Here is a 60,948-nt window from a genome sequence, read left to right as displayed (position 1 = left end):
GAATTTGTATTGAAATCTATGAAAAAACATCTTCTTTCATCCCTATTCTAATGAGGACAAACGTGATCTTTCTCTTAGTATTTACCTTGGCTGTATGTTTGGGGTTTTTATCCTGCTACAGAAGGCATTTGGGGCCAATAAACAATCATTTATATGTCTGAAAGCATTCTTTGTTTACAGCATTTTTTCACACCTGCTAAAAACTTTGGCACAGCACTTTATATGCACCTCAAAACAAACAAACAAACAAAAAATAATGCAGAGACATGCTTGCTTGAAGCTTTATTGTTGCAAAAAATAAACAAGAGGAAATAAGAAGTTTTCTCTGCAGAGAAAAAAAAAATCATAATCAGTCCTTTGGTAACAAGTCTGCTCTTATTAAAGACAAGACTGCTTTAAAGATCGCCTCAGAGACAGCCCAGTTTGTGTTGGCTGGTCATTTTGTTATAACAGAGAGAGGAAAACTATAATGCTCCAAAATGAAATGAAGTAAGAGCGAGCAAAACACAAACACCATCATACGTCAGTGTGTGTTTTATGGGATTTTCATGCTCCAGTGTCAGCCCAAGAATGATGAGATGTTCTTGGCGCAGACAGATGGCAGATGAGCATCACACCACATATCATCCCAGCACTTGAAAACTGAAAGGTTCAAAAGTAGAAATCACACAAATCAAAGCCCAAACACTTGTTAACAAGCTGTTATTAGTTGTATCTTTGATCACAGAAACTATTCACACACATTAATAATTCATATTAATAATTGTGTTCTAATTTACCTCCACGATTTATCTGAAGGCAGTCCTGATTGCGATCATTATTGGGCTCTCTAAAGCACCACTTTTTATAGGTAAAACAGGTCCCATCACTCCACAACCACTCACCCTCCTAGAAGGAAGAAATTGGACTTATTGGTTCAGACAGGCCAAAATGTTGAGCCTACTCAGAGTCCTAGCAGATCATCTGACTTTAAGCACACAGCTTGAAGTCTTGAAGCTGCTGTACCTGCATTAGTTGCCCTACAAACCCATACGGAAAAGAAATAGTAAAAACATATATGATTTATATATGATTTACTCATGAAAGTGGCCACTTTCTCATTACTTTCATATATTTTTTTAGTAAGTATCCAAAACATACAAGTTTCATTATATAATTTTTCAAGAGATCTTATATCTGTTTTCACTCTTGTATGCTTTTCATACAAGTTTCATACAAGACAGATACAAACTTTATAAGATTTATATATATCCTTTCCATATGGGAATGCATATGAAAGAGCAGTGATGTTCAGAGTGATACCATTAGATATAAATCAACACACATTGTTTTTTTTTAATTAATCACTGATCCCAACAAAGAGAGGAAATACCTTCAACAGGCGTAAACATTTGACCACACAGCATTCAATTCATTTTCAAAAATGTACTGTCACTGATATGCTGCTAAGCTATGGTGGTGAGTTTCAAAGCAGAGCCAGGGAGAACCCAATAAGAATCAATAAGAGAATGGATGATCAAATCAGAGTTAAATTCTTATCAATTCTCATGCCTACACCTGACAAATGATAAACAAAATACCTCTGATGCATCAGTTCCTCCAATCCAACTTTCTTTTTTGCCAGTCAGCCTCTGAATCTCACGGTACTCATTGATGTTGCGAACTGATGCAAGATGTGCCCTCATGGACTTGCAGGATTTCTTCAATGGAGAAAGAAAGCGAGCAGAGGTTTTCAAAAATAATGAGTACGTAACAGTTAAAAGGATGTGGTTTAATCGGGTATTGAAGACAATACAAATAAGTTACCTCAGCATCAGCCCAACTCGCGACTGTTGGATTAAAGAAAAAGCAGCGATGACCGTATTTAGTCCAACCACCAGGACAACGAGGGGAACGAGGGGACCTCTTGACCACGTGACTCTTGGCTGGGAGTAAATGAATAGCTGTTCATGTGTCTCTGGCTGATATCTTATTTTGTATTATGTTTAATAATTATACAAATAATAACTGAAAAGTTGCACAAGTAAGATTTGACACTGAAACATAAGTTAAGTGATTGACAGAGTACAGGTGTGATGAAGGCTCTATACTACAATGGCGGCTACACTTGATGATAATCACAGAGTGTGTGTCGGTCAGAATGTGCTTCCTATGCTTATGCAACCAAATGGTTGAGCACATAAGGCTTTTTCCATTGCTTTTTTTCTTGGTGTGGTACTTAAAGGGTTAAGTATGGCCTTTATAACAGCCAGACACTTGAAAACATCCTTTGTGTTACAAACATTGAGGTGCTTTTTTGTCTGCTAACCGTGACAATAATTATTGAAAATCTGGAAAATATTGTTCACCTGGGGGCATCAATCCCTCTACTTCATCTCTGGCCTCTGCACAGTGAAGACACGGACAAATTACCACCAAAAGTATTGATTTTGACCATCAATTTTCTGCATATGATAATTATAAGAAAGGTGTATATTGTATTATTCATTTATATGTTTCATTAAAATTATATACATGATAAAAAATTATACAATGATACTCACCAGCAGCCGTGGTTAGAGCCACCATTGCACAGAGAAGTGCAGACACAGTTAGCAGCTTCATGGTGATTTTTAGTATCTTTGAACAAAACAGATACAAAATGAATAACAATTCATTAAAAACAGGACAGAAGAAAACCAATTGAATACCTTTTGTAGAATATTTTCTATTTCTTTTCATTATTAGCCAGAAACTACAACCACCAATTGTGAATGCTGAGCTGCTCTAGCACCAGCATTTATATAATGTTACATATATGTTTAACTGGAATGTAACACTGAAAATACTAACACATATATTTGTCAGTCATGCCTGTCAAACCTTCATCACATTTCTTTCTTTTCCAACCAAAACCAGAATAATTGCCTCACACCTAATTTGATTTCCTACTTACTTAATTTCACATACTGACTGAACCTCAACAGAGGTTTTATGAACACAACTACAGAACAATTAGTCTTATTAACCATGTTTTGAGTTCTAATATTGCATAATAAAATATCCCTCCTGTTTAAAACAGCCAATGATGTGTTGCCGGCTCTTGAGCAGCCCATTGTGACTTTTTGGACCCATAATTGTCGTAAAAAAAATGAAGCCACAACATTTACTGTAATATGGGAGTGTTTTCAGAACCATCTTCTACAATAACCTGAGTGAAACGTCTCTTTGTCATTGACAGACTTTCCTCATCATGTTGACACTTAGCAAAACACTATCTCACAATTATAATGATATCTGTGTCAATTTACTCAAATCTACTGCCACGATCATTTGATCCAATATTTTGAGTCTTTTACGTTTTTTCTGATTGAACTTTATTTGTAATGTTTAAGTTTTTGTCTTTTAGTTTAGTCACTGGTTTTCCTGTTAAGTTGGTTATACTCCCGGTCAATGTTTTCTTATCGCTGTGTCACTCCCCGTTTTCTGTCTGAATCTGTCATGTCTTCTGTATCTCGTCGTTCTTGTGTTGTTCTTTCATGTATGTTCTCTCGTGTCCCCTCTCACTCGTGTGCCCTTGACTCCTGTGTCATGCTCGTGTTGTCATAGTCTGTCTCACTGTTTCCTGTTTTATTTTGAGAGTCTAGTTTAGTTTTTCCCAGTATAGGTTTTAGTTTAATCTTTGTTGTTAATCTTTGCCCTTCTTTGCATTTAAGTCCTCAGTCTCTCCGTGTTCCTGTTCTGAAGTTTTTCCCCACATTCCTTGTGCTTTGATCTTAGTTTAGTTTTTCCCAGTATAGGTTTTAGTTTAGTTTAATCTTTGTTCTCTTCTGCCCTTGTTTTTCATGTTTTTCTCAACCTCAATAAGCGGCTTGTTTTTTGTTAAACCCTTTTACCTGCCTCGGTCCACTCATGACCGATCCATTTTGGTTCACCTAATAAATACAGGTCTGCTGCTGTTACACCCCTGAAAACAGGGGGAAAAGAATCACGAGAGTGATTATGACTTGCGTCTCTCATGCAGTTGTTTATTGCAGTGAAAATGAGCAGAAACTTTTCACATTCTGTACTGCTAAATGTCACATGGTGTAAGAAAAACACGAAATAATAAACTGAAATACTAAAGTGCTTACTATACATATACTTGAGCAGGTTTCCTAATAAAATGGTTGACAATAGCGGCGTTTTTAGCTCCTGCCTTTATCTTAATGGCCATTATACAGTACAAAACTGAGGCTCAAAACCGCCACGTACATGTGCACAAATCTCTAATATAATGCTTCTAAAGCTTACAAAACAATGAAGGGTTACCTCTTAGATATCTTAACAGTGTACACATTGAAAATATATCAACCTTTAAACACTTTTACCTGAAAAAAGGGGGAAAAGAATCATGAGAGTTATTATGACTTGCGTCTCTCATGCAGTCGTTTATTGCAGTGAGGAGAATGCTACAAAAGCCCCTAGTGGAGAATAGAGACACTACTAATCGATCCCAGAAAAGGCTTACTAGCCGATCAGTGATGTATAGATTGCAGTTCTCTTAAGTAACATGAAAGCCATTAATATAACATGAAAAATAATAAACGCTTAACCATTTTCTTACCATATTTACATTATTTTTGTCTTTACATTAACTAATATGAATTTGTATTAACTGAACAGTTTTATATGCAGTAGTCCTTCAACCTGTCACACTGCCACAGCCCTTTTACACCTGCAGAGAGTAGTGGTGTGGTAGTTCCTGTTCCTAAATTCAGTTATGGTCAGATGGTCAGACATAAAGGAACGTCTGTATGCTCTTGAGCCTTACAGGCCACACAGAGAAGAAGATTCCATAGTAACTTTGCTCAGCTTGGTTTTTTATCTTTTAAAACAATTCAAATTCATATTTTTAGCAAGAGACTCTGAGAAGAGTTGACCTCTCACGTCACTCCTCATGTAGTGTTGCAACAAAAGTAGAGAAACAAAGATGTGATGTGACAAAAAAGGTCCTTCAGCTGGTATATGAGATTACTTGTTACTGACAGTGTTGGGAAGGTTACTTTTAAAATGTATTCCACTACAGATTACAGAATACATGCCCCAAAATGTATTTTATAACGTATTCTGTTATGTTACTCAATGAGAGTAACTATTCTGAATACTTTGGAATACTTAATACATTATAATGCTGTTTACAACTACATGAATGTACTATTGCTGTGTGATTTATTACTATTACTGAAGGTCTGCGGCTCCGAACCGTAGTAAAGGGACCTCTGACTAATACGGCGGGGTCCCTGTCGGGCTTCTAGCCGAAAAATAGATTTACTTTGTTGTGTGGGTCAACTTTGCTAGTGAGAGACAGAGAGAGGAGTTGAAAGACTGCTCCAACTGAACTTATTCTTTCGGAGGAAAACACGAACACGGTGTACAGTCGAGTCTTAATAGCTTACTTACAACTGGGCTCGTCAGGCACTCTTCTTGGCTGCAGTGGTTATTATTATATTTACGTGCTTCCAGCTCCCGTTTTTGCTCGATGACTGCTCGTACCTTTCCACTCCCCTTTTTCTCCCTCCTCGCGCTCACAGACACATAACGGGTATGGCAGTCCATTCTCCCTGCAGCACGGACTACACTGCCTATGAGGCTACATTCTTTAGAGGTATGCCTGTAGCATTCTGCCTGTTAGCTTAGCACAACAACAACAACAAAAAGGCGCAGAGAGAGAGCGTCACCCTGTAACCATGGCAACCGTAACGCAGCTGCCTGGAACAACAGAACATAGCTGTCAAACAAAACCCAAACAGTCCTGGCCCGCCACAATATGAAACAGGAAACTACCGCCGTACATCCATTTATTTCAACAAAGTAACTGTATTCTAAATACCACCTTTTTAAACGGTAACTGTAGCGGAATACAGTTACTCATATTTTGTATTTTAAATACGTAATATACGTAACGTACGTAACCTACGTACGTAACCTTTACTTGTGAACAAGACCCCAAGATACTTAAACATCTCCACTTGGAGAAACAACACATCGGTGACCCAGAGCCAACACTCTGGGATTTTCTGGTTGAGGACACTGGCCTCAGATTTGGAGGTCCTGATTTTCATTTCTCATACTTCATACTTGGCTGCAAATCACTTCACTGTGAGCTTTAGGCCAACAGCTGACAAACCAAACACAACCACATCATCTGCAAAAAGCAGAGATAAGATTCTGAGGCTACCAAAGTGGAAGCCTCCGGCCACTAGGCTGCACCTAGAAATTCTGTTCATAAAAACTAAGAAGAGAGTTGGAGACAAATGGCAACCCTGGCAGAATCCAACACCCACAGGGATTTAGTCTGACTTATTGCTGACAATTCAGACCAAGCTCTCACAATAGTTGTACAAGGAGAGAGTCAATCATAGCACCAGGTGAGAGATCCCATACTCCCAAAGCACCCCCCATAGGATACGTGGTCAAAGGACGTGGTTAAATGCCTTATGTCTTGCTCTCTGTCCATTCATCTCCCCCTTCTTTCATATTTTTTCTTGTCTTCTTATGGGCCAGATTTTTCTTTTTGAATGTTGTCTTTTTTCTCATAGATCTCCTTGTCTTGGTTTTTAGATCATTGCTTAACTTTTACTCACTGACATTATGGATTATATGTTTGTTTTTCTAAAAACAATTAATCACAAAAAAAAAGAGAGAGAAAAGTTTCAGACAGTTCACTCATGGTGCATCACACTCACAAAATCACTCATCCACCATGTCAACAGAGAGAGAGAGAGATCAGGCATCACTGAAACAGTTATGAAACAGCACTAACTCAAAGACAAGTTCTTTTTTTTTTTTTTTTACAAAACACATGATAAGATTTTAATAAAAATATTCTTACATTTTTCCAGATTATTCACCATACAGTAATATTGATAATCAATGTTTATGAGAGTTCTGATCATCCTGATCAACATTATTTTAACATCACAATGCAATTAATGCTCTATTTTCTATTTTCTGTTGATATAATTTTGATAAAATTTTTTAATTTCAATAGTTAAAATTTGACTCTGGTTTGAGACTGACCTGTGACATGAGACCCAGAATGACCGTCTGTAGATAAAAACACTGTCCAAATAAATGGAGCAGCCTCTGCAATGATCCACACACAGACTAGAATGAGCTTCAGTCCAGGAAACAGTGGAACAGAGCTTCTCTCTGAGAGGACAGAACATGCGGTTCTCATCACCACTTGGATCAAAACAGAAATAAAAGCATCTACAGCCACTGCACCACCTAAAATCCTCCACTGTAGCTCTCCAACCTTTTTTGTGAATGGGGTTTTATAAAATGCTCTCCATGCAGGTTTTACATGTGATCCCAGACCTATAGACAGTTAAAGTAGCCAGTCTCTTTGTGTCTAAGATTTGAGCAGCCGCATTTATACAACTGAAAGTTTTTCAAATCCAGCCCTGATTTTGAAATGTGATCTGGAATTATTTAATGGGTGTCAACAGAAAGAAGAGAGAAAGCACTGGAAAATAAAATACAGATTCCAGCGATGACGCTAGGAAAATTTCTCCAGGAAACTCCCTCTTCCAGTCAGCAGCATTATCCTGTGTGTCTTTTCTACATAATTTAGTTTCTCAAGATCCACCAGGCTAAAACGAAAGGCTCATTTTGAGGCAGCATTGGCCTGATTCATATTACGGGTTCACAGCATAAATTTGCTCATATTTTTTTGTCTACCTCTGATTGACCATGTCTCTGTGATTGAGACTTTTTTCCCTTTACATTTTTGTTGTTTAGTCTCAGTGTTCTTCCACTTTACAGATGACTATAGCTTCAAGAAAAGTAACACCAACCACTAAACATCAAAACAACAGAAAAAATGGCAGTACACACTAGTGATGGTAAATTAGATTCATTTTACTGAATCGAGTTTTAATGAGTCACTCACCAAAGTGAATTGGGTTTCTTGAGTCATTTGAGTCACTGAGTCAGTTGACCAGAGAGTGCAAAAACGTATATTTTCACTCAAACTTAATTTGTTTCTCTTTTCATGTAAATCCTACTGCTAAGATGAATGATTGTAAAAGAAAACAACTATTTTATAGAGCAAAAAAGAGCAAAAAAAAATCTAAAGGGAACATTTATATATTTTTATTTTATTTTATTAGTATTTTTCTTAAATGTGTCAAATATATATTTTCTCATCTAAATGTCCACTGAGCTGTGAGCCAGGGGGCGGTAATGCGCCTTAACATTGGTTGTCAACCAAGAAGAAGAAGAAGCTGTGAGTCAGGAGGGAGGGGCAAGAGCACCTGGCTGCAGCCACTGTGGAGCTCCACAGTAACCGGATACACGTGACCTCCACACTAAACGGAAACACGTGACCTCCACAGTAACCGGAAACACGTAACTTCAGTTAAATCGACTTTGACAGCGAAAACTAAATTGCGTTTTTGTTAGTATTGATGCTGCTGAGAAATAAAAATGGTTTTAAGTGGGGGTTTTTAACACTCTGGGTTTGTTCAAAAAAATTCACCATCCCCTAAATTGTTCGTGGCCAAAAGTGTACAGTGGTCCCTCGCTATAACGCGGCGCACCTTCCGCGACACTTGCTGTTTCGCTGATTTATTTATTTATTTTTTTACAGTACATCGTGTTGTGCGTTCTGATTGCTGTAGACCATTGTCAATCAATCTAGTCCAGTGTCTCCTGTACAGGAGCGGTCCCTAATAGGCCCACGGACTGGTCCCGGTCCGTGAGTCCTTTGGTACCGTTCCGCGACAGTTGATCCTCCGGTGTGAAATGTATGGTTGTAGTTGTGTGTCTTATTTTGAAAGAACTATTTACGCGTTACCATAGCGACCAGAGAGCATTAAGAAGCAGAGAGGAGGATGTCACTGTCATTGTTGTTGGCGCACAGCTCAAGTCACGTTTATTATTATATTTACAAAATACCACAGTTTCTTTTTTTTATTCTTTTGTTGTATTTATCCGCGACACCTTAAAGGTCGTTCCCTGAAAATATTGTCTGACATTAAAGTGGTCTGTGGTGCAAAAAAGGTTGGGGACTCCTGCTGTACAGTACAGAATGCGTTTAGCTTGTCGAATTTACATAAATCTTCGATCGCTAGCAGTGTAACTCTGAAGTGCTGTACTGTATGTTTGTAAGTTTTCTCCCAAACAAACACAACAATGCCGACGAAATGTTTTGCACCCTCAAATGCACCTTTTGGTTTCATTCCATAATACTGGACTTGTGTTTCTACGAAGATTTGAACTCTAAGAGCGTTTAAACAAAAGAGAAAAGTGTGAAAATGTTCATGCCTGTCTGAGATAAGTGTATAAAGCATGTAGTGAGGGGTTTTACAGTCTTAACATCTATAATAATTGTAAAAAATAAAGTTGGCTACTTCACGGATTTCACCTACCGCGGGTTATTTTTAGAACGTAACACCAGCGATAAACGAGGGACTGCTGTATTATTAATAGCAGTGTCTGGGACATCTAATTGATTAACATCAACATTGATTATTATGCACTATTATTTTTGTTCAAGGAGAGCAAAAAATATAAAACTCTCTCTCAGCTTGTTTGTTGCCAAAAATGGCCACTTTTTGTGTATGTTCACAAAATGCTATAAAATGTAGATTTCTTAAAACATTTATCTACTTTTACCGACCTGACTCTTTAAAATAGCACCAGTCCTTTTCATCAAAATCAAAATTGTATCTAAATTTTTTACTCTTTATAGCCAGTTAGGTTATATATTACCATTAACTTTTCAGATAAAACGGTGATAAAGTCCTAATGTTTTCATGAAACTTCCTTTTTTTCCCCATCTGAGCATCGGGGAAAAGGCTGTCTTGCAATTGTTGAGGTCACTAGTGTTTGCCCCATTTCTTCCAGGATCACTCTCTTTATAGGTTTTAGTGGACTCCTAGTACTGCGAAGTGGTTTCATGGTACAAAGGGATTGTATTCCAAGATCTGGGAGACTGTAGAAATGAGCAGTGATGCCCTTCCTACCATCTTTCCAGAAAAATAAGTGATCTGGAAGCTGTTAGGCTGACTTACAGCAGCAGCACTTTCTGCACCTGCATAAACTCCAGGACACATTTACTAACGGTGTTTGTTGCTGTATGTGCTGCAGCTTTGAATTTTTTAATAATATATATTTTGTTAATATTTTGGCTATGGTGTCTTGTTATGAAATGTACAAAAGTAAAAGTGTTTTTAGCAGGTGCTTCAAAGCTAAGTTTGACTGGGAAACTCAAAGCTCAATAGTCTGTATCAACAGAAATTCACTGCAGCCTATGTAATATTTCATGCGTCATAATTTATTCTACTCTATCTTGCAAATACATATATGTGTGGTAATGTCATGCACAACACACACAACTATTAGATCCTTAAGATCAAACCCGTGTCATTCTTTTGGTCCACTGCAGTGCAGTAGTCAAAAAAAAAAGAATAAGTGAAGTGTCCACAAATGGCCAGGATAGAGCCCAGAGTGTTAATGTTTAAAATGTATAAAAATATTATTGATTACAATTCTTTACTGTTAATATCAACAATAAGCTTTTTATTTTGAAATTACAAGTTTAAAAAAAATGCTGTTACATTTACATTTAATGCTGTTACACTGTAATCCTTTATTATAAGTATGGACATAGAATCAAGTGAACAACATTTTGAAATAAGTTTAATTGGAATTTTGTACTATGCAAAAACAAAACAAAAAACAACAACAACGACATATTAAACAAACAAACACAGCCAGTGCCTTCATTTGTCCATTACATGTCAAACATAGCACTGACCCTTAGTCCCTGCTCATCGGCACATGCTTTCAAAAAGAGCTCCATGTCCTCTGCAAACTGAAAAACAAAGAGGAACAAGTCCCTTGCTCCAGTGTCTTCTTCCTCTGACATGTCTCTTAAGACCCTCTGCTGGTCCCCTTGATTTAAGGACAGATATTTTGGCATTGTTACGTGTCCACGGAAAAGTGCCTTATTTTGGACAACCCACTGCACAGCAGGACGCAGATCTTCAACAACTGCTGGCTCCTGTGTCAGGCAAATGGGGACAAAAACATAGTTATTTCTCTGTTGCAGAACAGTTTTTTAACAGTTATTCAAATGTCACTAAACATGTAATTACACTACTGTTTAAAGTGAATACTGACCTGACTTCCTGGAACTTGCGCTTTTTCAGTCTGAAAATGGGCACGTGTTGTCCTTCAAGCACAGCTTTGGCTTCCTCTCTCCAGTGTGCAAATAGCTTGCCAGAGCTTAACAGAAAATGTTGATATTGTTAAGGTGTGTAAACTTTGACACAACATAGAACAGAAGTCAAAATATAAATACCTCCTGAGATCAAAGTTCTCCATCAACAGCAAGCACCACCATTTACGCAAGTAGGGCATGTCTGACTGTAAAATATTAATATGAAACATATTTAACAACTTTCAAAAGATCCAAGACTCCATTGCTGTGAAAGTAAATAGAATACTTACTATAGTATAGTCAAATGAAGCATCCAGTGCCACGTACAGAGCAGACTATTTGGAAGAAAAAATAAAAATGTCATTTTTTTAGAAGCTTAAATTAGCTTCTGTATGAATCTCAAGAAGAGAAGAGAAAAATTACCATCAGCATGAAGATCCCACAGTCAACTCCATAGTCTTGGCTTGGAAAACCCTGTATTACATTGAAAATAAAGGCTCGTTAATAAAATCCCTTAAAAGAAGACTAATTCATATCATTCACCATACACTTAAACTAGCACATACCTTCAAGTCAAAGCTCTTTTTTTCTGACCACTGCCCGGGAATGATCTTCACTGCAAGATACCTTTTTTTAAAAAAGACAGTTACATTCACAAGTTAACAGATGTCATGATGATCGGTGTGAAATGTTTATTGCTAATAGCACCAACTGTAACTACAGGCCTTGGGAACACGACCTCAACAAAACAGCATAACAAAATGAAAAAGTACAGTCACATGCTCACAGTTGGTCAAAATAAAGCATTTACAGCTTTAAGTTAAGGTTGGCATATTTTATAAACTAATTTTTAATGGTGTTTTATGTTAAACTAGAACATTGGAAGACCCTATTTATGTCTGAAAGTCATCTAAAGACAGCATCACTGACTTGATCATAATGTGAAGATGAGAAATAGAATAAAATGCTGAAGCATCATGCTGATATATCCATCCATCCATCCATCCATTCGCTTCCGCTTATCCTTTTCAGGGTCGCGGAGGGCACTGGAGCCTATCCCAGCTGTCATAGGGCGACAGACTGGACAGGTCGCCAGTCTGTCGCAGGGCCAACACACAGAGACAGACAACCATTCACACTCACATTCATTCACACAGTTACACCTAGTGGCAATTTGGATTATCCAATTAACGTATCCCCACAAGCTGCATGTCTTTGGACGGTGGGAGGAAGCCGGAGTACCCGGAGGGAACCCACGCAAACACGGGGAGAACAGGCAAACTCCACACAGAAACTTGTTGATATAGTTTATAAAAAAAGCATGTGAGTGTACTGTATGTGTGAACACTCAAGATCAGCAGAACATGATCTGGGATGCACTTAACAGGTTCCTGAAAACTCCGGGACAAACCAAAAATGCTTATAAAAATGTGACCTCAAAAGTGAAACATATTGTTGGCCACCAAATCCTGCCTTGGTGTATAATGGGTCAAGAAAGAGGATTTCTCTTTTAGGTGGCTTCAGTACCTAAAAGACAGTTAGCCATGACTTCAAACCTGAAAACAATGTCATTGCAAGCGATCACAATCAAAGACTTTTGAAACTGCGTCATAAAAGCTTGAATACATCTCAGACACATAGCAAAATTCTAACAGTTTGTATGTGTCAAAAAACAAGACTTACACACAACTGGAAATGACCAGGTGTCCAGAGAGGGAGAACTATGATGTGCATCCTCTGAGCATCAGTCTGAAACAGAATTGTATTTTTAAGTATCCTGTATATAAACGTGCACCAAAGTTATAAAAAAAAATCATTTTGATTACTTGCTTGTTTCTTTAAAGGACGGTACACTTACAGGAAAGGACTGCAATGGATCACAGCCATAGGGTGCAAGCCAAGTCCGGGTGACATACAGATTTTCTATGTAAATGCTTATCCCCTAGAATGTAAAAAAACAAACAAAAAACATTTAAAACAACAACTCTTTAAATTAAAGTTTGACAATCATCATATACAACATACAGTACCTTTGACTGAAAAATTTTAGTGATAAGCTCAAAACAGCCATTTCCAATCTGAAACAGAAAAAATCATGAAAAAAATGAATGTACACTTTATTATTTCATATTCATAGAAAAAATAATACTTACAGTCGATTCCATTTGTTTGTTTAAACCCAGTGTCCAAAAATCTGCCCGCGTGAGGCATCCAGAAGACGTTTCAACAATCAGCTCATCTTTGGGTCTGCTGATGTCCAGAACATAGTTGAGCTAAAAAAAACAGAGAGGTGTCATAGACTGTGGATGACAAAATCAGATAAGCACTAAAAGTTGCACTTTGCGACATCTGAAAACTTTAACATACAAGCTGTTGTTGGCCAGGGTGCGGTACAAAACACCACAATGAACGGCTGGCCAAAATGTTCTCAGGCTTTGTCAGAGCTTCGCACGGTGGTCCACACAGGTCAGGAAAAGTTGCATCTGTTGAGACCTTCTATTGGCTTTCTTGTTGTCAACTCTTTCCTGAGGTTCTATAGGGATTTTAACAGGTTTCAGACAAAACACTACATAGAATGCATACTAAATGCATACAAATGCAAGAAAAATAAGCACTATCTATAGAAGGAAATTCATTTGAAACAGCATGTAACAAATTCGTTTATGAGCCATCAACTACAACAAGATAATGAATGCAAGATTATTATTTCACCTATATATGACAATCACTATTCAAAATAAGAACTTTTACCAGTGTCACCAGACATTGAAGGTGCCAGGTTCAACACCGTTTCAGTGATTTCTCTGGGTTTATTGCACACCTGTGGGGCTAGGTACACAAAGAAAAGAATATACACACAGAGATAGGAACAAATCTAACATGTAAACAATGGTAGCGTTCTGGTCATGAGACAATACATGTACTTACCTACGACAGCTTGACAATGCCGACAATGAGATATTGATCTGTGTGTTTCTCTGCCATGGAGCACGATGAAAAAACATTAAAATAAGAAGGAATGTTGTTGTAACGCAAAAAAAGTGGCAACATGATCATTGTAAGAAAACTAGACGATTCCTAGAATTATGAACTCACTAACGGCAAATTTATTTAAGAAAGACTCTGTCCCAACCTTTGCGATCAACTTGCAAGACTTCCACGGTATCCATGCGTGTTTACGGCTACTGTGGAGGTCACGTGTTTCCGGTTACTGTGGAGGTCACGTGTTTCCGGTTAGTGTGGAGGTCACGTGTATCCGGTTACTGTGGAGCTCCACAGTGGCTGCAGCCAGACCCTTCTCGGGAGGGGGTGAGTGTGTGATTCGTCTATGCTACGATTTAGCACAGGAAGGGAGGGGGTGAGTGAGTCAGTGATTCATTCAACTCGTTTGAGCTGTGAGCCAGGAGGGAGGGGGTGAGTGAGTCCTGAGTGATTCGCTTACGCTACGATTCAGCACAGCAAGGGAGGGAGTGAGTAACTCAAATGTGCTGTTAGCATGTTAGCAGAGCGATGCTACTGTGAACCGAGGAGCTATTGTCTTGATGTGGGCTTCTACTCAGGGTTTTTTCTTCCAGTTCAGAGCAGAAATGTTTTTGTTAAGAAACTGGCTGTTGTTTTTTCCCCACAATTTTAATTATAAGCTAGATATATTTCTACTAATGGAATTAGTTTGATAACAGCAACAGGGATGAGTCAGTGAGTCAGTGAGTCAGTTGCGCTTGTGAACCATGATTCACGAGTCAGTAAAGTGATTCTCGAGTATTGAATGATTCGTTCACAAATCGAACATCACTAGTACACACACAAAAAAGAGAAAAGTTTCAGGAAATTTGCCCATGGAGCAACATGCTCCAAGACTCACTTATCCACCACATCTACTCAGAGAGAGAGAGAGAGAGAGAGAGAGAGCTCAGGCCTTGACTGAAGCAGTTATGGTTAAAAATGCTGAGTTAGAGATGAAACCTTAACTCTTATAAAACTATGTCTAAACTTAAGTTTTTTTGTTTTGTTTTGCTTTGCTTTGTTTTGGGGTTTTTTTAAAAATATTTTTATTAGAATTTTTTTCCATAGTAACAGACAATGACAAAAGAAAAAGTACACAAGAACCAGAACAGAACTTAGCTCAGGCAATACAAGGTTCTGAGGCACATACAAGGCAGTTGAGGTAAACCACAACCCCACCAGGAATCAAAACAAATCAAGAAGACCAATATTCAGGCAAATTAATTCAGTTTGGAAAGCCCCGCAACAAGGAGGATGAAAGTACAGGTCCAACGTATTTCAGATATGGGTCCCAGGTTCTGTGGAAAGAGTCCAAGGTGGAGTTGAGCATACAAGTTATATATTCATTGGGAATACAGTCCATAACAATGATATGCCAGGATTTCTTCGTTGGGATTGCTGGCCTGCCTCAGAGGCGCACGATATTCTTCCTGGCCGCAAAAGATAACAGCTGGAACAGTCTCTTGTGTTTGCCTTTGATAACCAGATTTTCCATTACTCCCAGTATAAGACAGAGAGGGTCCAGAGGAACAACAGAGTTGAAAATAACTGAAAGCACCTTTTCAACATCAGACCAGACATATGGAATTTTCACACATGACCAAAAACAATGCATAAAATCACCCTCCTCCACATTACACTTCCAGCATAAAGGGGAGGAGTTTACATCTATTTTACTTTTTAAAGAGGGTGTGATGTATTCCCGATGAACAATTTTTAACTGAATTGATTTAGCCCGATTACAGACAGATATCTTAGAAGCACAGGCCCAAATCTCCTGCCAGTCTGGAACATTTATTGAGCAGCCTATAGGTTTCTTTCCCAGGCCTGTTTAGCAGCCAGGAAGCGAGGGGCTGAGCTAGAGTTAAGAACCTTATAAAAGGAACTGATGGATTTTCCAGACTGCAGGGAGGACAAAGCATCCTCCACTGCGGACCTAGTAGGGTCCAACAATAGGGTGGTGTCATTAATTATAAAGTGCCTCAGTTGCAGGTATCTAAAAAATTCCAAATTTGAAGGCCAAAACATTGTTGAAGCTGCTGAAAGGAAAGAAGGGTCCGGCCTCTAAACAGATCACCCAAGTTAACCAGCCCCAAATTAGACCAGACCACAAAACCCCGGTCCAGACATCCAGGCAAGAAATAAGGGCCATTCATAACAGGAGCCAGGGAGGATGTCAAATGGGCCCGACCCTCCAAAGCACGGACAGACCTCCTGGCCTTGACAGAGCATAGGATAATAAGATTGTTGGAGAGTTTTTTGACTTGACTGATCTCTTTAACAAATTAAACAGGGGACATTTGGACTGAGAGGATTCAATATCAAGCCAGATCGGGGTAGAGTCGCATCTGAGCCAGTCTGCGATCACTGTAAGATGAATAGCAAGTTGGTAAAGTCGCAGATTGGGTAAATCAACACCTCCAACTCGACTGGACATCTGGAGTGTGGCCATTTTAAGTCTGGGCCTTGGTAATCTCCTCTTTAACACGAATACCAGAAATTAAAACATCCTGTCTTACAGCCTGGGCTAGTGGTTCTTAAGTTTTGAAACATGTTTTGAAAACTATTACTTCTTCCCAAGGCTGCTCGCTAATTTATGATAAATGAGCCATGGTAAATGATTCTCACTTGGTGGCGCTTTGTATGGCTCATGTGTGTAGCCTGTTCTAAATAAAAACCTTTACATAACAACTTCTTTTATAGTGTGATCTTCACATAGTTTAAAGCAAAATTCACAGTATTAACTAATTCTGTCTTTGAGGATTCTAGCTTAGCCTAGCTATTAGCTTAGCTCTTAGTCACTTACAGCATGGCTTCTTCACCTGGCACCCCCACAATTTACATATATATAGTGATTAATTTTGGGGTAGCATGTTTTTAGGGTTTGAAAGGCACAGATATTGTTTTAAGAAAATATGTCTGATCTGTTGTGAAACTCTGGACACATATGGGATCACTTAAGGTTTTCCCTTAGGCAGCAGTTGTCCTTTATCTCTCTGAAACATTCTTTGGGTACTTTCCCAGCTGGGAATTTACTCAGGGCCTTCGTGATATGATGTTCTGCTTCCCTGGCCTCTGGCTGCTAAAAGGTTAGAGATGAAAACATAACTTTTCTGAAACAATATCAGAACTTCAGTTTTTAAAACATGTTTTGAAAGCTGATACTTCTTCAGACTAATCAAGACTGTCTTGTAACTGGCCTTGTGCTGGCCCATGTGTGAACCACCACTGGCACACCTGATCTGGGCCGCCAAAGAGCCGTCATTTTTAGTGGTATGTGGGCCATGTGTAAGCACATTGTGTGGGCCAGGTCGGGGCCATACCAATTTTGCTATGTGGGAATGTATGTAATGTATATGCCAGATATACATTATATCTGGATTTCACCATTATGGCTACGTTTAGGACCCTTTTGGCTAACTGTAGACACTCTTCTCAGTGCGAGAGAAACAGTCCTGCAGTTGATGTTGACGTTGGGCCTTGTTGTGTATATGCATAAGAGAGGAGCAGAGGAAGTGGTCAGACTGGCCTAAATGTGGGGGTTACCTGAATCTTTATGTTTGTATAAACATGATCCAAAGTTTTTTTCCTTTCTGGTCGCACGTGTTACATATTGTACATATTGGTAGTGTTAGTTTAATTAGTGTTAGCCTCCATAATTAGCAAGACTGTTAGCTCCCTCCATAGAAAAAAAGGTTGTGGTGTAACAGGAAAGTACTCTAGGTCCAGTCAGCAGTGTGTGTGTGTCATCATTCTTTTTCCAGACCAGCATATAAATGCACAACCCCCCCTATCGTCTCCTTGCTCCACAGGTGTGTTGGATCTTATTGAAATGCAGCTCTCTCAGACATAGAAATTTGCATGAATGAGTAGTTCAAACTTGTTCTTTTTTTTGATCAGGGATTGTGTATTGCTGAGAAACACTCCTAGACTGTGTCTGGCTGGTACTTTTGAGCAGCATCCCTGCTTCTGCTTCCTCTATCCTCCATCTTTCCCATCTGTGAGTAACAATAACAATCCACGTATCACCCACTGGTCGCGTTAGTTCCTTTGGTATGTTAAAGGAGCAGCAAGACTCTTCAAATCTTGTCAGTTTCATGTTGTAGCCGATGTGCAGTAACTCCTGGCCCCTTTATGTGAGATTAGCAACAATTTTAAGCAAACTTTTATTCACTTAGTTATTAGGGGGTAATGTGCTTAGAATTTTGAAGTGAAAAAATAAATTTTGGAGGAAGCTATAACATATTATGATGTGGAAAAAGTGAAACGAGAACAAGTGAATACTTTTCAGATGCATCTAAAAAAAAACGGAGTCACGGGATTGAAAATGAACAACAGCCTTCACAAGAAAGCCTTCAACAGTCCCACGTTTAAAATTTTGCACACTTCTTTCTTTACATCATTATTATTTCAGAAAAGTTCAGGAATATCATTCAGTGAATGGGGAATCATTTTAGCATACATCTTGGTGTATACAGTCACGTGACCCTCTCTGAAGCTATGTGTATCTGTTTGTCCTTGGCTCCTGGAAACAGAAAAAACAAAAGACTTGGCACATATCCTCGCCCCTCATTTTTATGTGTCACTCTCAAGGTTGTACTTTCACTTTCATTTTGACTGCACAGAGGCCCGGTACAACCTCTCTGATTGCTTTGAGATGTCATTTCACTGACAGTTTCTTTTGTTTGCTTGGTAATTAAACTTGATTTTATTTATTTTACTCTAAAGAAATTTTAAAGAAAAATGGTCATATATTTAAGGAAACCTATTAAAGATTATAAATGTCAGCTAAACCATCTGTAAGGTCAAGTAAAATAATAATAATAATAATAATAATAATATTACTTCCATCAATTCAGTTTACAACATGGTGTATTATACATGTTAATAAAAAACACAGAGATCCTGAAAATTGTTTTCTGAAGTGGTCATTTGTTGACACAGCTGACACTGCTCTCTTCATTTCCCAGACATCGAAGATCATCGTGTACATCTAAACCTTTGATATGTTCATCATTACAGATGAGGTGCACTTTGGTGCCAGTGTCCTGTCTTAATGATCACTGCATTGCTGACTTCTGTCCAATAACAGCCCTGTTTTGATGACTTGTAGTAGCAAAATTTTCATAGTTGTCACAGGAACCTATGATTCAAACTTGCACTTGTTTTGCTGTTCCCTCCCAGGACTCAATGTCCCCACTCAGTTTTTCCTTTTACTGTCAATCATTGCTTGTTTTTAAGCACTATAACAACCTGTTTTTGTTTAAGCACTAAAATTTGGCAGATTGGGGGAATTTCCACTGCTGCTGTCACTTTCAGAACACTAGGATTTTCTACACTTTGAGTTTCAGTTCCAAAAGAAAAACAAAAAGAAAATCTGTATCCGTTTAGCTAGTTTGTAGATGTGTGTCATAGCAGCATCTGCCTGTATTTAGCAAATGATTAAAAAACTTTCAAATGTTTCCCTCAAACAATCAGCTGCTGCTGGTATGGATAAAGACAAATTACTTCACCACATTTTATTAATTAATTATTTTTCCCTTGGAAAGCTAATTCAGTGCAGGTGTGTGTTATTGTATTAGATTGTTGTTGACAAATCAAAAGCAAACCAGGAGTTAGGGAGTGTTCTTGCATAGGAGACTGGAGGAGCTTAAAGCATTTATGTTTTCCAAAGGTAAGTTTAACTCTATGGTTCCAATGTCTGACTGAACTAAAAGCTGCTGTGGTGCATTATGGGTAATGTGGCACCAACAACTGAAACAGGAGGATGACTGTTTTGATTTATGGTTTTACTCAATAAGTGTACTCACAAGTCATCAGACAAAAGCTTAATCAAACCTAACATCATCATCATTATCACCTCTCACTCCCAGCCAGCTCTGAAATGATTCTCCTTTTTGTGGGGTTGTCGCACGTCAGCATTAATTCTCCTTGGACACATGGATAAGGCACTGTCGTCCCTCAGGCCTTTTAGAATCCAGTACTCAAATCTGATGTAGACTCTTTTACATATTTTTCTTTAATTAAGATACAACAGAAACAACACTGTGATGTTGATGGTGTTGCTGCACTCCCCGCTGTCAGATTCACAGCAGTACACTCCACTGTCGGATGGGTAATATAATATATAATAATGGATTGGATTTATATAGCGCTTTTCAAGGCACCCAAGCACTTTACAATGCCACTATTCATTCACACACACTGGTGGAGGCAAGCTACGGTTGTAGCCACAGCTGCCCTGGGGCAGACTGACAGAAGCAAGGCTGCCATATCGTGCCATCGGCCCCTCTGGCCAATACCAGTAGGTGGTAGGGTAAAGTGTCTTGCCTAAGGACACAACGACCAGGACAGAGAGCCCGGGGATCGAACCGGCGACCTTCCGGTTACAGATGGGCTTCCCAACCTCCTGATGATGCAGGATGACTCATGTAATTGGCCCCAGGTCTCACATTAAGCAGAAGAGCATGTGGAGGTGTTTCTCTTCACTGTCCAGCTGCTGAAGCTGCCTGGCACCGCACAGCTCAGATTTATGGTTTCATAATAAAAGAAGACTGACCTGCCAGAGCGTTCTCACTCCCGAGGTGTAACATGCCGACGTTTTGTCACGTCCCGCGGCGTTCCTGAGGAACGCGAAAGGAGACCTTCGGCGTTCTTATGGTACGCGGCGGGTTATGGCTGGAATCCAGTGCAATGACGCTCCCGCGGTAGTAGACGTTCCAGCCCTGTATTCCAGCCCTAAACCTAACCTTATCCCTAGCCCTGACCATAACCTTATTCCTGACCTTAACCAGGACTTTAATGATGTTAAATAGCGTGTTTCTAAGCGATTTGAAGAAAAAGAGCGAACATGTGTAGGTTCAGTCCAGACGGTTCTCATATTTCCTCTTTTTCCGAGGTCGTCATTTAGGAACGTGGTGGGTAGCCGAAAACGTAATATGGTGACGATTTGTCACCTAGCGTAAAATGTTACGCTTTGGGAGTGAGAACGGGTTGGACCTGCTGGGATGATGCTCAGAGTAGCAGCGTCAGGTTCAAAAACATCAGGCTGACACATCATTTAACATGCAGTATAGGCAACACTTGGAGATTAATAACATGAATAAACATTAATAACACTTCTACTGCGATTGTACTGATTAAAACCAGCTGAGCTAGAAGAGAGGAGAGACTCACAAAACATTAAAATGACAGTCAGAATACATTTTCAATTAGATCAGCGGATGTGAAGAGATTTGAGCTACAACAACTGATAACTGATAACTGAAATAACTGATGCTGGATTAAGATATACTTCATTCTGCTATATGTAGTCTGTCATAGTTCGTTTAGCTGTATTCTTGAACGGTCAAACAGACCTCCACCATCAACATTACAGTGAAGTACTAGGATGAAACCCAGAGACCCACTGTAAAACCTGATGGTACAGTGGTCCCTCTCAGGCCACATGTGGCTAGAGTGTGTAGACAGTTCCTGGATAAAGGCATTGATGTCATCGGCGAGCCATGTTTCTCAGATCTGAATCCAACCAAGAACCTCTGGGCCGCTATGTACAGGTAAGCTGACATTTCCAAATAGTTCCAGAGAGGGTCAGGAGGCTCAGAAGTGCCCTGATCCAGATCTTGGAGGAAACCATCTACCTATATCAGGAGCATGCCCAGATGTTGTCAAGACTACATGCAGGCACGTGGGGAACACACGCACTACTGAACCGCATTATGACATGTGTTTGATCCTCGCAACTTTGATTTTTCGTGTGATTTTCAATCCAGCCCTCAAAAGGTTCATGATTTTAGTTTCCACTGATTATCATTATATCATTTTGTTATTAATACTAGTCCAGGATCGATAATTTTAATTAAATTGTTTGAAGTTAAGGCAAGGGTATCGAACTCCAGGCCTCGAGGGCCGGTCTCCTGCAGGTTTTAGATCTCACCCTGGGTCAACACACCTGAATCAAATGATTAGTTCATTACCAGGTTTCTGGAGAACTTCAAGACATGTTGAGGAGATCATTTAGCCATTTAAATCAGCTGTGTTGGATCAAGATCACATCTAAAACCTGCAGGACACTGGCCCTCGAGGCCTGGAGTTTGACACCTGTGAGTTAAAAGTTGCAAGAGAAGATTGCTTACTTGTTTGTAGCAATTCCCAGGGAGCGTTATCCAGGTGAGCTATCAACAAATGGAGGGCTTTCAGATAGTGATGTGACGTTCTGTATCGAGGCTTCGAAGCTTGTGTCGAGTAATGGAGGGGGCGTTTCCGCGATGCGCGTATCGAGGCTTGCTTCATTTATGGGAGGAGCTGAAAATGATGACGTCCGAAGCCTCGCTGCCCGGCTGTACCACGTGACTGGTTCATGAAGTGGTTCGAACTTTGCCGCGAGCTATGACAGCGATATAAACCCCTCAGACTTCATTCAAAATGTGGGTGTTTGATAGAGAGTTGCGGTTAGTGAGAGTTTGGAGACAGTTTGAAGGTTTAGGAGAGTGAGGAGAGAAAGTCAGGAGAGAATGGAGCCAGCTAAGAAGAGGAGGATGTCCTCCCCTGTGTGGGAACATTTTGATCTTATTCCTCCCAACAAGGTATGTAAATTTCTACAGAAGATGTATTTTCATAATACTGATGGTGCAATACAATTTATGTTAAGCGGCTTTACTTTTGTACAAGGTGAAGTGTTTGCTCTGTGCCAGGGAGCTGGGATATAACAACAACACCTCATCCATGCTTAGGCACTACAGAGCTTTGCATGAGAATAAGGGGAACACCGATTGTGGAGCAAGACCAGGTGAGCCATCAAATGCAATGATAATATAGCATGCAGTAATGTTACTAAATGATATAACAATATTATACAACTGTTATATGTTACGTGTGTGATATTTATATTTGTGCTTTGTCTTTATTGTCTTTCCTCAGGAGAACAATCTCCAATAGATGAAAACCTGGTTAGCATGGTGATTGAGGACTCCCAGCCATTTAGCATTGTGGAGGACAAAGGATTCAAAAGATTTGTTAAATCATTAAATCCTAGCTATGTTCTCCCCACTAAAGGTCATAAAAGCAGTGAAAATTTAGTTTTTACAGAATAAAATATGGGCAGGACTGAGGCCTCAGTGTGTAGCTGTCCATACCTCAACGTTACAAAAGCACAACTACTGTCCATACTCCAACCACACCTCACCTCACAGTAAATGATCATTTCCATTTTAAGCATTTCGAAATAATCATTTTCCATACTGCCACTATAAATATACACAGTATACTGCCATCACTACAATATACATGTTTTACACACTCCTTTTGTTGTTGACATTTACAGGCTGTGTGCAAAAGGCCACACTCTTCAAATTCATGCCAACTAATATTTTTACATCCAGTAGCTGTCCTACTAGAGCAAATGAAGCTTCAAGAAGCTTTGCGCTGGGATGAACCAATTGGATGAAAAGCTTCAGTGCTTCATGAAGCTTCATCTGCCCATCACTACTTTCAGACCACGTGTTTCTAGCAGGTTCCTTTACCGAGTCCAGAGGGAAATGGAGTCCAGGAGGGGCAGCTTCTCTAACATTTGATTGGTTGCCATGCAAAGTAAGTCAAGACAGGTCGATCCTAGATAATCGATTGCTTGTGTGGACTTGGGGCAGCCAGGTATCCCAGAATGCATTTCAAACCACAGGCAGCAATGGTTTTAAAATACCCCGTTTTTCTGTCACCAGCTACACTTTTAATACTGTTTTAGCCGCAAATGTAGTGTCGTATTCTTCACATGTCTGGTCAGATTGTCAACATGTTTACAAATTGCTCAGATGCATTCAGAGATGTCACTAGCTCCGCTAACAGTCAGCTGACAGAGTGTACCAAGTGTACCGAGCTCACAGCCCCGGTGTTCCAGCTTAACTGTGAGCTCGGTACAGGAAATAAAAACCCAATAAATATAACCTCAGTAAATGAAGACAGTGTACTGCGGGGGTTATTTCAGCTGTGTACCGGGGCCTGCGCTTTGTCGGCGGTAATAACAGCTCGACTGTTTGCGAGGCGAGCGAGTCTATCCCACGTTTGATCCGAAATCATCGAAGCACTTTTGCAAAGAGGCGATATCTTGACAAACCAACCAGATATCTGAAGATTAAACCACTACATTCTCGGCTAAAAAATATTAAAATGGTATTTGGTGACACACAAACAGGGTTTTTCAAAGTTCAGTTCTGTTAGTTTCAACATGCTGGTTGTTGTGTGCTAGAAACAATGGCCACCAGGCCAAAGCAATGGATTTGACTCGATCAGCGTTAACCCCGCCCCCTGAGTTTGATGGGTGAGGTTGACAGATAAAATTATTTCATGGTGGGACCTGAAGGAGTCAATAGTGCCAAAATGAATTAATTAAATACAGCATTAAATAATTGTTTAAATTTGTCAATAATTAATTACTTAAATGTGTCAATAATATTTATTTAATTAATTAATTCCCATTTTAAATAATTATTTACAATTTTAATTAATTATTGCCACATTTAATTAATTATTTAATGCTGTATTTAATTAATTCATTATGTCAGTCCTGGCGTTCCATATAACAACAGCTCCAATTTGATTTATTTTTAAACTCTTGTGATCAGTATGAGCAAATTGTGTGAGTTTCCATACCAAAAAAATGGTATCAGAGACACTGATTTTTAGCATGGTATACTGCAGACGTCCCTTGGGTTGTTTATGATTTTATGCATAATTTTGCGAACTGCATTCCCTGTGTGGTAACAAAAACAACATTGTTTATAGGTGTAAGCAAAATATTCAGATATGCTACCAAAAAATCACTAACAAAAGAAATGGAGCAGATTGTTAGGATCTTGTGGCTGTAATAGCATCCATAACTGAAGGTTTTTCATTCATTTATTTTCACAGGTCTAGATGATCACATCTGTATTTTTTCATTTAAATGAGTTGGACTTGCAAACTTTGTAGTTGTTTGTGGAAATTGCAAGGGAATAATTGAACATTACATTAACAGTCACACACATTACAAAAGAAGCTGTCCACTGCCTTGCATATACACAGACTGTGCACAGTATTTCAGATCTGAAAAACCCTTGCAGGTCCATTTAAGAGATCAGGGGGTCACGAAAAGGAGTATGCAATTGACTTGCTGGCTTTAATGTAAAAAGCCTGTTGTGTAACTTTAATGAGGCAGCTAGACTAAAGCAATATATTGCTTATCAAGGTAAACATCTGACTGATAAGGAAATTGGTACTTGTCCTTTTTTTTTTTTTATTGATATTTTAGATGGACAGAAACATTAACAAATATACAACTAGAATAATCATACTGTCAGTTCTCTGTCTGTTTTTTAACAACAACCAACAAATAAGGACTAACAATAACTAAGACAAACAGACAAAAAAACAAACAAACAAACGAAACAAACGAAACAAAAAAAAACAAAAAACATAACCTTGACCACTGATGACATTAGACAATTTCTTCCCTCTACTGACTTTAAAAAAAAGGAAAAAAAAGAAAAAGAAAAAGACAACAGCAAAAATACCAACGACACATGAACCCCCCCCCCCAAAAGAACATTTATCACAATATCTAGGAGACATTGTCGATGTACAACAAAAAAGGACCCCAGACCTGCTCAAAAATATCTTCTCTCCCCTTCATTCTGTACATAACCCATTCATATGATGCCATCTTAGACATTTGTTCAGTCCATTCCCTGAGAGAACGGGGGCTGGATGACTTCCAGTGCCTCAGTATTATCCTGCATCCTGTTATGAAAGCCAGACGCATCCACAGTCTCTGTTTTTTTGAAAGGATATTATTGTCAGGTAACAGGCCCAGGACACATACAGCTGGAGATTTAGAAAGATTAAGTTTAAAAATATCATTCACCAAGTTAATGATCCCATCCCACAAATAATCATTTTTCCCACATGTGTACAACATATGAACTAGAGTCCCGGCTTCCTCCTGGCATTTCCAATGCATCATTATCCACAAGCTTCAGCCTGACTAGTTTACTGGGAGTCCAGTAATTTCTGTGAAGCAATTTGTACTGGATAAGTTGAGACTGTGTTTCAGGTGAGCAAACATACCATGATGAAACCAGTGTCTTCCAACTGTCCTCTAAAATCTGGATACCCAGATCCTTCTCCCAACACTGCCTCAGTCCCCCCAAACTGGGAGAGTGCGCCTCTCTGAAGATCCCATAAAATTTGGATGATCCTATTAATGACAGGGGCTGCAAACATCTTCTGAATACTAGATGGAGGGTCTGGATTATTATTCAAAATGGTTTTAATACAGTGTCTTATTTGAAAAAACCTCCAAATTTCCCTTGGATCCAGGTTAAATTCTCGTCTGATTTCTGCAAACGGTTTCATACCAGTCTGCCCAAATAAATCCCCCACCTGATTGATACCTGTCCTAGCCCAAGCCTCCCACCAGACCGGTTTCTTACCAATTAATATTTTCTTATTATACCAGATAGAGGCTCTAGCGGTAAGATAAGGGCTAATGTTGGTATATTGGTGAGCTCTAAACCAGGTCTCTTGCATGAAAGCCAATACTGGATCTTTAAACGGTACTGGTCTTCCCTTCTGAGTAAGGAAGGCCTCTAAAGATGAAGGAGCCACAAGATTTTCCTCAATCGCAACCCATGATGGCTTCTCCGTAAAGGAATTATGTATCTTAACTAACTGAGAGAGGGAGAAAGCATAATGATACCAGACCATCTTGGACAATGCCAACCCGCCACTCTCTTTAGCAGCATATAATTTGGACCGATTAAAAGATGGCTTTTTGCCTGCCCACACAAAACCCTCCACACTTGTATTATAAAGCTTTAGCAAATTATGTGGGACTGCTATCGGTAACATGTGAAGAAAGTACTGAAGTTTAGGGGCAATAATCATCTTCACCAAATTAATTCTGCCCAAAAGGGACAGATTTATTTTAACCCAATTCTGCAACAGCGGACGAATGTTTTGAATCACTGGGGAGATGTTTACTTGCATTATGTTGTCTAAACCAGGGGTCAGTTTAATCCCTAAGTAAGTCAAACCCTCGGGCATCCACTTGAAATGCCATGAGCTCCTCACAACTGGCGGACACAATTTAGAAATGGGCATAACTTCCGACTTAGACCAATTTATGGTGTAGCCAGAGATTGCAGAAAAGGAATCAATAATTGAGGAAATTGCAGGAAGTTACTTGTCCTTTTAATCGTCCTTTTTCATATAAACACCCGTGTTTCTGTTTTAATCCTCAAATTAAGGAAGTGTGCTCAGATTGCCAGTTTTTCTTTTAAAGGTTACTGGGTGAATGTCCAAAAGATTTCTCCGTGACAACCACAGTAAGAGCTGGCTGACTTAAGCTGGTGAAAAGTGATTCAGTTATTTATAATCGTATTTACCAAAGGAGATACTGGGTCATCTTTTATGAAAGGAAAAAGATCACTCTGTCCCATAATTCATGGCAACACACCAACCCCACTGTTCAAGAATATGATGGAGCTCATGCAGATGTGTGTTTTTGATTTGATTCCATAACAACAGGCTCTTAAACAAACAGCACAACATTACACTGCTGTAACAATATCTGCTCCATATCCAGGTGTTAACATCCATAAAGAAGATAATTTGCATAAACATTCTGAACCAAGATTATAATTATATTAATTACATTATATAAGGTGTTCAGTTTGCATTGAAACAAGCGGAAAGTGTCAAAATGTCCACAAGGTGGAGACAGACAGTAACACACTGCTGATGAGGACATTTGTGAGACTATTTTTCCACCAAGCATTTGTAATCACATAGCTGAATTCGAGATTAAGGATATTGTTTATTAATTTAAATAAATATAACATACACTGAATATCAAAATAAAAGCTGATAGTTTAAATCCACTGAAAAGTAATAATATAAATTTATGTTGCATGTTAGTTTTTCCAATATTACTCATATTGAAATAACTATATACAAAAATATACTAATTTTACATATTTGAGTTTACTTACATCTTATCATTTATCTTAACATATCATTTTATGTTTAAAATTTGTTTTTATTTATTATGGCACCTTGTGAGTGCTAATTTTTTTCCCTACCTCATGTTTACAGTGGGAATATTTTTGGAGTGTAACCTGCTCAAGTGTCATATGTGTCAAAAAGATATTTTTAAGGGAAACTTTAGCCTGCCACCCAAACCTTAAACATACTGAAGAAGAAAAACGTCAGATCTGGATCTGAGAGAGATGAGTGTATGTGTGTATGTTAAAATGAAAGCCTGATGGTATAGATGACTATGTACATCTCTGTTTATTTGTTTTTGTATGTTTTTATTGTGTATACTCGTCTTCTTTTATTGTGAGGACTAAATTGTTATATTTCTTGATAAGGGACTATAACAATTTAGTCCTTTTTTACTTTGTAATTAGTGTCGTTGTTGTTGTTGTTGTTGTTGTTATTATTATTATTATTATTATTATTATTATTATTATTATTATTATTATTATATATTTTTTACATGTGCAATACAATTTTGTGCGCTTTTGCAAATGCTCAAATGCTGCGCAAAACAAGCAAGTCATGACATTTGCACAATGTCTTTACTCATGGAGCACATTTTGAAACATGCTGTGGTTGCTGGACTGTTTACCCTCATTTTAGTTGTGAGGAGAATCACTGGCAACTGGCAAGGTCAGAAGTCATAAGGACATCAATGCAGCAAATGTTCTTTGCTCACAAGAAGAGTAGCTGATGCTGCAGGAAGCTTAAGTTAATGTTGCAAAAACAAAGAGCAAACACCATCATGCATCAGTGTGTGTTTTATGGGAGCTTCATGCTTTGAGTGTCAGTCCAACACTGTCAGGTGAAGATATTCTTGGCGCAGAGAGATGGCAGACGATATCCACACCATGCATCAAGCCAGCAATTTGAATCTGCAAGATTCAAGAGCAGAAATCATTCAAATGTTACTCAAATGAAAAACCTAAAGAACCAGCCTTTATGGCTTGTATATTTGATCACTTCAACCAGTCATACACATTAAGCACTCGTTGATAACTGTTCTAAATTACCTCGAGAACTCATCTGCAGACAGTTCTCATAGTAACCATTACTGGGCTCTCCCCAGCACCATTTTGAAAAGAAGAAACTGGTCCCATCATTCCACCACCAAGTACCCTTGTAGAAGAAAAAAATTAGTAGTTCAGACAGGCCTGTGCTTTATCCTAACCAGTGTTGGGCAAGTTACTTTGAAAAAGTAATTAATTATAGTTAAGTTTTCAAGTAATTAATTACTTTTACAATCTTGTTACTCAGTTACTAGCTCATCTACTTTTTTGAAGAAGTAACTACTAACTATAATTAATTACTTTTTCAAAGTAACTTGCCCAACACTGGTTATCATTAATGCCTAGCTTCTCTCCCCTGCCTCAGGTTTCACTGCAGGTGGGAATTAACATTTTCTTTTGACAATATACCTTGAGTCCTTTGCTTCCTCCAATCCAAACTGGCGTGTTGCCAAACAGCTGCATGATCCTTTGGTGCTCCCAGTAAGTGTGCACTGATGCAAGGTTTGCCCCCAAGCCCCAGCAGTGTCTCTTCAATGAAGAGGGACAAAGCAGAGGTTTTTTAAAACAATGAGTGGTTCAATCAGGTGTTAAAGATGATAAAAGTAAAATAAAATTACCTTAGCAGAATCCCAACTCATGGGTGTTTGATTGTAGGTAAAGCAGCGACTACCGACTTGAGTCCAACCGTAAGGACACCGGGCTTGATTCCAACCATCAGGACAATAAATGCACCTCTTGACCAGGTGACTCTTGGCTGTGGACAAATGAACAGTTGTACATGTGTCTCTGGTTAATATCTTATTTTGTATTACTTTTAATTATTATATATCCAATAACTGACAAGTCATACAAGTAACATTGGACATATAAACAATAATTAAAGGTTTGGTGGTGTTCAGGTGCAGTTATGTGTATGAAGTACAGGGCGTTGTCTTTCCTTCACATTTATAGATTGGTATAGATATATGATATATGTTACTTTAAGCTTTGTATTTCAGGAAAGAAGGTCAATTAAAAGTGGAAGCCAATCATTTAGGTATTGAGTATAACAGTATAACAGCCAGAAACCTCAAGGTTTGTAAGGGTTTTTTTTCTGTTAAGCGTGACATAAGTTATTGAAAATCTGGAAAATGCAAAAAACCTGTGGGCATCAATCAATTTTCTTTAACTCTCATAAATAAGATTACATTAATTAAATTAATACATTTTACTATTAATTTGTATGTTTAATTACACTCATATATATATATATATATATATATATATATATATATATATATAATGGAAATTATACTGCCATACTCACCACCAGCAGTGGTTACAGCCATCATTGCACAGAGAAGAGCACACAGAGTCAGCAGCTTCATGGTGATGTTAGTGTCTCTGTGGAAAACAGAAAAAAAAAAAGTTACTATCGTAAAAACATGTATAGAACATATTAAGACCAGCGCTTATATACAGTTTAATTTTACGCATTTATATAACCTGTAACTATCAATAAAACAGCAGTGACGTGCTTGTTGTTTTTCATACTCTTCTTGAATGAATAGTGTGTTAAGGACAAGCTTTGTTCAGGTGAAAATACACTGAAACCAGTGTTATTAACAGCATTTGATAGTCTACTATTATATAAAAAATTACATCATTGTGACTCTTTGGACCTGTACTTGTCATAAAAGAAACAAAGTGACTACATTTACTTCAATATGGGAGTGTTTTCAGAACCATCTTCTAGAAAAACCTGAGTGAAACATCTCAACAGACTTCAGTGTCACACACTGATTTTCTTTCATCGATCCTCCATAAAACCATCAGGCTGGATCATAAGAGGTGGAAATGTTTCCATTGTGAAGGAAATGCAGATCAGTAAACAGTTCATACTGCTAGCTTTCACTCTCCAGCAATGCAGTTGTATGTGGTGACACTTTTAGCAGACTGGTGCGAAAACAGCTCAACATATCTGCATTTCCTGCATACTCTGACTGGAACAGGGCATTATGGAAACCAGCAGCATATTTAAGGGTTTCTGCAAAATGATAAAATGGCCATTGTAGGAGAGCAGAGAATGACTCATCCTTTTCTGTCCATTCCTCCTCTTCAAGTCAAAGAAAAAGTGAGAAAGAGTGTCTATCAGGGCGATATTCTGAAACATGATGTACACCACAGCACATATAGCAGACACGCCCAGCAGATTGGAAGAATCAATCAGAGTTATAGAAACACTGTTGAAAACACCAGCATTACATTTAAAACTGTAAAATCTGTCAAGCCGCTGCTGACAGTTTCACCTGGAGACTCCAGTTTGAAATTACAGTTAGCAGTGTTTGCAGGCTTGTTTTAAGCAGTTACTCAGTCACACTCCCAGACTTAATCATCCACCATGTCCACTCAGAAAGGGAGACAGAGAGAGAGAGAGGGCTTTCACTGAAAAGTATACTTAAAGAAAAGATAACAAACCATTTCTTCAAATCAAAGAAGCAATAATTCCCCCAAAATATTTCTCAAAATATTCCAGAAAATTCATCCTAAAATAAAATTGATAATCAATGTTTGTAACATTATTTTAATGCCACAATCATTTTCTGTTTTACTCTGATGTAAATAACCAAAATAGCTTATCCAACTCTTATTTTGACTGTACCTGAAGCCAGGAAGGAAAGAATGAAGCAACTCTCCAAATAAATGGAACGGCCTCTTCAAACACAGAGTGGAAATTGCTGCGGCCCAGGAAGCAGTGGGACACAGTTTCTCTCTGAGTGCCTGAGTTTTAAACTGTGACCTGCATTTACGTCATCAATGTCAACAGAAAGAGCCGTGGATTCATCAAAATTTAAATACAGATTCCAGCAATGATGCCACTTTTATAACTAAAGGAAATGTAACAAAACAACTCTCTCTTTCAGTCAACAGCATCATCCTCATTACTGTCTGTTTCCTGTCCATGTGTTTTTCATATTGACTCTAAAACAGAATCTAGAATCTAAAAGTAACTTAATGTCTGTGGGCAGCTTACTTCTCCGGTGGGCTGCTTCATTTCTGATGAACAGTGGAAAAGTGGACTAAGCCAAACACAGCCAAACTAAACTCCACTGAGCAGCTCAGAATAGGAGCCAGCTTTATGGCATAGTGGTGAGTCAACTGCTCCTGACCTTAACTGGTAGCAGTTACTGAGAAAGTTACTGGAATTGGTCATAGTCCAGGAAACAATGGAACACAGTTTCTCCCCAAGTGCTTTAGGTTCGAGCATGCACATTTATAAAAACAACTTAAGTGTTTTTTTGGGGGGAGGTTTGTTGTTTGTTTGTTTTGTTATTAAATGTGACCTGCAATTACTTCATCAATGCCAAACTGAACGAGCTGTAAATTAAGTGGAAAATAAAGTACAGATTCCAAACTTTACTTGGAGATAAATTATCTGAATTTCAGGAGCGGGACCACGCCTCCAAACACACCCCTCCCAGTTCTTATCTATATATGACCCCCCAGTTCTACAAGCTGTTCATTTTTGTTTTTGTGAGGATGCGGAGAAAAAATACAGAGGAAAAACCCAACAATCATATGGCCCCTATGAGCAAGCACTTTGGTGACAGTGGGAAGGAAAAACTCCCTTTTAACAGGAAGAAACCTCCGGCAGAACCAGGCTCAGGGAGGGGCAGAGCCATCTGCTGCGACCGGTTGGGGTGAGAGAAGGAAAACAGGATAAAGACATGCTGTGGAAGAGAGACAGAAATTAATAACAGGTATGATTCAATGCAGAGAGGTCTATTAACACATAGTGAGTGAGAAAGGTGACTGAGAAGGAAAAAACACTCAATGCATCATGGGAATCCCCAAGCAGCCTATGCCTATTGCAGCATAACTAAGGGAGGATTCAGGGTCACCTGTATGTATTATTGTAGGTCAGCTGCGCAAAGCTGGGCATGGACCAACAATAGTAACCAGCCCACCTCAAGAACTGATGTACCTCTTTCCTTATCTTGGGATGCAGGCAGGATACAATGGCTGCTGTTTTGCTCATCTGCAGGTGCATGTGCCTGCCTCCCAAATGGTACCCCAGATACTGTGGTGCACAATGCTGTTGCAATGCAGCAACATCTGCATTATTCTATTCTATTAATGAGGTAATCACAGGTCACATTAAATTGAAAAAAAAAAAGAAGAAGATATTTTTATAAATGTGTGCTCCAACCTTAGGCACTCAGGGAATGTTCCACTGTTTCCTGGACTATGGCCACTGTTTCCTAGACTATGGCCACTGTTTCCTGGATTATGGCCATTTCCAGATTTTTTATTCTTGTTTTCAGATACAGTTTTTAAAAAAGGGAAAAAAAGAAAAACTTATCTTTCAGTTAGTGCTCACATGAAGAGAGAAACATTTTGTGGAGGATTATTGTTTCTTGATTTATAGAAATGTTTTGCTGGCTTTTGTTTACATAACTGCTTCAGAAAATGGCTGATCTCTCTCTCTCTCTGAGTGGACATGGTGGGTGGGTGGATCTGGGGATGCAGAATGACTCCATCACAGTTGTGGTCAGGTTGTCTGGGGTGTGGAGAATTTTTTTCGGTAACTGCTACCAGTTAAGGTCAGAAGCAGTTGACTCACCATGAGGTCACGGTTTCCTTCCACATATAGCTTTGCAAAAATTTCATAAAAAGAATTTGCAGCAACAAAAAACTGTTTCTGTGATGCTTAGAGCTCAAATTGCACTGCTGGAAACAGTTTATTTTGATGCATATGCTGTTTTTTTGCAAATTTGTATTATAGGATTTATTTTTGTTTTTCCTGCAGTATGTAGAAATTGATGTAACTCAAAAATAAACCTATGAAGTCACTCAAAATAAATATCCTGCGGTTGGAAACTATTTTGTGCAACTTTTTTATATTTACAGTTTTGAGGGATAAGCCTCTTAATTTTCTCTAACTAGAAATATATGTAAAAAACAAAAAGCCAAAAATGTTTTTTAATTTTTTGTAGTTTATTGCTTTTTTGCAATTTATGTAGTAATTATGCACTTAATGCATACATATTATTAAAATCTGGGCTATAACGATTGTATTGATGTATAGCAACTTGAAATGCTTATGCTTCTTCCTGCTCCTTTTTGAACATGAAAGTAGTTGTGGTTGCTCGTTTTCCTTTTGTTTTGCTTTGTTCATTTGTCTCTTTTAATTCTATGTTGTTGTACTTTTTCAACATGTTCAAAATAAAGATTCAATCAATCAATCAATCAATCAATCAATCAATCAAATGCTCCCAAAAATGACACTACAGCATGTAAAAATATAAAGATAAGCTCTGGCGGACTTGGTTCTATGGTAGGTCTTAAAGGGTTAATGCCAATCGAAAGAGCAGTAAATTCACTGTAAAATAAAATACAGGTTCCACCAGGGATGCTGCTTTTTTAACTAAGGAACATTTCACCACGAAACTCCAGTCAGAAATTTTGATCAGCAGCATTATCCTTAGTACTGTGTGTTTCATGGACAAAATGTAGTTTCTTAAGCTCCGCCAGACTAATAATAGAGGCTCATTTTGAAACAACGGTTACTCCAAAAAACGTTTTTCATTCAGTGTGTCCCATTTTTGGCAGTAAGAGAGGGTTTCACTCTGAACCACAGGACTGCTGCTCAGGGACATCAGTACATCACACTTTAAAACCAGAGTCTTCCTCAGTACCTTCATGCTGATTTATCCATGTCTATTATGCTAAAAGTACACTATACCAAGTTGGTGTCAGGTAGCAAATTGCTTTGATTGCTACTGGGTAATTGACTTTCTGATTTTGTGTGTATATCACATGTTCAGATACTAGAAATCAGTACTACTATTTTCCAGGTTTTTGCAGACCTTTTCTATGCTGCTGTCTACACATACAGTGAATGTTTAACAGAAGTATGGTGCATACTGTTTCTGTATTTGTTAATAGAATAGAATAATGCAGATGTTGCTGCATTGCAACAGTATTTTGCAATGCAGTACAGTACGGCCTCATGTACCACACACCGCATATGCTGCTTCATACTTGGATGATGTCATCATCCAAATATGAAGCAGCATGAGTCCAAGTAAAACTTAGACTCATTACGTTCTGGACCTGTGAGCGAAGCTCCTGGTTCTTGGTAGGTTATTACGAGAGAATTTGCTTCAGATCCAGGAAGCAGTATTTGTACAACACAGAGTCTTGACTCAGACATGCTTCACCAGGAAACAAAGTGTTTGTAATGCTTCTTAGTTAAGCTCAAAGTTACTTCCTAAGTGGCAAGGACTGTTTGTGATCAGACAGCAAGGGGGAGACATAGACTATGAAGTGGTGTATTCAGACACGACTTCAATCATACAAATGTATTACCTCAACTTCCTCAAAGCATGAGGGGGACTTGAAGAGATCTGTGTCTCTGGTGAGGTAGAGAAAGACTGAATTGAGTGAATTGGGGCCTGAGGTGCAGTTCAGGAAAGAAAATAGTTTAGACCAGTTGTTGTGCACATAGATTCACAAATCCCACCAGAACATGGAGCTGCTGACCAAGTAATTAACAAGTAATTAACAAGATAACGATACATTTGTTTATTTATAAGAACATTATTGTCGACTGACTGTATGTTGAGCAAATAGTGGACCCAAATGCAGACAAAAAACTGAATGTAGAATGAATAAAAAGCCCTTTGTTAAGGGTGATTATATGAGTACAAATAACAAGATAAAGTGAACAGGGACGAAAACTAAACTAAAACCTAAACTGGAAGAAATTAAACTATGACAACTATGACAAAAGACATGAACATGATTCAGGGCAGAAGCATGTGAGAAGTTATGAGGAAAAAACATGAACATGGAACATGCGCAAGACCTGAGTTGAATCGTGAAATACGTGAGCTTAACGTTACGTGGAGGAAAGAAACACAGATGATCTGACAAAGACTGAATGAAAACACACAGACTAAATACACAGAGGGGTAATGAGGGAAGTGGAAACACCTGGGGAAAAGCTGGCACTAATGAGCATAATGACATCACAGGGAAAAAAGTACAGCTAAACACATTCAGCATAGAAGACACAGGACACCCAAGACTTTCAAAATAAAACAGGAAACACGGAGACATGACAACACAAACCTGTACCCCTGGTTTCCGAAAAGAAACTTTTTATAAAATGTAATACACAGAGCAAATAAGAAACATAATACATTACTTTTTATTTGATTTTAACTACCATAATAAAGACATTACTACGTTAGCATGGGAGTGTTAATATTGACATATAAAGACTAGCATGAAGCTTATGTACATTTTGACGTTGACATAATCATTGTTTTTGTCTTTTAAACCAAAAACACATCAAATGTGAGAATTATGCAGTTTTCAGTTCAGCGCAAACAGCAGATTGATCATCAGGTCATGAGCTAACAGGGTAGGCAAAACATCAGCTGTTAAAAAGTTATAAAGTTAAAAAAGTAAAACCAAAAAAATGTTACTTTAATCCTGGTGATACATTGATCGTTATTGTTCATCATGATCTTCATCCTCAGACACTCCAGTCATAGATGATCAGACTCTCTCATTTTTGTCTCAGTTTCAGCTGCAGGAGGAACAGAAACTTAGTGGGACTTTTTTTAAAAGCAGAATTTAATCCCATATAAGCAGTGTTATACAACAGTGGCACTTTCTATTGTTGCCATGAGATCTAGCTCTGACCTCTGACCTCATTAACAACAATACGAATCCCTGATGATAATTGTCTGTCTTTAAATCATGAATATTTTCTTCACTTAATGAACATCAACATACAAACATGCCTGAGGTCACTAGCTGAGCCACAACCAAGGGTCTGTTTCACAAAGTGTAATGAGTTGAGAAGCTACGTTACACCACTGTGGTCAGTTGGCATCTACTGTCCAACTGGAGGAGGCTGCAAATGGAAGACGTGAATCTTTCACAGCAAGAGGTTAAAGTGTTGCTGCTGCTTTTAAGTTATTTTCAATCAGATGTATCTATCACCTGATTTCATACTTGAATTATTGTTAGACTGACAAAATAAGTTTGGAAAAATAGTTTTATGATTGATTTTTTGACATTTGTTAGGCAGCTACGATGTTGTATTGGACCTCTGACCCTGTGTGGAAATTGAATATATTATTCTAAATATATATTTTTTTGTTTTACTCTTACCTTGAGTCAACCTTTGCACATGGATATACACAGTATGAGTATACCAGTGAACAGGATGAACAAAAAGATTGTGTATGCCAGCCTGGGAAGAGATATCAGAGGAGGAGGAGGAGGAGCAGTCGTAGATGGAGCTCGAGCTGTGACACAGAAAAAGTTTTGTCATTATTTTTCCTGTTTAGGACCAAATGTTACATGAAAAGTACATAAAGAAAATCCATCGTTCATAGTGGTGAAGAGTTTACTGTGTAAATGGACTAGCTCTTATAAAGCACTTTTCTACTCTCATTGAGCACTCAAAGCGCTTTATACAACTTGTGTTTTAGTCAGTTTTTATTTGCGTTCACTACTGAGAATGCTAAACACAGACCCTGAACATTTTTGGGACCTTAAAAATGTTGGGACACTGTATGTAAGTAAATCTAATGTAGTGCAGGCCCATCTTGGGCCTAGTGAAGGGACGAGATAGGAGGCTCCTCCTCATCTGCCGGAGACGAGGCTGGTGTGGACCTCGCTCTGGAGAAGGGATTCCTGGACTGCTGGTGGACCCGTAATAAACATCTGGCATAATTACGCCAGGGAATTATAGTGAATATAGAAAATTGTATTTTTATGGGTTTTACAATTGTTTTATTTAGTCTCTATTAGGATTTTAGTATATTGATAACATTTTATTGCGTATGTTTTTTAAGAGTTGTTTTTTTTTTTTTTGTCTGGAAATAAACTGTTTCCGATTAGACCTGCTTGTGCCCTTGGTATTTGACTCGCTTCCTCCCCCCTTGTATTTAAAATCATCATTCTACTCAGCATGGCAGTCTGGCGCATCAGCTTTCGTATCCGCATTACATAGGCAAACAGGAGGATGAGGGTTCTGATTTATAGTTTTACTCCTAGAGTACTGGATACCTGTTCCTAAAAGCCATCAGACGAAAGCTTCATGAAACTTAATATCATCACCATCACCTCTCACTTCCAGCATAACCTCTGGTGACTGTCCTTTAGTGGGATGTTCACACTTGTAGAAGCCTTCGTTCTCCTTGGACACATGGATAAAGCTCAACCTTCCTTCAGACGTTTTTTCAATAACAGCACCATTTCTGTAGAAAGCAGTACTGAAATTGGACGTAGACTCCTTTGCATATTTTTCCTTATAGGAGCAGTTTAGTGTCACACTGTCTCCCTCAGTCAGAGGAACAGCAGGACCCTGCAGGATGACACCAGCTGAAATGCAGAGAGAGAAACTGTGGTCTCTGACTCTGGTTTTTGTCCTTGGTTACAAAGTTGCAAAATGTGTTCATTTATTTTTACTTAAGATACAACATCAACAATCTGACATTACTTAGCAAGCTTACTTGTCACTGTGATGTTGAGGATGTTGCTGCACTCCCTGCTGTCAGACTCACACCAGTACACTCCACTGTCTGATGGGTAGACACCTTTGATGGTGCAGAATAACCCATTTAATTGGCCCCAAGTCTCACATGAAACAGAAGACCTTGTGGAGGTGTTTCTCTTCACTGTCCAGCTGCTGAAGCTGCCTGGCACTGCACAGCTCAGAGTCACAGTTTCATAATAGAAGAAAACTGACCTGCCTGGATGGATGCTCAGAGCAGCAGCTGCAGGTTCAAAAACATCAGGTCGAGACACATCAGTTAACATGCAGTAGACTACATGCAGTGTGTCGAGATCAATGACATGAACATCAGAGAAGTAACCTGCACTGATCGTAAGTGCTAAAAGAGACGGGAGACTCACAAAAGATTAACATGAGAGTCAGAATAAATATTCCATTAGACCAGCAAATATGAAGAGATGAGCTACAATGCAGTTACACAGTGGAGACAGAAGACAAGAGGATTATTAATGTTCACACTGCACTGAAAAAGGCAACTCACAACCAATAAACCCATGTGTAAAATTAACTAAAAGTAACATCTGTAATAGAAACACATTGATTTACCTTTAACAAAATCCAAACAGTGAATGAGAGTCCACAGTGAGAAAGTGAGAAGAGACTCCATGGATTTCATATTATAGAAAACAATATGAAAAACAAGTCCACAGTGTGTGGGAGAATAAAACATTTGTTTCTTCCTTCTTTAAATCAACACCCGTGTTTCAGTTTCAATCCCTGAATTAAGGAAGTGTGCTCAGATGGACAGTTTTGCTTTTAACCCTTTAAGATATACCATAGAACCAAGTCCGCCAGAACTTATATTATATTTTTACATGCTGTGGAGCCATTTTTGGGAGCATTTCAAGTTGCTATACATCAATACAACCATTATAGCCCAGATTTTAATAATATGTATTCATTAGGTGCATAGTAATTACATAAATTGCAAAAAAGTGCAATAAACTACAAATATAATTGAAAATCGTTTTTGTTTTTTTAACATATATTTCTAGTTAGAGAAATTTAAGAGGCTCATCCCTCAAAACTGTAAATACAAAAAAGTTGCACAAAATAGTTTCCCACCACAGGAAATTTATTTTGAGTGTCTTCATAGTTTTATTTTTGAAATACACCAATTTTCATACACTGCAGGAAAAACGAAAATAAATATTATACTGCAAATTTGCAAAATAACAGCATATGCATCAAAATAAACTATTTCCAGCAGTGCAATATGAGTCCTAAGCATCCCAGAAACGACACAGAAAGTCATGAAGTCAAACATAACTTTTAAAAACACAAGTATAAGCTCTTGAGTGCACGATGGTAAAAAAAAACTACATTTCCACAAAATGACGTCACTTCCGGTTTCGGGCAGCTCATGGCGGACATGTCCACACGCTGATGGACGTAGAAAGTGTTACAAACAGCTGATCGGATTGGCAAAGCGTGTTTCTGGAATATCATGTTTTTGTTGCTACAAGCGCTTTTTATGCAGTTTTTGCAAAACTATATGTGGAAGGAAACCGTGACCTAGGACAAGCTGATGGCATAAGACATAGGTGTCAAACTCTGGCCCGTGGGCCCGCAGACTAATTACATTTGGCCAGCGAAGCCATACCAAATTACTATTAGAGCTGGCCTACTGGTATTATACAGCTAATATATATATTGTTTAGTATTAAGCTTTGCTTGTTCCATATTCAGAGGGTCGTGAAAACTGCCCAGCGCATCGCCGGATCACCACTTCCTGCCATAAAAGACATCTACAGGAAGCGGTGTCTGAAAAGGGCTGGGAAAATCATCAAAGACCCCAGTCACCCATCACATGGACTCTTCACCCTCCTGCCCTCTGGGAGGAGCTACAGGAGCCTCCGGACTAAGACCACCAGGTACCGGAACAGCTTCTTCCCCACAGCTGTCAGACTCCTGAACTCTGCCTCCTGACATCTGACCCACGTTAACTCATGGACTGAACATACACACACCCACAATGGACAACTGTACCCTCAGACACACAATAATAACATGGACTGAACCACCACTCACAACCACTAGCACTTTATATAGCCTCTGTAGAAACTATCTACACCCTCACTTATCTTAACTGCACTACTGTATAGCTCTGTGTAAATAATCATTCTGTACATTCGATAATCTTTAATCCTACAACTGTTTACAACTTGCATAGTTCCCATTTCTGTATAGCTGTATATCTCAGATTTCTGTAAAGTTCTTTATTTCATATTCTGTATAGTTTTTCATATTTATATCCTGTTCATAGCCTGTACATGTCATGGTCTGGTTGGGCACCTGCAGGTCTCAGACAGCGGCTCCTCCTCCTTTAGGCGGAGTCCGGTTGCCCCTCCCTGGCTGACCACCTGTGAGCAATCGTGCCAGCGGTATATCAGACCTGCGCTCTCAACCACTCATCGCCTGAGTATCTGCTATTCCCATGTTAGTTCAGTGGAGCATCCTAAACCTTGTCTTAACGCCGTGTGATGACTGACCTGTCTTTTCTTGTCCTCAGCGATAGCACCCGGAGTGGAGATCTTGTTCCCCTCGCTCCCGTCCTCCTGGACCTGGGCCGCCAGCTGCTTACACAACGTGGCCTGCCGGCCCACCGCTCACCTGCCTGCCTCCCCACGCCTCGACCGCTTCCGGGTTTTCCGCTCCACCTGTCCCCTCCATCTGAAACCAATGCCCCCGGTCCCTACCTAGTCCTGTTTCTACCTCCCCGCTGTCCCCGCTGTTCAGCCGTCTCCTAGAGGTGTCTAGGTCGCCCTCATTATCACCGACGAATCCTACGCGCCACTAGTGTGGTGGCGTCGCTTTGTGTTTCACCTTTGTTTACCTGTGGGCGGAAATAAATCATTTGTTTTCTGTCACCTCGCTTCCGGGTTGGTTTCTGCGCCTGTGTCCATCCCTGTTCCCTCGTGCCGCTGAGCCGTGACAGTACATAGCTTGTACTCACTACAGCCTGTACATACTTAGTTATAGAATATTCACAACATACTTCATACCGTGTACATTATAACATACCATAATAGACCCATTTCTGTAATATACTTACATATCTATACTATTGCTAATATATATTGTAATATATCTATATCACTAAAGCACTTCTGGATGGATGCAAACTGCATTTCGTTGCCCTGTACCTGTACCTGTGCATGTGCAATGACAATAAAGTTGAATTCTATTCTATTCAGTTTTTCAGCAAAACTTGTTTGAGTCCATAAGAAAAGATTCATTCTTATATCTAGAGGAAGATTTTGTTTTCAATAAATATTAATGTTAGCCCGCGACTTTGTTCCAGTTTTGAATTTTGGCCCACTGTGTATTTGAGTTTGACACCCCTGGCATAAGATGTAAGTACAACTCCTCCGGTTTCATATGCAAAAATATTATTGCGCTAGCTTACGTGGTTGCAGTGCTACCGGGATTTACGCAAAATAGTTACGCAAAGTGGAGCGTGTCCGCTCCGACCGGCTTTAAAGGGTTAAAGGTTACTCAGTAAATGTACTCTAAGTTTCTTCGTGGCAGTCAAAATAAGAGCTGGCTGACATAAACTATTGAAAAGTGCATCAGTGTTTGATTATTTTATCTTACTAACCAGAGGAGACACTGGGTCATCTTTTATGAATGAAACTTTCTAGACCAAGATTATAAGTATTTATATTACTTTATATGTAGTGTTCAGATTGCATTGAAACAAGCAACAGGTGTCAAAATGTCCACAAGGTGGAGACAGACAGACACTAATGATGAGGACATTAGTGAAACTATTTTTCAACAGGAAGCATTTTTGATCGCAGAGCTGCATTCAAGATTAAGGATATCGTTCATTGGTTTAAATATATATAAAAAACAATCAGTATCAAAATAAAAGCTGATAGTTCAAATCCACTAAAAGGAGCTTTAGCTGTCAGTTTTGTAACCTTAGTCATGGCACATGTATTTATATTTGTCCACATTTAATTTGTGTAGATTATAATATACATGTGGGCAAACAGACCAGAGGACAACTTTTACAACAGGGCAATAGCCCTAATCAATGCTAACAGCTGAACTTATTGGCTACCTCCCTGTACTTTTTTGGGGGTAACAACAATAACAATAATAATATTTAAATTTATAACAAGGTATAATGATAACAATAATGTGCAATAACCATACACTACCATAACCATAGCCCTGGACTTCCTTATATGAACAAAATGCAATGGAGTACACAATTCTAGCCTCTTATGTTCAATACAATTTTGTTTTGCTTTTGAGACTCAAATGATTCACAGTGGTAATTTACTCAAGTGCTGTGCACAACAAGCGAGTTCTGTATCTCATGACATTTGTATTATGTCTATACTCATGCAGCACATTGTGAAACATGCTGTGGTTGCTGGACTGTTTGCTCTCCTTTTAGTTGTGGTGAGAATCACAGAAAATTGATAAGGTCAGAAATCATAAGGACACCCATGCCTCACACGTTCTTTGCTTACAAGGAGAGTAGCAGATGCTGCAGGAAGCTTAAACAGTAGGCAAATAGTTGGTTCTTATGAAAGAAAACCATTTCTTGATGTGAGCTGGAGTGGTAATCATTTCCAGAGCCTTGGCACCACAGTAGCATGAACATTTTAAAACAAATTCTAAAATCAACTGGGAGCTAATAAAAAGAGAATAAAATAGGGATGATATGAGGTTACTTTCTATAGTGTGTTAAGAGTCTGGCTTCAGCATCGTGTATTGCCTTGAGACATGAAAGCGACGATTTATCTAAGCCAATAAATACGGGAATACAATAATCTAGGTGCAATGACACAAATGCATGAACAAGTTTTCTAGTGTAGAAGAGGAGGTCACAATTAAGAAATGTTCCTTAAATGAAAGAAACAGGTACATGAGATCAGTTTTATATGTGAGTCAAAGCCCAAAGATGAATCAAATATTACAAACACTGGTCTTTGCAGAAAAGGAGGGAATGACTTGAGTGATTCTTGAATTAACATCAGGAGGTGCTACAATGCTAGCCTCAGTCTTGCCAGAGTTTAAAAGAAGGCAGGAGTCAGTCACTAATCTGGGATAAACAGGGTGGACAACCTGTCCAATCGGTGAACCTCAGCATATATAGCTGAATGTTATCAGTATAGGAATAATAAGAATGCAAGGAAAATACTGAATAATGCTAAACTAAAGGAATGTGGCCAGAAAGAAACTGAAAATAATCATTAATCCAGGATCGAACCTTGTATAATCATCAATAAATCATTAGATTATTGTGTTTTATTATGCTTACTATCAAGGATTTAGGCCTTCATTTTTGTCATTTTCCCTGTGCTCAGAGATGAGTACATGCACAGCAAGCTACAGATATGTTTCCTTGTATTGTAATTGTCATGTAGAGAAAAATCTTAGTTTCCTCTTACTTTACTGTATACAAAGAGAGTACTAAGAATATTGTTGGCAGAAAGACAGAAAGTAGTTTAAAAAAAGTTGAAATTATCATATCATGCTCACCCAATCTGGCAGCACATTTAAACATCAGGGAGTAAATACAAATTGTACAACACATCTTAGCTGTAATGGTCTGGTAACTGGTCAAGATAACTTGTACATGCATACAAGGTAGAGAAAAAATAATGCATATAACTGCTTAAAATATGTGTATGTGCCACAAAAGAAGACGGACATGTTTGCTTGAAGCTTTATTCCTCAAAAAAGAGCAAACACCATCACACATCAGTGTGTGTTTTATGGGAGTTTCGTGCTTGAGTGTCAGTCCAACACTGTCAATTGACGATGTTCTTGGCGCAGACAGATGGCAGATGATATCCACACCATGAATCAAGCCAGCAATTTGAATCTACAAGATTCAAGAGCAGAAATCATTCAAATGAAAAACCTAAAGAACCAGCCTTTATGGCTTGTATATTTGATCACTTCAACCAGTCATACGCATTAAGCACTCGTTGATAACTGTTCTAAATTACCTCGAGAACTCATCTGCAGACAGTTCTCGTAGTAACCATTGCTTGGCTCTCCCCAGCACCATTGTGAAAAAAAGGAACCTGTCCCATCACTCCAAAACCAAGTACCCTTGTAGAAGACAAAATTTGAAAAAAAAGTACTTCAGACAGGCCTGTGTGTAATCCTAACCAACAGATCAGCTCACTTTAATGCAACCACGCATAACTTTCTGTATATCTAACTGGCAAATCTCACATATTATTTACCTGGTTAATAATCTCTAAAAGGCAGATCCTCAGATCTCCACCCAAGATTGTTGATTGACATTTTTGACATAATATTGTATATGTTATCATTAGTTAGGTTTCACTGCAGGTGGGAATTAACATTTTCTTTTGACAATATACCTTGAGTCCTTTGCTTCCTCCAATCCAAACTGGCGTGTTGCCAAGCAGCTGCACGAGCCTTTGGTGCTCCCAGTAAGTGTGCACTGATGCAAGGTTTGCCCCCAAGCCCCAGCAGTGTCTCTTCAATGAAGAGGGACAAAGCAGAGGTTTTTTAAAACAATGAGTGGTTCAATCAGGGGTTAAAGATGATAAAAGTAAAATAAAATTACCTTAGCAGAATCCCAACTCATGGGTGTTTGATTGTAGGTAAAGCAGCGACTACCGACTTGAGTCCAACCGTAAGGACACCGGGCTTGATTCCAACCATCAGGACAATAAATGCACCTCTTGACCAGGTGACTCTTGGCTGTGGACAAATGAACAGTTGTACATGTGTCTCTGGTTAATATCTTATTTTGTATTACTTTTAATTATTATATATCCAATAACTGACAAGTCATACAAGTAACATTTGAGAAATAAACAATAATTAAAGGTTTGGTGGTGTACTGGTGTGCAGTTATGTGTATGAAGTACACGGCGTTGTCTTTCCTTCATGTTGATATATATATATATATATATATATATATATATATAGCTGCATGCTTTGTATTTATTAAGACAATATAATTAATTGTAACAATGGTAACTTATATATCTTATCTATTATCTTGGATTCAGCATGACATTAGTTATTGAAAATCTGGAAAGTGTATTTCACTTGTGGGCATCAATCCCTTTGCTTTAACTCTCATAAATAAGATGCATATTTTACTATTAATTTGTATTTTTAACTACACTCATATGTAAATAATGGAAATTATACTGCAATACTCACCACCAGCCGTGGTTACAGCTATCATTGCACAGAGAAGTGCACACAGAGTCAGCAGCTTCATAGTGGTGTTAGTGTCTCTGTGGGAAAAAAAGCTACTATCAATTCAATACAGAAAGGATGAAAAAAATCTGAGTTTGTCACAGAACATTTACAGAAATAACCTGGAACTATCAATAAAACAGCAGTGACGTGCATGCTGTTTTTCATACTCTTCTTGTATGAATAGTGTGTTAAAGACAAGCTGTGCTCTGGTGAAAATACACTGAAACCAGTGTTATTAACAGCATTTGATAGTCTACTATTATATAAAAAATTATCTTTGGACTCGCAATAATTAGCAATAATTCCATTCAAATATTTCTCTCTTCATGTGTTTTCTTTCCAGAAAACAACATATGACTGCAAACAAATATTTTCAAACCATTTCAGATCATTCATCCTACAATAAAATTGATAATCAATGTTTGTAACATTAATTTAACGTCACAATTTGTTTTCTGTTTTCTGCTGATGTAAACAACCAACATGGTTTACTTAACTCCTAGTTTGACTGTACCTGAAGCCAGGAAGGAAAGAATGAAGCAACTCTCCAAATAAATGGAACGGTCTCCAAATTCCAACACAGAGTGGCAACAGTCGCGGTCCAGGAAACAGTGGGACACAGTTTCTCTCTTAGTGCCTGATTTTTAAACTGTGACCTGCATATACGTCAGTGACGTCAACAGAAAGAGGCTTAAATTCATTGGAAATAAAAATATAGATTCCATCAGTGATGTTACTTTTATGACTTTCATGACTAAGTGAAATGACACATGAACTCTCTCTTACAGTCAGCAGCATCACCCTCATTACTGTCTTTTTCCTTTCCAAGCCCTGCTGTGTTTTTCATATTGACTCTGGCAGAGAGCCTAAGCTCTTGGGGAAGTGGATCCAGGTGAATCATCTTTATGGATCCTGTTGTGTCTTCCAAAAACTTTCTAATTTTAACAAAGAAATAGTTATTCTCTTTTTTTATTTTAACCGTCTACCTCTGATTCACCATGTGTGAATGACGCAGAGGGACTTTTGAATGTCCCTTTAAGACTTTTTTCACCTCACGTTTTTGTTGTTTAGTTTTAATGTTCTTCCTCTTTATATAAAAATTGAAAGTCTTCATCCATTACAACATCCTCCTCCTCCCACACTGACTGAGTTACTATGAAAGAATTTAGCCTGTCTGTTCCTTCATTCCACCAACAACCGTTTCACCACCAGAGATGGGCAGTAACGCGTTACTGTAATCCGATTACTTTTTCAAGTAACGAGTAAAGTAAGGGATTATTATTGCAAAAAAGGTAATTAGATTACTGTTACTTTCCCGTAAGCATGCTGTGTTAAGCAACAATGGATAATATATCGAGCGTGGGAGAGAGTATGAGCGTGCAGTGTTTAAAGCGTGGAAGTACTGACCTTACTTTGAGTTTGATTCTGTAAAAAGTGACAAAAACATTAGTGTCCGCTATTGGCCTGCATTTGTATAGCGCTTTTCTAGTCCCTAAGGACCCCAAAGCGCTTCACACTACATTCAGTCATTCACCCATTCACACACACATTCACACACTGGCGATGGCAAGCTACATTGTAGCCACAGCTGCCCTGGGGCGCACTGACAGAGGCGAGGCTGCCGGACACTGGCGCCACCGGGCCCTCTGACCACCACCAGTAGGCAAACACGGGGTTAGTATCTTGCCCAAGGATATTTGGCATGCAGCCAGGAGGCAGCCTGGGATCAAACCACTGACCTTCTGATTAGTGGCTGACCTGCTCTGCCACCTAAGCTACAGCCACTGCGTGGGAAGAAAACTTCTTTTTACAGCGAAAAAAACCCCTAAACTTCCAAGCAAACACAGAGTGCGCAACGACGTAATGGGAAATTCACAGAGAAACTCCCGGATTCTTCCACTGACATAACCGCTGCGGCTCACCTGCACCAGGGCAAACATCCGCCTGCTAAACAGGTGAAAATAGAGCAACAGGACCACTGAGTCTTTGATTTTATTTATTTTCTGCTGTATTTTACTTGCATCTATTTGAAAGAGTGAGTGTAAACACAAAATAAATCTTATTTTATGTGCAGGAATGTGCAGAAAATAGGTTTAAATGTTAAACAAATTTCTTCCAGTCAGAGAATGTTGCATATAATTTATTTTTTGCTTGATGCATAAAGTTAAAAGGTTAAAACTAATAAAACAAGTTTTAAAAAGAGGTTTTTCATTTGATTACATTTTATATGATGGATTATGCAGAAAAGTAGAATTGGGCTGAAAGATCTATCGCTACCTACTCAGGGTATAAATCATGTTATAATAAGTAACTAAGTAACTAATTACTTTTGAAAATACGTAATCAATAAAGTAATGGGATTACTTTTGGGGGGAAGTAATCATTAATTAGTTACTGATTACTTTTTTCAAGTAACTTGACCAACACTGTTCACCACATTGCATGTAAAGTTCTTTCATCTTTTCACTCTTTTCCTTTTTTATCACTTGCCTTGTGCCTTTTTCCATATCTACATTCATCTGTTTGTTACCTACTTGTTCAGCTGTCTCTACTTGGGATGCTCCCCCATCCCGCATCTGAAGCATTTCATATTTTCAGATACTATATGAAGAACAAAGTAAAAGTTATCGATTCAACCTTGAAAAGCAATGCTCAATTCTTTATCCCCCGTGAGAGTCATTAAAACCTGTATTTTAAAGGAGAAAACAATGTTTTAAGCAAGGAGATTTGCAGCCAAGAAGCATGATTTTAATAGCAGAGAGGAGCTGTGCATGCTTAGACAACTCTTGCTTCGTTTCTGATGAATGATGGAACACTGGTGATTGTAAATGGACTAGTTTTTATATAGCACTTTTTTTATTGTACTTGAGCACTTGAAGCACTTTACACAACATGCCTCATTCATCCATTAATGCAAGAAACTTTTGTCTATGCTTTCTGCCTCTTTTTCCTTTTTTTTGTGTTTTCTACTTAGCATTCACCACCAATCTTAACATGCTTTATCCAAAGCACACTCTCTGCTAAATCACCCATAATTATATTCAGAATGTTCATTTACTTTGTTTTTAGGGCTTCTTTATCTTATCTTTTCTTTATCTTTCCATTCTGGACTTTGTCAGCGTGTGGGTTTAGCTACTCAGTATCTTGCCGGAGCCTCATTTTGCAATGCCACACCCGATCAACTATCCAACAGCCAAACTAAACTCCTTCACTGAGGAGTGGTGAGTCAGGTGCTCCTGACCCGAGCTGGTAGCAGTTCCTCAGAAAAACCTCAGACAACCTAATGAGCAGCACGATGGAGTCATTCTGCATCCCCAGACCCACCCGTATACCTCATCCACTCAGAGAATGAGATCAGGTATTCCCTAAAGCAGTTATTTAAACAAAATACAACAAAACATTTCTATAAATCAAGAAACAATTAAAAAATGTCTTCATGTGAGTACTAACTTAAAGATAAGTTTCCTTTTTTTTTATTGCATCTGAAACCAATAATAAAAGTCTGTAGAAAAAAATAATGTGGAAGTGGCCATAGTCCTGGAAAGGAAACAATGGAATTGAGTTTGGAGCACACACATTTATAAAAACATCTTTTTTTTATTTTATGTAGTGTGACCTGCAATTACTTTATTAATGGCAATCAAAAGAGGAGTAAATTCATTGGAAAATAAAATACAGGTTCCACCAGGGATTCTGCTTTTATGACTAAGGAAAGTTTCATCACACCAGTCGGAAATTCTGATCAGAAGCATTATCCTCAGTACTTTGTGTTTCCCGGACAAAATGTAGTTTATTCAGAACCACCAGGCTAAAAATAGAGGCTGGGTTTGAAACAGCAGTTACTCAAAAAAAAAAAAAAAAAAACCAACCACAGGACTGCTGCTCAGGGACATCAGTGCATCACACTTTAAAACCAGAGTCTTCCTCAGTACCTTCATGCTGAAAAGTACACTATACCAATTTGGTGTCAGGTAGCAAATGGATTTGATTGCTACTGGGTAATTGACTTTACATTATTTGAAAAAAATAATTACAAAGAATCACATTCTGATTTTATGCATATTACATGTTCAGATACTAGAAACTGGTGGAAAATTGAAATGTATTAATGGACCAATTCCTATGCCATTTTCCAGGTTTTTGTAGATCCTTTTCACGCAATGAACGTTTACCAGAGGTTTGGTGCATACTGTTTCTGTATTTGCTGTGTTGGACTGCAAAAGAACAGGCTTTTTTCCTGGCTTTGTCTTCAAACAATCTTAGTTCCTCCTGCCACAGATCCAAGCAGATGTGATGAACAGATGAGGAGAGAGAGGAGTTCAAGTCAGCATCAAATAAGTGCTCTGACATCTTGATTTTAAAGTGATGTCAGTTAAAAGAGGTGGTGCACATACATTACTTTTTATTTGATTTTAACCATAATAATAGAGACAAACATTACTACATTAGCATGAGAAGTGCCAGTATTGACCTATGAAGCCTAGCATGAAGCTTATTTACATTTTGACATTGACATAATCATTGTTTTTGTCTTTTAAACAAAAAACTCATCCAATGTAAACTATATGTAGTGGGACCTTTTTTAAAAGCAGAATTTAATCCCATATAAGCAGTGCTATACAAAAGTGGCACTTTCTATTGTTGCCATGAGAACTAGCTCTGACCTCTGACCTCATTAACAACAATAAGAATCCCTGATGATAATTGTCTGTCTTTATCTGCTGTGACATTTGTGCTGAAAACATCAATATCTGTCTTCACTTAATGAACATCAACAAACAAACATGCCTGAGGTCATCTGATGAGCCACAACCAAGGATCTGTTTCACAAAGTGTAATAGACGGAGCTCGAGTTGTGACACAGAAACGGTTTTGTCATCATCTTTTCTATTTAGGAACAAATGTTACATGAAAAGTAAATAAAGAAAATTGACATTTCATGTAGTGGCACAAGATTGCTTCTAAAAACTGTGGAACAACTTTAGAATAGGTGCCAAGTGCTGTTACGTTAACTTTACCTTCCTCACTCTTTTGTCACGACCATGGTCCTTCCTCCTGCACATCTCCTGTGACTGAGAGGGCTTGTTACTAGCTGTGCTGGTACTACCCTTGATGGTGCACCAGTAGCCCTGACAGCTAAGATGTTGTTTACTTTACACATTTTTCTGCACGTATTGTGAGTTTATTTTTATTTTCCTCTCTTAGGGAAGTGCTCAGTATGGCAGATTACCAGTCCAGACCTGGCTCTCATCTGGCATTTCATTACAAACAGGCTGTCATGGAAATCAATGCATGGACTGAGGAACAGAAATCACTGAGTGCAAAGACAGTGCACAGTGTTTTGACAAGTGTAGGATAAAGCTCTAACATACAAAGAAGAAGCCATGATGCAAACACGACCCAGAAACATCTTCTCTGTGCTAAAGTTTATTTAAAATGGACTCAGGTAAATCAGGAAACTACTCCCTGGTTGGATGAATCAAATTGGAAATTATTTAAGGAAAACATGGAACCTTTGACCTCTGAAGAGAAGCAGGGTGTGCATTTGTGCCCTATGGGACTGACAGTTTGCACATCTGAAGAGGCACGATCAATGCTGGAAGATATCTACATGTCTTACCACACCACAACTTATTTGCCTTTGTCAAATCAAAGGCAAACCGGGAGTTAGGGAGTATTGTTGTGTAGGTGGGTGAAAAAGCTTAAAGGTTAATCTGACTCTATGGTTCAAATGTCTGACTGAACTATATGCTGCTGTGGTGCATTATGGGTTACGTAGGCACCAAAACTGAAACAGGATGATGACTGTTCTGATTTTGTTTTTACTCCTAGACTACCAGATAACTGTTCCTAAAAGCCATCAGATGGTGCAGGAAAATCCATTTAATGTTGATGGTGTTGCTGCACTCCCTGCTGTCAGACTCACACCAGTACACTCCACTGTCTGATGGGTAGACACCTTTGATGGTGCAGGATGATCCATTTAATTGGCCCCAGGTTTCATAATAAAAGAAGACTGACCTGCCTGGATGGATGCTCAGAGTAGCAGCTGCAGGTTCAAAAACATCAGGTCGAGACACATCAGTTAACATGCAGTAGACTACATGCAGTGTGTCGAGATCAATGACATGAACATCAGAGAAGTAACCTGTACTGATCGTAAGTGCTAAAAGAGACGGGAGACTCACAAAAGATTAACATGAGAGTCAGAATAAATATTCCATTAGACCAGCAAATATGAAGAGACGAGCTACAACAACCATTATAACTAAAATTGGATTAAGATGTATATTATTCTGCTGTACATGCTTATATATAGCAGTCACGGTCTGCTGGGCTGTATCATTGGAGGGGCAAACAGGCGTCCACTGTTTAGCCAACAGTACCCTGAGCTACTAGGATAAAACCCACAGACCCATTTTATTCCCCTGATGTTCCACAGATCTGAACTCCAACTAAGAACTTCTGTGATTTCCAAAAAGTACCACAGAGTGTCAAAACACTCAGAAGTCTATGCAGTTACACAGTGAAGACAAATGATAAGAGGATTATTAATGTTCACGCTGCACTGAAAAAAGCTCATGACTCACAAACCATAAACTCGTGTAAAAAGAACTAAAAGTGACATTTGTATAAGAAACATATTGATTTACCTTTAACGAAATCCAAGCAGTGGATGAGAGTCCACAGTGAGAAAGTGAGAAGAGACTCCATGGATTTCATATTATAGAAAAAAACAAGTCCACAGTGTGTGGGAGAATAAAACATTTTGCCTCTTTCTTCTTTAAATCAACATCCATGTTTCAGTTTTAATTCTTAAATTCAGGAAGTGTGCTCAGATGGCCAGTTTTGCTTTCTACGGTTTTAAAGGTTACTCAGTGAATGTCCCCAAAGTTTCTGTCAGCAAAAATAAGAGCTGTCTGACTTAAGCCACTTCAGTGCTTGATTATTTAATTACTCACCAGAGGGGACGCTGGGTCATCTTTTATTAAAGGAACTTTCTAAAACAACATTATTAGTATTTTAATTACTTTATATAAAATGTTCAGATTGCATTAAAATAAGCAACAAGTGTAAAAATGCCCACAAGGTGGAGACAGACACAATGCTGATGAGGACATTTGTGAGACTATTTTTCAAATTTTTTGATGTCAAAGGCACATCTGCCTGGTTACTGTTATTTCTTCATCCCACTTACCACAGCAGATAGTTAATGCCAGGTTACAGAGTAACACAAGAGTAATGTTTCTAAAAGTAAGAACATATATTTTTTGATGTATTTAGAACAGCAGTAATACAGACAGACACTGATGCATAAAATGATACATTAAACCACAGGACATATTATAAATTAAAGAAGTATTTGACAAATCTCTTACAGCAGGTTTATAAAAGACAATATACTAGTTTGTATATACAATCCTATATAAAACAAATGCAGCCTGGAGCGTGAGCGGCCCTGGTGAAGGTTTGCACTCTCAGAGTGCTTCTTCATAACATTGTGACACTCAGTTTGTCCTTTAAACATAAAACTCATCAAATGCAAAAATGAGACAGTTTTCTCTTCAGTTTATATCATTTTAGATTCATACAAAATCGAACATCATTGCTGCTGAGAGCTTATTAAGGTTGAAAGGATCAGTGTAAGACTATTGCTTTAATCCCAGTGATATGTTGATTGTTGATCATCTTCTTCCTGCACTCGAGTTAGAGATGATCAGGCCATTTCCTTTTAGCCTCAGCTCGAGCTGCAGGAAGAACAAAAACTATTTATAGTGCGACATTTTTCAAAGATGACATTTAGTCACGTATAAGCTGCTTCATACAACAGCAACAACACCTATTGTTTCCAGAGAACCAGCTCTGTTTCCACCTCATTGACTGTAACAAGGATATCAGATAACTGTCTGTCAGCTGTTCTGCCACAGAAATGACTCAACAGCAGCTGGAAACTTTGCTGTGAAATGTGATGCAAACAAGTGAACATCCATCCTCGCTGCAGGAGCATGAACATACTCATCAGCAACAACCAGGAGGCTGCATCACATGGTGTCATTTGACTTTGCACCACTGTGGATGCCCCGCTCCCCTTAATGTGGTTAGACTGAACCAAAGATTATAATAACCGTTTCTACTCTATGGTTTCACTCAGTCAAACAGACGTTGCCTTCAGGTGACATGATGATCGTTATCTATGTGTTAGGTCTGATATCATTAGCTTGTTCTGGCTCCAAATGCCCACCAAGCAGCAGCTTAAGAAGCAAAAGTAAAATGGTGAAATTCTGACTGTGACGATGTCCAGGCCTGCATGAAAAAGAGGACATTTTAGATTTAATGGAGGGTGAAGTAAGCAGTAACCTCTACTGTAGCCTTCTGACTGGTAAATAACCTGCTCTACCACCAATACCTTCACACACACACATAAAAAAAATGACATTTTGGCTCACAGCACTGCATTAAACCCATAAATACTTGGTGCCAAGATGGGAAACACAACAATCAGCACTGAAATTCCATTACGATGACATAATTTCATATTTCAGACCTTAATGTGAGATTTTATCATTTTGCTCATTCTTTTCAAAGCTTTTTTTTTTTAAAGGTGAGGCCTATTCATTTCAAGCTGTAAGGTTGGGGAAACGTGCAGTCAGCTGAGACTGAAGAAGTCACTTGGATGAGTGACCAAATGTTTCTACCACTGAAAACATTACATCCAGATGAGCAGAATCAACTTTTTGGGTTCAAGCAACAGGTTGATGCCTGATGCTTCAGGTCTGCAACCTCATGCAGTCAGATTCCATCTTTAAAGCAACGTTTGTGCCTGATGACTAAAGTAATAAAATCCAGCCTGAACGTCATGGATCTAAAACTGAACTTCAGAAATGTATTTACAAATAGTGACAGAGTGAGGTAATGCTACTTTTCTTCAATGATCTCCCAAAGCATTGCAAGATACAGAGACAAATACCAAAACAACTCTGGAGGTTTAAGAGTTATTATACTCTCAATAAGAACGCACATTTACAGCAGTGGTTTAGCTCACTGGGTTCAGCAGGTGATGCATATGTCATAAAGCTAATACAGAAACCTGAGCTTTTACTCTGAGTTCTGCTCCCAGCTTTCATGTCTTCTCTCCACTGTCTTATTGCAATAAAGGCCTTCCAAAAAAGTGCATGTTAAAGATCAGTAAGAGAGGCGCAGAATCTGCAAGTAAGCCTGCAACTAGTGTGGCACCATGAGCACAAGGGCTAATGGGTTAAAAGTCTGACATTGTGAACTTAATGTCCAGAGAGAAATTTTAGTTTTTGTAAAGTTATATATGATAATAACTCATTTTTGACATTTCTTCAGCACCTCTGACCCCTTAAAGAAAATTGACATAAACCAACATAATCAGGATTTTTTAAAGTTTTCTTACCTTGAGCCCACTTCCGGTAGGTGTACACAGCCAGTATGAGTATACAGGTGTAGAGGATGAACAGCAGGATGGTGCTCAAAAGTTTGGGCAGAGCGATCGGAGGAGTAGGATAAGGATCAGGATCAGGGGTGGTCATGGGAATATTATTCTCTGTTAGGAGATAAAGTTTTATCATCAGTTCTTCTGTTTAGAGCGAGTGTTACATAAAAAACGTTAATTTAAAATCCATATTTCGTGTTGATACATATGCAGAGATTACTGTGCATTTCACAAAAACATTTCAAGGAACCACATCAGGACATGAAAAACAGAGCTTCTGTGAAATGAGTCAAAGTTTTCAGCATAAAGATATGAGATGTATGACAAACCTTATACCTGGCCTACAGTACCACTTCCTGTGGTAGAACTGCTGCATATCCAGGAAGCAGCTCATATATATGAAAAAACCTGACACGCTTCATGTTGGTGACACGCTTCCAGTGACATTTCATTTCATTTGCTACATAGTTAGATTTTTCAGATTGGTTTTTATAACGAAACACACAGTCATTTCATTTCTGGATAAGAAAGCAAATTACTCCATAAATATTTTAAACCAAATCTAAAATTCTAGCACATTTCTCTTTTGACCTTTTTATTTATTTTCTTTTTTAGTAGGGATGTCGGCCGGCAGTGTGTTCTCATTCTGGGACATCGATTAAAGCATTTATTTGCCAAATACCAGCTTCATTTACATCATAGTTGTGTGTTTAAGAAAAGAACTGGTTATGTCTCTAGTGTCTTCTCTAGACCCTAGGACTCTAAGACACCAGAAAAAGCATGTGATAGAGTGCAACATAGTGACTTTGTACTGTGTACTGTGTGCAGAAGTCAGGACGTCAGTGTCAGAGAAGTACACGAGAAGGGTGTTGCAGGACATGTAACAGGATGAGACAGTCATGAGGGGGATTAACAGATGGGTTTATGATGGGGTTGGGATGACATCAGAGATCAGCTCTGAGCTCCTTCTTATTTGAGATGGTGATGGACAAGCTGACAGATGAGGAGTTTCTGTGGACTATGATGTTTGCAGATGACACTGAAATTTGTATTAAGAGAGTGGGGAACAGGTGGAAGAGAGCCTGGGGAGGTGGAGGTAAGTTCTGGAGATAAGATGAATGAAAGTCCCTAGAAGTAAGCTAGAATACATGTTTGTGAATGTGGGAGACAGTGCACAAGAGAGGCAAAGAAGAGAGTGCAGGCAAGGTGCTGTGGGCAGAGATGAGTGTGAGTTATGGCAAAAGGATAACAGGAAGAATGAAAGGGGGAATTACAAAATGATAGTTACAGCTGCTGTGATATATAGTTTGGACAAGATAACACATCACTTCTCCCACCTCACAGCTGGAGGTGGGAGACAGTGGCAGAGAAAAGGACACTAAAGAAACTGCTGGACATTATGAACAATGCTGGGCATCCTCTGCACACGGCCATTAACAACCAGAAGAGTCTGTTCAGTGACAGGTTGCTTCTCCCAAAGACAAGAACTAACAGACTTAAAAACTCCTTTGTCCCACACGCCATCAGACTGTTTAACTCCTCTCTGGAGGGGAGAGGGAGGGGAAACAGGAGGACAAAGGAGGGGGGAACAACTAAGCTGTAGTGCCTCTTCACCTCACTGTGCAATACCTTTTGTGCAATACTTTTGTTAATAGTCAACAGTGCAATAGACTCAATACTTGAAATGTGCAATTCACTTGTATTTTTTATTTTTATTCCTATTTATTCTATTTATCCCCTTTGTATATTTTATTAATATATGTCTCTGTATTTATATATGTCTCTGTATTTATATATATATGTGTGTGTGTGTGTGTGTGTGTGTGTGTGTGTGTGTGTGTGTGTGTGTGTGTATACATATAATATTCTGTAACTGTAACTTCTGTCGGTGCTGTGCTTTTGGAAACAGAATTTCCCAGAGGAACCCACCCGAGGGATTAATAAAGTTTTATCTTATCTTATCTTAGAAGTGACGATAAACAGCGAGAATAAAACTGAAAACTACTTGGTTAACTTTTGATTTAGGAATATAAAACTTTAGGTTAATCAATGTCCCGGAAATGTTAAGATTTAGTTTACTCTTTAAAACTTACAGCTTTAAACCTGGCTTTCACCAGGCAGCATAGAGGGGTAGACATACTGGTGCATTATGGTGATACAAGTTTTGCTAATAAGTTGTGGTCAGGTTTATACAAAAAACATCCCATTTAATCACCAAGTTATAATTGAAACTGCTTTATGTATGCAACAGTATTTATAAGCTGTCAGACGAAAGCTTCATGAAATCTACCATCATCATCACCTCTCACTTCCAGCCAAACCACTGGTGACTCTCCTTTTGTGGGATGTTCACACTTGTAGAAGCCTTCGTTCTCCTTGGACACATGGATAAGACCCAACCTTCCTTCAGGCTTTTTTTCAAAAAAAGTACCATTTCTGTAGAATGCAGTACTGAAATTGGACGTAGACTCCTTTGCATATTTTTCCTTATAGGAGCAGTTTAGTGTCACACTGTCTCCCTCAGTCAGAGGAACAGCAGGACCCTGCAGGATGACACCAGCTGAAATGCAGAGAGAGAAACTGTGGTCTCTGACTCTGGTTTTGCCCTTAGTTACAAAGTTGCAAAAATGTGTTAATTTTATTTTCTTTAATATAAACTATCTGTCATTGCAAGCTTACTTGCCACTGTGATGTTGATGGTGTTGCTGCACTCCCCGCTGTCAGACTCACACCAGTACACTCCACTGTCTGATGGGTAGACACCTTTGATGGTGCAGGATGATCCATTTAATTGGCCCCAGGTTTCACATGAAACAGAAGACCTTGTGGAGGTGTTTCTCTTCACTGTCCAGCTGCTGAAGCTGCCTGGCACTGCACAGCTCAGAGTCACGGTTTCATAATAGAAGAAGACTGACCTGCCTGGATGGATGCTCAGAGTAGCAGCTGCAGGTTCAAAAACATCAGGTCGAGACACATCAGTTGACATGTAGTACACGCAGTGTGAGAAGATCAATGACATAGATGCTGAAACCTTTTCTGCTACTGCACAGATTCAAACCAGCGACCGTTTTGGACAAAAGTTTCCACAAACTCAACATTGCCAAGAACGACATGGTAATGTTAGGCTTTTAAGCCCCACGCCCGCTACCAGGGGTAAAAAGGAGGAGCTCACGTTTAATCAGTTATAACACGGTGTCAGAAATATAAGTCCGAACATGTGCGGTATCCACAAAAACCTCTGAATCTCAGTTAAAATCTCATATAAACCATTTCTACAAAAACTAAACAGAACGAAAACAAGTCATGATTAAACCAACAGTTACGTAAATGTCCGCTAAACAAACAAAACCAAACAAGAAATTCTCCAGACTTTATGTAACCGGCTAAAGAAAGGTGAGTTATCTTCCAGAGATATCAACGATTCCAAACACCAAGTTTCACAACACTCTGACCAAAATTCACTGAACGAGCCGCAAAAGAAGACCACAAAAACACAGAAAATGGCTTACTGTTCAGATTTCGCAGTTAGCTCTTAGCCACGTGATTATCAGCAGTTTCCAAGGCTAACTAATGGCATCAGAGCCATTTCCGTCAACAACCTACATTTTAGACCCACCTACAGACACGTGACTGGATGGAGGTCACATGTAGTAATTTTGGGGCCACGTTGAGTTTGGCCTTGCAAGTTCTGATTGGTTGAAGTGACAGGAACGTGGAATCATTACTGTGATTCTATTGGCTCAAACGATTAAAAAGAGGTGTCAATCATGCAAATTTACCAAAAGAAACCAAAGTTACAGCCCCTCAGAGTTTAAAGGGCCAGAGGCCAATTAAACGCTACATGCGCATGGCAGAAAAGGGCCATTGCCATGTAAATGTGTGGTTAATTCTTCAAAAATGTATTAAAAAAACAGCATTTTTAAGCAAAATTAATGAATTTCTGCTTAATTTTATTTTGATACCAAAATTGTAAGCACAGCGTTTGTATTGGAGGAGAAATAATCAATTAATTTTGGGTATTTCTTTTTAGAGCAGGAAGCTCAGAAACCACTTTGGGGCTCAAGATTAATGATTTCTTTGAAATGTTTTATTTCCACTTTAATCTCTAATCTTAACCTTATTCCATTTCAAAAAAAAGTAATTGGTTGCACAAATTTGAATTTATTTTCGATTTTCTCAAATCTGCACTGCACATAAAAAGAATACTTTCAGGTTCAATATACATACACTTAAATCTTTTAGTAAGTGACACAGTCAGCTTTTCATGGTTGATCATGATTAACTACAACTGGTACTTTATTTCTGTCAGCACTAAAGCACTTGTTTCACAGCGTTCATCAGATTAACCAATACTCAAAAAATGGGAAAGTCCAAAGATCTGAATGAAGATCTAAGAAGTAACATACAAAGGCACAGACTAAGACACATGCGCTTGATTGGGACAGAGGGGGAAACAGACATGGGAACAAGACAAAAAGAGAAGATGGAGAGGACGAGAGACATGATGGGCTGTGGAGAACACACATGGATGCACATGAAGGACAGATGAGACAAGGATGAAACACAAGGAGGAAAACCTGGGAACAACTAAGGGAGACAAGACACAGAGGGAGGGGGAGCGAGACCACAGAAGCCGAGCAGACATAGACATGAGTGGGGAAAGCTGTAAACTCAATGACATTAGAAGAACCAAAACTCAAACCTAAAACGTCTTAGCAAAGCAAAAAATCAAACATCAACAAATATGTTAACCTAAAAAAGTAACCTCAAAGAGCTGGGTCAAAGACCCAGAAACAAAACATTCTGCCAATAAGAGAGGTCAAACTTCCCATCAGAGTTATGCCTGCAGCTTGTTGTTGGCTGTCACTAATATTTGTTAAATGTTAACCAAATATTTCAACCTTTTTTTGTTTAGTTTTTTAAAGTCATTAAAGATGTAAGAACAGTTGAAGAAACCATTAAAAGCCCACAATTACCTCAACATTCACTCCCCTGATGAGTGTATGGAAACTTCTGACCATGAATGTTCAAGAAGGGTTAATGTTAGCTTCAGGGAAAACTAATCCATGTAAATATTCCACCATGTATGAAGTGATGGGAGTTATAACAACCATGAGAGCTGATGTCGCATTAACATGTACGAGAGGAATTCAAATTCAAAATCATAAAACGCACAAAATCAGGAATCTGCCCAGCTTACAGGGGCTTAGAGACAGATTCCACCCGAGGACTCAAGTCATCAGTCCATCACAGAGCTAAACGTTCACAGACAACCATCCTTACCTGTGAACAATTAAAATAACTAGTTAACCTAACAGGCATGTGTTTGGACCGTGGGAGGAAGTTAGACTACCAGGAACTCACACAGTCCAAACAAAGACACAAACTCCACTCACAAGACCCTTTAACCCTTTGGCTC

The 60,948-nt window shown here is 38.7% G+C and overlaps 5 protein-coding genes and 1 long non-coding RNA gene across 6 annotated transcripts in view; all 6 read right to left on the bottom strand.

Annotated features, from left to right (window-relative positions):
- Window positions 1-265: 265 nt before the first annotated feature.
- Window positions 266-7,362, bottom strand: LOC143417016 (type-2 ice-structuring protein-like). The gene is made up of 8 exons (XM_076882656.1): window positions 7,280-7,362; window positions 7,042-7,173; window positions 2,544-2,619; window positions 2,349-2,384; window positions 1,807-1,925; window positions 1,581-1,700; window positions 780-888; window positions 266-642 (listed from the first exon to the last, which is right to left on the bottom strand). Exons 2-8 carry the CDS (start codon window positions 7,048-7,050, stop codon window positions 560-562), a joined length of 552 nt encoding a protein of 183 aa, XP_076738771.1. The 5' UTR covers window positions 7,051-7,173; window positions 7,280-7,362; the 3' UTR covers window positions 266-559.
- A 3,462-nt stretch (window positions 7,363-10,824) lies between these two features.
- LOC112430586 (uncharacterized) lies at window positions 10,825-13,151 on the bottom strand. Its single transcript, XM_076882655.1, has 8 exons — window positions 13,050-13,151; window positions 12,875-12,940; window positions 11,758-11,818; window positions 11,615-11,665; window positions 11,482-11,526; window positions 11,333-11,397; window positions 11,152-11,256; window positions 10,825-11,032 (listed from the first exon to the last, which is right to left on the bottom strand). Exons 4-8 carry the CDS (start codon window positions 11,621-11,623, stop codon window positions 10,954-10,956), a joined length of 303 nt encoding a protein of 100 aa, XP_076738770.1. The 5' UTR covers window positions 11,624-11,665; window positions 11,758-11,818; window positions 12,875-12,940; window positions 13,050-13,151; the 3' UTR covers window positions 10,825-10,953.
- Window positions 13,152-13,220: 69 nt separating this feature from the next.
- On the bottom strand, window positions 13,221-13,904 carry LOC143417015 (uncharacterized). The gene is made up of 3 exons (XR_013097247.1): window positions 13,559-13,904; window positions 13,345-13,464; window positions 13,221-13,269 (listed from the first exon to the last, which is right to left on the bottom strand). It is a non-coding gene; the product is annotated as an uncharacterized LOC143417015 (long non-coding RNA).
- A 22,578-nt stretch (window positions 13,905-36,482) lies between these two features.
- On the bottom strand, window positions 36,483-39,488 carry LOC106676876 (Fc receptor-like protein 5). Its single transcript, XM_076882654.1, has 5 exons — window positions 39,401-39,488; window positions 38,793-39,056; window positions 38,404-38,661; window positions 37,444-37,580; window positions 36,483-36,853 (listed from the first exon to the last, which is right to left on the bottom strand). The coding sequence occupies exons 1-4, from the start codon at window positions 39,468-39,470 to the stop codon at window positions 37,450-37,452; spliced, it is 723 nt and encodes a 240-aa protein (XP_076738769.1). The 5' UTR covers window positions 39,471-39,488; the 3' UTR covers window positions 36,483-36,853; window positions 37,444-37,449.
- A 5,112-nt stretch (window positions 39,489-44,600) lies between these two features.
- LOC112431066 (type-2 ice-structuring protein-like) lies at window positions 44,601-46,366 on the bottom strand. Its single transcript, XM_024799624.2, has 5 exons — window positions 46,031-46,366; window positions 45,423-45,559; window positions 45,214-45,333; window positions 44,830-44,935; window positions 44,601-44,702 (listed from the first exon to the last, which is right to left on the bottom strand). Exons 1-5 carry the CDS (start codon window positions 46,089-46,091, stop codon window positions 44,629-44,631), a joined length of 498 nt encoding a protein of 165 aa, XP_024655392.2. The 5' UTR covers window positions 46,092-46,366; the 3' UTR covers window positions 44,601-44,628.
- Window positions 46,367-53,041: 6,675 nt separating this feature from the next.
- Window positions 53,042-60,948, bottom strand: part of LOC101474969 (Fc receptor-like protein 5) — an 8,201-nt gene continuing 294 nt past the window's right edge. The window contains exons 2-5 of the mRNA XM_024799701.2: window positions 58,209-58,472; window positions 57,832-58,089; window positions 55,491-55,640; window positions 53,042-53,820 (exon numbers count right to left, since the gene is read on the bottom strand). Of these exons, the coding sequence (XP_024655469.2) occupies window positions 53,780-53,820; window positions 55,491-55,640; window positions 57,832-58,089; window positions 58,209-58,472 (713 nt within the window). The 3' untranslated portion in view covers window positions 53,042-53,779. The remainder of the gene's footprint in view (window positions 53,821-55,490; window positions 55,641-57,831; window positions 58,090-58,208; window positions 58,473-60,948) is intronic.

This window comes from Maylandia zebra, linkage group LG3 (genome assembly GCF_041146795.1).
Source record: "Maylandia zebra isolate NMK-2024a linkage group LG3, Mzebra_GT3a, whole genome shotgun sequence".
Classification (NCBI taxonomy): domain Eukaryota; kingdom Metazoa; phylum Chordata; class Actinopteri; order Cichliformes; family Cichlidae; genus Maylandia; species Maylandia zebra.
This window is presented reverse-complemented; position numbering and strand designations above follow the sequence as displayed.

What these genes read in the sequence shown, in the direction of transcription:
- LOC106676876 (XM_076882654.1), bottom strand. Translation starts at nt 39,470, where the DNA reads ATGAAATCCATGGAGTCTCTTCTCACTTTCTCACTGTGGACTCTCATT. An exon ending in CTGTTTGGATTTTGTTAAAG is followed by an intron (nt 39,057 to 39,400) that starts GTAAATCAATGT and finishes TTGAACCTGCAG; the next exon opens with CTGCTGCTCTGAGCATCCAT. An exon ending in CCTCAACATCACAGTGACAA is followed by an intron (nt 38,662 to 38,792) that starts GTAAGCTTGCTA and finishes TCTGCATTTCAG; the next exon opens with CTGGTGTCATCCTGCAGGGT.
- LOC143417016 (XM_076882656.1), bottom strand. An exon ending in AGAGGGATTGATGCCCCCAG is followed by an intron (nt 1,926 to 2,348) that starts GTGAACAATATT and finishes ATTTACTCCCAG; the next exon opens with CCAAGAGTCACGTGGTCAAG. An exon ending in CCTTCAGATAAATCGTGGAG is followed by an intron (nt 643 to 779) that starts GTAAATTAGAAC and finishes TGAACCTTTCAG; the next exon opens with TTTTCAAGTGCTGGGATGAT.
- LOC112431066 (XM_024799624.2), bottom strand. Translation starts at nt 46,091, where the DNA reads ATGAAGCTGCTGACTCTGTGTGCACTTCTCTGTGCAATGATAGCTGTA. An exon ending in GAGGAAGCAAAGGACTCAAG is followed by an intron (nt 44,936 to 45,213) that starts GTATATTGTCAA and finishes GTCTTCTACAAG; the next exon opens with GGTACTTGGTTTTGGAGTGA. An exon ending in TCTGCAGATGAGTTCTCGAG is followed by an intron (nt 44,703 to 44,829) that starts GTAATTTAGAAC and finishes TGAATCTTGTAG; the next exon opens with ATTCAAATTGCTGGCTTGAT.
- LOC112430586 (XM_076882655.1), bottom strand. An exon ending in CTTCATTTGACTATACTATA is followed by an intron (nt 11,398 to 11,481) that starts GTAAGTATTCTA and finishes AATATTTTACAG; the next exon opens with TCAGACATGCCCTACTTGCG. An exon ending in CGCAAGTTCCAGGAAGTCAG is followed by an intron (nt 11,033 to 11,151) that starts GTCAGTATTCAC and finishes TGCCTGACACAG; the next exon opens with GAGCCAGCAGTTGTTGAAGA.